The following is a 72,089-nucleotide window of genomic DNA, read 5'->3' on the forward strand; positions in this document are numbered from 1 at the left end:
GCACTGCCATCCACCCAACCTCCCAACCCAGAAATCTCATCTTTTCCTTTGTGCCTCTCTCTCACCCTTCATATCCAACTAGTCAGTTGATGAATCCTTTCCATTGCATTTAAGAAACTTGTCCCGCCATCCACAGAGCCAGCACTTTAGTTGAAGTACTCTTCATTTTTCTTCTGATATTTTAAATTTGTCTCCTGGAATTTCCCACTCATTGGGCCCACAATCTGGTCCCATTAGGATATATCCTTTACATTTCCAACAGAATTACTTATTTCCTTCTTATATAACAAATGATAGGACTCCCTACTCAATGACCTCCATGACTCTCATTACTCACAGGATAAGTCAGATACTTGAACCTGACCTTTCAAAATCTTACCCCCACCTCATCCATTCATCCCTTCATCAAATTTTTATTGAGAGTGTACTATGTGCCAACTGTTATGCCAGAATATGGGTACAGAAGTGAATAAGGCCACCGTGATCTTTGCTTGCTGGAGGATTCCAATAGAGCAGAAGAGATCAAGATTAAACAAGGAACCATTACCCTCCTCCCCATATTGGAAAAGATACATTGTCATGGTGTCATCTGTACATGTAGTGAATACTATAACCAAAGCAAAGCTCAAACATCCCCCTGGTATGGTAACTTTCTCCAGCTGGGCTATCAGAGTTAATTCTGGACTTCTTTGCATTCCCTGAATATATCTCTAATGTTTAAACATAGTGTTATACAGCCCTGCTAATTCTGTGTTTTTTTAGTTTTAGCCATTCTTTCATTTGCAAATATCTCCCTGAATTGTGAGCATCTTATATTCAGAGGCTATGTCTTATTGATGCCCTCATGCCTAATCCAGTAGTTATTATAGGTGCTTTAATTAATTAATAGTATCTCTTCTGTGACCAAAGGCCTAAAATTGGCTTATGTCTACACTATAATAATAAGCAATATTTGAAACCAATCAAATGGTAAGAAAATATTTAAAGAGACAGCATATGTTGTTCATCGATAAATGATATGAATAAAATAGCACTTTATTCGCATTTTTAAGTAATTAATTTAAATTTTTTTACTTTTACATTTTGTTCATTGAGGAAAGGCCAAATGATTTGCCAATAAAAGTATATTTTATCTGTTAATGCATAATTTTTATCCAGTAATTTTATGTCTTATTTTAATATGTTCAAAGTATAGTTTCATAAAATATAAATCTCTTTGCTAAGAAATATTAGAAAATATTATCCCCACAGTAAGATATTTGTCTTATACGAATAATATATTTACATCCTGTAGATCTTCAAGTCATAAACAATGCAGAAAATAGAGAATGATGGATGGGCTGCAGAAAGATTCAAGAAAATAATTATAATAATAACTATTCTAATCTTTAAGATGTGCCAAAGGGGAGATCCAGGAAATTACCAAGCAGTTAACATCAATACTAGGAAAGAATAAGAACAAATAATAATAGAATTGATCAAGAAGTACTTAGGCAAGAACAACTTAATGAACAACTAGCAGCATGAGTTCATGTAGAAAGATCGTGGAATATTAACCAGACAGAAAATGTGAGTACAAGCAGAGTCAGGCAAACGAACCTGAATTTGTCTATTTAAAATTATACAATAGCCATTGAAAACGTGTCTTAAAATAATCCTATAAGGATAAATATAAAATTAACTTTTGGCTGATATACTAGAAAAGATAGGACCTCATTTTAAAAAATTTGCTAGTCAGAAGAAACCTTCAACCCAACCACACTTCCACCAGCGGATTCAAAGGGGTACATAGGAGTGATGATAGTATTACTTCAATACTCTTACTTCATCTCCCAACAAACAATTGCTCAAACTTTGCTAATAAGTAGTTTTCAAGCCATCCAAATGTAGACTGTTCATATAGGCTGTCTTTGTGAATGCCTCTAACATGAAAACTAGTGTAGATGAAATCCTAACTAGATGACTTCTGTTAGCAAGGGGCAGCAAGTGAGTACATTAAGTTTTGTGTTGTTGTTGTTGTTGTTTTCTTTTTAAGATAATTTGCTTATGTTGTAGGGAAGTATTTTGGGACTGCATGGTCAAGTTAAAAATTGTAAATGGGCCAGAGGAAGCTTCATTCAATAGGAATGGTCTCTAACCCAGCAAGGCTCAGAACAGCTATAAACATCTCCCCTTTGCCTTTCACTGATTAGAGAGGAGCCTTCTGCTTGGACCAGGTATCCTGCAGCTCAATCCGCAGGGCAGGAGTGTATTCTAGGCCAGCATGGGTGTTCTCAAGATGGCCAGATGCCAAAGAAGCATTAGCCAAGTGGGCAGCCTGATATCATGACCTAGGTAGTGACTAAAGGACAGCCAACATGATTGTGTGAATGAACAATCTGACAGTAAGTAAAGGGTCACCCACCAAAACTGAACCAAAACAAATAATGTGGTGGAAAATATTTAGATAGTACTATTCTGAAGACAACGGGAATTTAACTAAAATTGGGATAGCCTAATTCCTTTCTTCCTCAACCCTTAACAACACTATTTTACAACATCCTCATTTATCTAGTTCATCTGAAATCTTAATCATATGGTCATCCGCTAACCCTCTTTTCTTTACCACTTAAATTCAAACACAATTTTACAAACATCACTCATTTTTCTAGAATTTTTCATCTGAAAGTCTGTTGAATTCTTTATATGGTCAAATTATATCCTGCTTGCCACCCTAAATGCCTACCTTATTCTTCCTAAATACTTCATTTCTCAACACCTTCACTGTTTTAGCAATTATATAAAACCTCCTTCTTTTAAATTAAATATTCAATGAATTTATACAACTCTTATGTATGTCATTTCCTCTATCCCAATTAAATGATTATTAATAATGAGGTTCATAGGGGCATCGAAGTGGGCATCAGTCACTTAAGCATTCAACTCTTGGTTTCAGCTCAGGTCATGCTCTCAGGGTCCTGAGATCTAGCTGTGTGTTGGGCTCTGCTCTCAGCAGGAAGTCTGTTTGAGATTCTCTCCTTTCAAATAAATAGATCTTCAAAAAAATAATGATGTTCATAAATTTAAAACACTGACATATTACAACTCTCTTGTTGGGAATTTTATTTGTGTAGGATTTTTTAAAATTCTTTCCTATCATCTATCAACATTTTTATTTATAGTATCAATATACTAACTTTGCTTTTTTTTTTTTAGAGAGTGAAATTAATTCAATACTAAATCGATCCATCTTCATTTACTACATCTGATTTCATCTCTAAAGTTAAGAATAGCTTTATTCCTACTAGTTTTTCCCTCATTCCTCATGAACATTTAAATAAATATTAAATGTTTAATCATAGTTAAAGTCAAATATAACTTTGAGTAACAGATTTTACTCTTAGATCTTCCAAGCCTCTACAATTATATCACATTTGCCAGTTTCTTGGATAACATTTATTGGACTATTCTTATGCTCTGGTGAGTTATAGAACCTTGCAAATGTTCATTCTCTATCTTTATAAATGAAGATAGTAAGAAGTAGTAGAAAGGCTGTTTCCTTAATGATATATGAAGTTCATAACTTGTTTTTTTTAAGAGGTTACATCTGTAAAAGAATATTCAACAATGCTCTTTTGTTGTCATAGTCATATCTTTCTCTATATTCCTATAAAACTATTTAAAGCAGGGATATCAATTGTGGTAAAGTACATTGTATAAGACAGATCTATATCTTATCAAAAATATTTCTTAGAATAGTGACTATATTTGAATAATTGGACAACATACATGCTTAAATTATTGGAGTTAACTTTTTTTAAAAGCTAACTTTAAAAAAAATACTAACTATAGGGCAGGCTCTGTTCTATTTGCTTTACATGTATCAATTCGTTTACTCCTCACTCACAATGAATCAGGTACTATTCGTACTCACACTTTAATAATAATTAAACTCAAGTACTAAAAGGTTAAAAAACTTGCTCGAGTTCACATAACTTATAAACAGAATATTGAAAATTGGAAAACCTTATTTTATGGAAAGATCTAGATGTCCACTGGTTTGGCCAACCTTTACTGTTGCCTCTTAAGAAAACAGAAAATGGACTCCAGGTCTCTAAACATCTCTTTCCATAAAATCATGCTACTTTATAGTTTCAAAAACAGTCACATAAAGTTCAAGGGATTAAGTGATAACCTCTGGCAGATGTGAGTGGGAAAATTAAAAACTGGCATGTGATCTGAGTCTTTGAAGACAGCCAAGTTTTCAAATGGCAAAGGTTGGAAGGTAGTCGAGAAACGGATCAATATGGGCAAAAAACCTGAGGAGATATGAAAGGCACATCTGAGAGAATCTAAGTATAAGGTAAAAAATTTAAAAGCTGGAGAGAGAGAAATTGGAATCAAAATGAAATTCTTTCTGTAAGTTTAAACTTGACAAGGCTTAATGATATATTCTTTGAGGAAAATTTTAGAGCAAGAAAATATAGAAACATAGGTGTTTCTTTCCATTTTGAGTACTGTAAGTGGCCTGTGCATGAATTGCAATTTATAATCACCAGTAGCTATACAATGAATTATTTGGAAGTACTATACATAGGATAAGAGTACATGATGCAATCAGCCTTACCCAATCAATGTTCTCTCGAGACAATAAACCAAAGTACATGCAGGAGTAGATTACATTAATGTCTGCCATAGTATCCATCTCAAAAGCCTGGCTATATTCTCTGAGCAACTCGACAGTCACTAGGATGGACTCCATTTGGGAACAAACTTGAACACTGAATATTTATGTATGTTTATGAACATTTTTTCCTCATATAAATGCCAAGTACTGACTTGTCATAAATATGAAAGAACCAACTGCACATTCTAAACCATAGGAATGCCCTAGAGTACAGGTGGCACAAGGTGGCACACTCATGTGGTTGCAGCCATTAGACTTTCAAGTTTAGTGTCAGCAAAATGTGTCCACACAGTTGTTCCTTGTTTTCCAAACAGTTTCTGAGCCAAGTTCCCTACCTTCTAGTTCACCCTGCTATGCCGATGTAACTGTTATACAAAATTGGGTAATATACACAAACATAAAAAGCAAATATAATCTAAAGGTATCCATAAGTATGCCCTTCAAATAACCACTGTTAAAGTACATCCATTTTTTTCTATGCATATGGGTGTGTGTATATTTGAAGCTGGGTTTCAAATCCCTGTCTCTAGTCGTAACTCCTTAGCTCACCCTTTCGCATAGGATCAATGTTTTATTATATCCAGAAAAGCCAAGTGTTTAAACCATAGCATTTCTCAGCTGATTCACCACAATAATGATGCCATTAATTTCTTGAAAACTTTTCCTTCTCATCTGCTTGTTTCTAAGGATACAATATCCCTAAGAGCAAAGCCTACCCTTTCCAGAAGTTTCACCCAAAACAGCTGACTCTCTACTCAAGACTGGTCCTCAAAACTATCATCATTTCTAAAAACAAGGAGGAGTTTAGTACAGACACGATGGTGGTTAGTGATTTATAGCACTAAGTCAATTTTAAAATACGAGGTTCTCCTGAACTTCATATAATAATTACAGAAACATTTCCAAATTTCATTCGCAGACTCTGGCATTTGGTTGTCACATTAGTTGAAAAGACTAATTTCCATTATCCCCATTGGAATTGTGTTGGTACCTTTATCAAAAATCAAGTGAGCATAATATGCTAGAATTTCTGGACCCAATTCTATCCCATTGATCTGTATACCAATCTTTACACCAATAAAACACTGTTGAAGTTATTACAGCTTCACAGTAAATTTTGAAATCAGGAATGTGAGTCCTCCAACTTTGCTCTTTTTTCAGAATTGTTCTGGATATTCTGTGTCCCTTGCACTTCTACCTGAATTCTAGGATCATCTTGTTTATTTACCCAAAAACAGCCTATTGGGATTCTGATGGGAGACTGTGTTATTCCATATGTTATATGGAGATTACTGCCATTTTCATAATATTAAGTTTTCCAATCCATGAACATAGAATGTCATTCCATTTATTTAGGTCTAATTTAATTTCTTTCAATGTTTTATGGTTTTAGAATACAAGTTTTACACTTTCCAAAATTTATTCCTAAGTATTTATTTTTTTGACCTATGGTAAATGCATTTTTCCCTCATTTCATTTTTGGATTGTTTCTTGCTGACCTTGCTTATTAGCTCTAATAGTCTCTTAATTGATTCCTTAGGATTTTCTAAATATAAGATCATGTCATTTGCACATAAAAATACTTTTATTTCCTTTCTAACCTGGATGACATTTATTTCTTTTTCTTGCCCAGCTGCCCTGGCTGGAACTTATATAGCACGATTCTGAATAGAAGTGAGGAGAGACAACATTCTCGTTTTAATCTTAGATGCAAAAACATTTGGCCTCTCATCATGAAGTATGATGTTAGCTTTTCATAGATGGGTTTTACTGACTATGTTCCTTTCTAGTCCTAGTTTGTTGGATATTTTTATCATGAAAGGGTGTTGAGTTTTGTCAAATGCTTTTCCTGATTTATTGAGATGATCCTGTGGTTTTTTGGTCCTTTAATATATTGATAGGATGTGTTGCATCCATTGATTTTGAGTAAACTAATCTAGCATTTCTGTGATAAATCTCACTTGATCATGGTGTACAATCATTTTTATATGTCACTGGATTCAATTTGTTAATATCTGTCAAGGATTTTTACCTACATTCTTAAGAGATCTTTATCTGAGTTGTCCTTTCTTGTTCTGTCTTACCTGGTTTTAGTATCAGGCCACAGTGGCCTCACTGCATGAAGTGGGAAGTGATCCTCTTTTGCGTTTTGGAATAGCTTGTGAAGAAATTCTATTAATTCTCCCTTAAATATGTGGTCATATTTTGTTCTTTAACTTTTTCTATTTTTTTTTTAAAAAGATTTTATTCATTTATTCATGAGAGACACAGAGAGAGAGGCAGACACCCAGGCAGCGGGAGAAGCAGGTTGCCTGCAGGGAGCCCGACTCGACCCCAGGTCCCCAGGATCGCGCCCCGGGCTGCAGGCGGCGCTAAACCGCTGAGCCACCGGGGCTGCCCAGTGTTTTTTTTTTTTTTCTACTTTTATTTTGTTTAATAATAAATTTATTTTTTATTGGTGTTCAATTTGCCAACATACAGAACAACACCCGTGCTCATCCCGTCAAGGGCCCCCGTGCCCGCCCGCGGTCCCCCCACCCCCGCCCTCCTCCCCTTCCTCCGCCCTAGGTGGTTTCCCAGTTAGCCGACACGGAGGCCGGAGACGTGCGCCCCTTCCCCGCCTGGACCTGAAACCCATCTACGCTGCGATCCACGACAGCACCGCCAAAGTCTGGGTCCCAGGAAGGAGACGTTGGCTGATTCCTCCTTAAAAAGTGCTCCCAGGGATCCCTGGGTGGCGCAGCGGTTTGGCGCCTGCCTTTGGCCCGGGGCGCGATCCTGGAGACCCGGGATCGAATCCCACGTCGGGCTCCCGGTGCGTGGAGCCTGCTTCTCCCTCCGCCTGTGTCTCTGCCTCTGTCTCTCTCTCTGTGACTATCATAAATAAATAACAAATTAAAAAAAAAAAAAGTGCTCCCAGTCGAGCGCGGGCGAGCGCCGCCCCGCGCCCCGCGCCCCGCGCCCCGCGCCCCGCGCCCCGCGCCCCGCGCCCCGCGATGCTGCGCGCATCCCCCGCCTCCGCCGGCGTCTGGAGGCGGGAGGCGGGAGGCGGGAGGCGGGAGGCGGGGGCTGGGTCCCGGGGGCGGGGCGGCGGGAGAGGATGCTCGGCGGGGCCTGGGCCGCGGCAGCTCCGGGGCGGCGCCGCCCCTCGCTATAAACCCGGGGCTGCCGGGTCGCCGAGGACTGCAGCGCCTGGAGCGGGCCCCGCGGCCGCCGGTACCGGAGGGCGCAGCGCGGCGACCCGGGGAGCGCCCCGGAGGGCGGGCGGCGGGGGCGGGCCCCGACGGCTGCGGGCACCGCGGAGAGCCCCCGCACCCCCGCACCCGCACCCGCACCCGCACCCGCACCGGGCGAGGGGCGCGGGGCTGCGGGGACCACCGGGGATCTCACTCATTCCGGTTCGACCAGACCCTCTGGAGCCGCAAGGAGGACTGTGCGGGGCTGGGATGCGGCCGGGAAAACTTTCCTCCCGAGCTTGTAGCCGCAGCTCCAGGGCGAGGCCGGCGTGAGTCCTGCGGGGCGTCCGTCTAAAAGTTGTGCTGCTTCTCAGGTGAAGTTCCCGGCGCCCCCAGCCCCCCCCCCCCCCCACCGCCCCGCGTGCCCCTGAGCCCGCTGCAGACCGACTGCGGGGCCCCTGGTCCTGCCCTGGGTCCCCACCTGGAGCGGACTGTCCCACCGTCAGCTGCTCCCGGAGGCCCTCTGATGCCCCAGACCGGCAAGGGGACAAGCCCGGGCGCCCCCAGGGCCCTGGCCCTGCACCTCGGGAACCCAGGCGGGGTTTTAAGAGCAGCCCCTGTTGGCTGCTTCCCTCCACCGCCTACCTGAACCCCGTTCCCAGCTCCCTTAACCGGCCAGCCCAGCCCTTCTACCCTGCCCCCCCCCCTGCCTTCTCCTCCCCAAGACCTCAGCAAGCCTCTCCCAAAGCCTCTCCTGCCCCCCTGCTTTGGGGCACCCAGGAGAGACCCCGCTCCTGAGCCCACCCGGGGCTGCTTTGCCTCTTCTCTGCTTCCTGCTGGGCCATCAGACTGCTGCGACCGGCCCTCAGGGCCCTCTCTTCTCGGTGGAAGTCTGGGTGCCCCTTCCCCCCACCCGGGATCAAATTTGGGACTTGGTTACATTTATTTCTAGTGTCATTCAGACAAGAGAAAAGTAACAGGGAGGGACGCGAGAAATCTGGGACCCTACTGTTCTGTCTTAGGACTTTGTTGGGCAACTTGTTTCCCCTAAAGGTGCCTTGTCCCCAACATTCCTTCGGTAGATACCGGCTGAGGGGCCTGGGTCCCCCCCCCCGGGTCCCCCCCCCAGGTCCCCCCCCGGGTCCCCCCCCCCAAGCGTTTACTTTAAGCTGTAGCATAAGCTGTGACCGTTTTTGTACGTTTTCTCTAAGGCACCGTCTGCTTCCCCGTGGGCTGTAGAGCGTCCCTAGCTCTAGAGGCCCCGCTAGATCGTCTCTGTTTAGGCTGTTCTGCATCTTCTAACCCAATTCCACGCAGACAGTGCAGGGGGGAGCACAGGAGCCCGCACCCAGAGACCCCCTTAAATGGCCCTGTGCTCTCAGCAGAGTATGTCACAACTCTGAACCTCGGGCCCCTGGCCATCAGGTTCCCTCCAGTAATGAAATCCCTTGATTCCTTTTGTTTCCTAGTGAGTTGCTTAAAAAATAGTACTCTAAAATAATTACCCTTTTAGCCCATGTGTGGGACCCTCAAAACTCTCTAAATAACCCCCCTGGTAAATTATCTGTTCTGGAAAATCATTAAGTCTCCAAGGCTGGTTCCAAAAGTCCATCCTCCCCCCCCCCCAACACACACACCCAGATTACAGCTGACAGTTCCCAAAACCTGGTTTCATGGTCAGGGAGTGTACCCCCGGTGCCAGTTCTCAGCATTTGTTAGAGTTTCACAATTATTAGTGTCATGTCTGTCATCTACTCTGTCTCTCCCTTTTTATTTCTGACTTGACTGTTTTTTGTGCCCATCACGAAGCCTCCAGTTCTGGTAAATCTCCTTTCTTTGACCATAAGCTGAATCAAATGCTCCAATGTCCAACTCAGAAGCAAGCTGGTTTCCTTCCACTGGTTCCAGTGACACCAAAGGAAGACTTCTCTTCCTTGAGACGTAGAAAATGTCTTCGAGTCACCGTTGCTTTGCCAACGCTGTCCGTCCCAAGAGTTCTGAGCTTAAAGCTTTCCTGTCGCTCTTTAACCCTAGTTCAGTGTTCAAAAGGGAAAGAATCTGGATTGTTCAGGTTTCTTACACTGTGTTTCCTTTTTTTTTTTCCTAGTTTGAGGTAAGAAGTGTGTGTGTGTGTGTGTGTGTGTGCACACACATGGGCACACATGTGTATATACATTTTTTGGTTTGTTGCTGCTGCTTATTACTGTTGTTGTGACTATCCCTGATTATTTGCCCTACGCAGGAGGGGAAAATAGTGGAAGAAAATTTAATCTGCTACTTAACCAAAGCCCAGGTCAAATACTTAGCTGAGGGAAGCCTAACACCAGTAGTTTAAATGTACGACGCACGTTTTCTATAGTTTGATCTGTGCCACTACATCCTTTCCAAGCAAATAACAGATTTGCTGTATTTTGTTTTCAGATTTGTTACAGGGACCTAGACCAAGTCCTATGACACGTGCATGTTTTGGCTGCCTGATGCAGGCTCCCATCCATTAGCCCCACACTCATTAGTTGACCTAGTGCTCTGACTGCTTGGCCATAACTGGGCTGTGCCAGAGTGTCCCAAGTAAGCTAGCCAATTAAGAATTTTATTTAGATATTTGAAGTAAATCCAAATGTTTCAAAGATTAGAAAGCTGTCTTAAAGACACACTGTGGCAAACAACAAATATAGAGCCAGATCAACAAACTGTGACAAAGCAGTCAAGGCCAGGTTGGGAATGCTCTTCTCCCATGCTGTCTATCTAGTAAACTGGACAAATCACCTTTTAAATTCATCACCACTCAAAAGTGCTATTTTTTTTTCTTCAAAATAGTTCTATGCCTTCCGTTCCAAAACTGCCTAAAGTCGTTGGATTACCTGGTTTGTGTTCCTTGTCATGTAGTTACTTATTAAAATAGTATATCAAAGTTCCCATGAGCAAAAGTAAGTTTTGTTCCATTTCCAGCCTAAATTTAGCTGTCATTTTATATTTTTCTATTTTATTCATTATATGAACTTTAGCTACCAAAATTCAACTTTTCAGCAGCTTGATATATAAAATATATCTTAAATCAAGGATGTCTATAGGGACTTAAGGTAATATTCAACTGATTTGGCATATGATGACCATTATCATGTTAAAGCTCTTAAATACATGCAAAATAAATCACAGCAAACACCACACACACACACACACACACACACACACACAAACTAAAGAGCTATACATGATCTATACATTTGCCAAATGTTTTATTATTCAGTGGTCATTTTAATGACAGATTTGACAATTTGAAATAGAAAATAAAGTATATATCTAGAACTGTCATAGAAATGACAAGTGAATTTTAATAGTAGGTGCATTAACATTGAAAGTTTTGATATCTGAGTTTTGATTCTCTGTAGCAGATGGTCACAAGGAAAAAAATTCCCTCGAATGTTAAAATCATCTTTCAAATATTTTACTAACATAGGTCACTATATGCTATAAATATTGTATGACCACCATATTTTACATTATTCTTACAGACCAGTTTAGAAGAGTTTTTGTCGTATTTGTCTGGCTCCTAAGTAGATGCATCATCCAAACGTCTTAAATAGAAATAAATGTCTAGATTTGCCAGTGATTATTATACTTTCCTTCCTATATCTAAGAATATTTTAAATTGGGTTGCTAGGCTCACATTTAATTAATTTTTTAAAATTTAATGGTTTATAAAATGGGTGAAGAAATGGATATGCTTTGTTTTTCCTAACCACATTGTGCCTTCATATTCTAAGTCCTAAGTCTAAATGTCCCTAAAATTTAAAATCATAGAATTAGTAATCATTCAGTTTGGGTCAAGTCTTACGTGATTTCTTATTCATTTTATGCACATATAAGCTGCTCTATTCTTCACCAAATGATGTTAAAACTTATTTAGATCAGTGGATTTAAGTGCTTTGAACGATTAACTTCGGAGTAAGAATACTGAAGAATACATACATGATTGTGTACTTGTCTTTAGATATTTACCAATTAATATTAATCAAATTTCCTCTATCCACCTTGGAAAACAAAGAATTACATGTATGAAATGTATCAGCAATAATAGAAGATACTTACAAAGGAATACTATGTGTTTGAGTGATATTAGCTCCTTAAGGACACACTAAAGTATAAAAATGGTCTTTGCCCTAGAGAGATATTGGCCAAGCTGAATACATATTTGGATATGAGTCTCTCCAATCATCTCAGTGCCACTGGAGTGGGAAGCCATTTTAAACCAAGCTTCCTTCTGTCCTATTTTTCAGACCAAGTGGAATGTCTAATGTGGTCACATTGTTTGATTCCATAATAATCACCCCAACTTTCCCTTCCTTATGGGAGTATACCCCCTTTGATACTATATGTGCCACATCTAATGCATCCTTGTATTCTATTACTAAATGTTCCACAAATCACTTTCTTGCTTGTTAGTTGTTTTCAGCTAAAACCATGGAAAATGTTTTTTTCCATGAAAATTAAAATAAAAAATACGTTTTTCAGATACCTATATTTTAGAAGAGATACACTAAGGAGAAACCATTTTTCTAATCTCATTTGGGTATAGAATCCTATTGCACACAATAAAATGACTTGAAATTGATGTTTTACTAACTGGGGGAACTAACTATTAGTACTGTTTTTTAGTCTAAAGCTGTAAAGACAAGGGGAAAGTGGAGGAAAGAGTAAGAAAAGGAGAAACAGAATAAAAGTTGAAATAGCAAATCAATAGTTCTTTAAGTATTAGGGAAAAGGTAAGGCAAGCATATTACAATCACCTGGGAGGCATGCTAAATCTGTATGTATTGTCTACACTTTCGTTATTCCCATTTCCCCTACTGAGAACCGCTGTGTTGTAAGTTGGGAGCAGCCATCCACAATTACCTCAAGTGTCCAGGCAAAGACCAGCATCGTGGGCATCATGTAGAAGCTTGTTAGAAATGCAGACTTTCTAACTCCACCCAGCCCCATTGGATAAGAATTTTCATTTTAACAAAATCCTCAAGTGATTCAGATGCACAATGAAGTTAGAGGAGTCCAAGTGTACAGCACCTAGGCCTTGTTCAGAATGATTACCTAGAGGTTATTTTATTGGCTTTTTAATAGACTAGCATTTTTACATAAAGCTAACATTTATTGAGCACAGACAATGTGTCAGACACAATGTTCAGCCTTCTATATTGTTTTTATTTAAGCCTCACAACTTCCCTATGAATAGGCACTGCTTTATCCTCATTTTATAGATTAGGATACTGAGTAATAATGGGAGAAGTAAGGGATACTGAGACATAATGAGATAAATCACTCACGCAAATATGGTAAATGATAGAGTTAAGATATAAACAGGAACTTTGATTCCTGTGCTCTTTAGCTGACACCCCACACCGTCTGCTCTAAATTAGGCTGCCTGCTTTTTATTTGAGAATTTATTTTATATTACAATTTGAAATCAAGTTCTGTTTCTCTCATAGAAAAAACGTGATCTATTCCGTTTCAGTTGTTGCATTTGCCTGTCACCTTACCTTTAAGTGCAATAATGAAGAATTCTAGAAATTCCTTTTTTAGTTGGAAAATAAATACTAAAACTATGACAGCTCATTATTTAAAACTTAAGTTGTGATATCTCTATTTTTTTCTCATAACTTACTAAAATTTACTCTTTTTACCTTTTGGTGTTCTGATTCTATAAAGAAAATTTTTTCTTTTAAGTCATTCCCTACCTATATAAACTATTCAGCCTTCCAACTCAAATTCTATACCACTCTTTTCAGCTTTAATATAAACATTTATCTACAAGCATGGTTCACAAAACTAGATGAACATAGTTACTAACCAGTCTGCAAGCAAATGGTGGCTTATTTTAAAGCCAGTGATTCTCCAAATGACTGAACCTCTGAACAATTTCTTCTAGTGCATGTAGATTCTCTGAGAGCTGTCAGTTGGATCTGGCCAAAAGCCTGTTGTTCTGACAAGGGCTCATTGATGTTGGTCAAAAGACTGAGGTGAGTCTGGGTTCCCTGTGATGATGTTTGAGAGGAGAGGTGTGTCAACAGGACTTAGCAGCTACAATTTTCCCAGTGATAAAGGGACATCCTTGGGAGATGGAACTTCACCAGCTGCTTAGATCTGGAGGTTAAGGCAGCACTTAGAGTACAGTATCTAATTTATAACTTACAGCTTAGGACACAGTCAACCCAGGGCTGCCATAATGCCAAGTTGTAGGGGCCTGGCAGGGCGGTAGTGCCCAGGAGATATACTGCACATAGCAGCAGAGATTCTTAGAGCTAATAAATGATAAAATGCCAGTGATTCTCTTATGATCCTTTACAGTCCTGCCAGTCTCACTGAGCCCAAATATTTGTGACTCTGGCTGCACAAGAATCTACATCTGTTTTTTTTTTTTTTCCGAAATAAATTGAAAAACACGGCATTTCTTCTAGTAAACTTCATACATTTATACTTTTATCATCACTTTTTGACCCAAACTCCTTTTATTATCCAATTCAAATGCATTTTACATGCTTCTAAATCTGTGTAGTATGCCACTAGAACAGGAATGTTCCATTAACCCAGCTTTAGTAATCTTTCTGTTCAAACGATGTCACTTCACATGAAACACATTGTACCATGATGGATCCCAGCCCTTCACCTTCACACAGTTAATTGCTGCCACTTTATCAGGAATGGAAAAGAATCTGATGTGATCCCTACGTAATGATTTCTTGAGTATGTTCTGGCATTTAATCTTCTGGTTTAATAGAATAAATTTTTGAGAGAAACACAAATCTATTTCTTTGAGTTCCTATTAGGTTAAGCCATATGATGGGACATTATATAGTCATTTTTACATAGTTAATAATATTTAATGGCAAGGAAAGATAATCATAAGTGAGTAGAACAATACCTAAAACATAAATCATGACTGTGATCCTGTGTGTGTGTGTGTGTGTGTGTGTGTGTGTTTGATAGATTCTTGTCAGGTTGCCATTTGGCCTTAGTTGGGTCATTGGTGTTCTAATGAAAATAGTTTTATTAGTACTGATTTGTGATTAAAGTCACTGATATATTTTTTAAATATCTGCATCTTTGTAGAACAGATAAGACTAGGAAAAATACATAACAATCTTAAAAGCTTTGGAGAGTTATTAAGATCAAGGCTAAGATCAAAAGTTACTTTTTTCTTTCCCCCTTTTTTGGTATGTGCTTTCAAAATCGCTATTACTTTTTTAATCCTTACTTTCAGTTTGTCTCAGAATTTCTATTACTTTCCTTCCAACTAACTCTAGATTTCAGATCTTTAGACAACTGCTACTCACTCTGTAGAGAATGATACTGGCAAATCTAACCTTTTCTCTGTCCCGCCCCCCCCAAGGTACAGTAGTGCTTTATAGGAGTTCAGAAGGTTTTATACCATGATGGTATTTTTCTAAGAGAAATAATCTTATAGGAAATTTCTTTTTCTATCACAACAAAACCACTGAAATACTGGGATAAAAAGAGATTTTTCTAATGCCAAAAACATTCCATATAACAATGTTATAGTAAAGTCGGTATACGTTGTGTTTTAAAAAGTAACCTATATTATACCTATAGCCATCTTGAATAACTCTTATTATATTTCTTATATTAGTAGTTACGTCTACAGAAGTATCTTAAATAAGATTGCACTATTTTACCTGAAAACATTGTTTTTTCTCCTCTAGTGTGTACCTACAAGGGAATGGGGAAAGATGCGGACTATAACCAGGAAGAGGATGAAATTCCATGACAGACTGCCACTTAGCACAGCCTAACTCTACATAAGGACAAATATATCCTTGATAGGGACCAGATGATTTCATTCCCTTTAAAAATACATTTAAGATATAGTGTTAATAGTTACTTTGTCAATTAAAAATGAAAATCTGACCTTATTTAGTGAATCACATTAATCTTTTTCTTTCCAGATTTAATATATGATAAATTGGTCGAAAATGTCTGTGTTCTCATCTGAATAAGACGCAAAAGCCATCCCACAAGTTCTGCATCCAGGTAAAATGTCTTACACCTATAGCACTGTATCTGTCAGTGGCTTTTCTCTAATGTGTCAACAGTGGAGGTAGCACAAGAAGCCATATACACACTATTGTTTAGTGACAGAAACAGGAAGCAGAAAAGAATGTGACTCCAGTCTTATCCCTTATATGCACCTTAAGAACATATTTACTTATGTAATTTTAAATGTCAACGATGTTAGAATTATCATGATATTCCTGTATTGATATAAACCATGTGAGAGATTTGTAACCGCTTGGCAAGGATTTCCATGGGTGGATTGTTCTTCAAACTAGGGCTTTAAGAGAACCAGGGAGGAAATGACTGTCCTCTCCTCAGCCACCCAATGGGGAATTTGAGCTCTATGAAGCAATCACTTCCAGAAACATGTGTCCAAAGACCATAAACCTTGAAACTTGACCTGTTCACCTTCAGAAAATACAGATGTCTCTGAGTCTCATTCTTATAAAAGTTTCTCTTGCTACAGTAAGATACAGGTAAAAAGGCTATGTGGAATTGGAGACAAGGCACCCTTTAGTCCCTCTATGGTCTAGTCCTCTACTAGGCATGAATCCCTATGGAGTCATGAAGCCAGGTGTTATACTCAGAACCTGAAAGGGCAGTGTTGGTAATCAGGGACTTCTCTGTCCATCCATTTCCTATCACATGGCCCTGCCTGATATTTTTCATAAAAAAATTCCTGGGTTTTCCAGATCAAAAGGTTTTTTTGTTTTGTTTTGTTTTTTGTTTTTTGTTTTTTTGTTTTTTTTGATCCTGACAAAAACTCAGCTCAAGGAACAAGCCCTTAACCTCCTGAATTAACAAGGGAGACACTCCCTAGTCCCTCCAGGGGGAATAAAAAGAGTAGCTTGTCCCCTTCTGAATATTTTGTGATTATATTTTATCAAAGCAAAAGAAAGATAGGATAGGTGGTAACTGGGTAGACAAATGTTAGAGGTGACTTTATTCTTTGAGTCATTGGCAAATGGGAAATAGTTGCTGGAAGGCACTCCGTGGTGGTGTTAGGAAACCATTTAAGATTGCTTTAATCTTGGAGACAAAAAACAGTAACATTCTACAGAGTTTTGTTACTGGAAATCTTTAGGTTGGGGGGGGGTTTGTTCTTGTTGTTTTTTTGAGGTGTCGTTAAGCTTAGAAAGCTGGGCTGTATGTGTTTTCAGCAAAAATCCAGCCCTAGAAAAAGTACATTGAAATATATGTTCTCAATAGGAAGCTTTATTTTACATCCTAAGAGAACTGAACAGAAGGAACTCTTTGTCCATAATACCCCATCACCCTTATTATAGAAGAAGCAAGGCAGTAATCCAGGGAGGTTCCTGATGGAAATAATTTTATGAACATCCTCTCTTCCTTGTTTTAGAAGCCCTCAATTTCTAACATTCACACATTTGTAGCAAGACTTTCAAAATAGTATGTTTTGCTTACAAATAACAAAACTGAAAAAAGGAACACTATAAAATCTTAAGCCTTCTCAAACCATTAAGTTGCAGATGAATAGGCAAAACACGCTTAATTCGAAGAAGTTATTTTTTGGTTGGTAAAGAACTGATGCTATACCAATTCTGCTACTAACTAGCAACTTTGCTTTTGGTCTCTTGTAAAATAATCTCCAAGGCCCCATCCCAAACCATGGGCACTTACTGAAATACGAAAGGTGTGTTCAGACCTTCTGAACATTAGAGAGTCCATTTTACCAACTTAACAACTAAAGAACTCTGATCTCTTATTGATTTAAACCAGTAATGTGTAAACAGCATTTCAGAGCTTGTTTTATAGGACCAGAGGAATTTAAGGTGGAATCTACTTATGACAAATGAGGAAAACCAGGACATTTAGAAGAATGAATAAAGACTATATTCAGTGGCTTAAAATCTGTAGCCTTGCACTGTCTGGTATGGTAGTCATGTGCCATGTGTGGCTATTCAAATGTAAATATAAATTAACTCTAATTAAATGAAATTAAAAATTCAGTTCCTCAGTTATACTAGCCACATTTCAAGTATTCCAATAGATACATGTAATTAGTGGCTACACTGCTGGACAGCAAAGCTTTACAACATTTCTATCACCATAGAAAGTTCTATGATACTATTGCTATTAGTAACTTACTAATAATTGTAGTGGAATTCCATTGTTATTTGGAAAGAAATTTTTTTGCTCCTTTAAACTTATTTGGAAATTTTTGAGTATTTTCAAATTCCAATTTTTTTCAGTTGTAGGTTATCTAGTATATAGTTCTCACAGTGCTTTTGTCTTTTTCCTATTTATTTGCATATTAAAAATACATGGAATTAAGTATCTTATGTCTCTTCTAAAGTTAGAGGTTCTCGTTTTCTTAAAAATCGTGAGAAGAGGTACATGCAATTATATTGAACTAATATATAGCTGTCGGGGGTTTTTTTACCTGCATCACTGACATCTCCAATCCACTGACATCTTGGAGACAAGGCACCTCTTAGTCCCCCTATGGTCTAGCCCTCTACTAGGCATGAATCCCTATGGAGTCATGAAGCCAGGTGTTATACTCAGAACCTGAAAGGGCAGTTTTTTGTTTATCTCCAAGTAAACAAAACTAGAAAAGATATAGGTCATTTCTAAAAACCTACATTTTTTTTTATTCTTTATATTCCGTGAGGTTTTTTTTTTTTTCTGCAGTGATAGATAGGTCTCAGTTGTATTGACGTAAGTACAGATGACTTAATGTTTTTTCAGAAATTGGAGAGCCAAGCAAAATAAGTATTAGATGACTTATTTCTTTTTTTCTGTTTTTATAGAAATGTACAAGATGCTAGAAGTCTCTGGTTTTGTTTCCAAATTATATGTATCACAGAGAACAGTAGTTTTTCAATTTTTAATTAATGTAATCACTACCTGTTATATAGTATATTCTTAAAGTTCTTAGTCATCATTTTTCTACTAATATGATCCCATTATTAAAATGTCAGTCTCCATTACTTTCTAGTCACTTATACCTAGTAGTTCAAATCCATTTGGTTCCTGGACTAATGGTTGTGTGTTACACAGGCAAAAAGTTAAAAACAAACTTGTCTTTGAGGCATTGAAGCATCAAGGATTTGAAACAGCTATATAACTAACTATGAGAAAAGCATATGCATATCTAGCCTATATTCCCTTTACACATGTAATAGTGTTATTTTTCGATAAAAGCATATATAATAGAAGTTTGTACCCAGTTTAGAATTATCAAGTATAAATCCTTGAATCTTACCAATGGAAAAAAAGCAAAGTAAAGGGTACTCATTTGAGTAGTTGTTCTTTCAATTTTATATATATATATATATATATAATTACTAATAATACTAATATTATAGTATAATACTAATATATATATTATAACTTTCTTTTTAGAGTAACAAGTTTACCTTCAATTAAGCCATTATCCACAGTTTATCTATAGAAACACTATTCCTAGGCTTGAAAATAGAGCTAGATATGCTTAGCTCATAACGGACTGTATAGGAGACTCAAATTTAGGTTACTGTTAATATTTTTAATAATTAAAAGAGCTCAGAGAATTAGCATCGAAATGTGGAGACTGTTTTGCTGGCAGGGAGAACTTTTGACTAGTACTAAAAATATTGTCATCCTTCCCATTCAACTAGTCATCCCTTTTTTTAAAATATTTTATTTATTCATGAGACAGAGAGAGAGAGAGAGGCAGAGACACAGGCAGAGGGAGAAGCAGGCTCCATGCAGGGAGCCTGATGTGGGACTCGATCCCGGGTCTCCAGGATCATGTCCTTGGGCCGAAGGCAGGCACTAAACCATTGAGCTACCCAGGGATCCCAACTAGTCATTCCTTTTAAGACTTTTAGGAAGATTTAGATGTATAGGAATCATTTTTTTAATTCCAGAAAGGTGTAGGATACCTTAGAAAGGTAATAACACAGCACAGACCTTGTGGAAGGTAACCAATTACCTGGAACTAGGTCTTGGGCACCTTTCCAGAACTTAAACAAATGCTGTGGAGTCCTGGGACAACAGAAACAATGTCATACTGCAAGTCCAAAATCCAGTCAGGAGCAGCTTTCCTCCTCCTCTCAAACAGGCAAGGCCAAAATATTTCTACACACAACATGGGTCACCATAGAAAGCAAACAGAGCTGCTGTAGATAAAACCAGGCAGTGGGTAAAGGCTGTCTCTTAACAGAGACCTTGAAACTTGGCTCCTCAGTGATGTTCCCAAGTCAAAGAGGAAGAACAGAATAGGTGTTTCATTACTTCTGGTCCCTCTAGGATGGTCGGTGTACAGAGCCTGATGAAAACAATTGCCTTAACAGTGTAAAGCAAGAAGTCCAAACTGCTTTGACAATGTGAAGGCAATGTAAATTTGAGTCACCGATGACAACAGTGATATATGTAATACTAATAGGTCAGCCATATTTTATTCAACTCTAAGCCACTAATAAATGCTAGTCTTTGTTTTACATAAAACATGTTTATTTATACACAACGGAACAAATAAGGAGCTTTGGAAATGGCCTGATTTGTGAGAACTCTTGCCCAGAACACATCAGCTTGGTGGGACAATTGAAGTAGTAGTAGGCTCCCCCTGGATTTCTGCTAGAATTTTGATTTAATTAGATGGATGACTTAGACGGAACATACCATCTGAATTAAAGAGTGAGAAATAGAATATGTTCCAATTAAATAAAGGAAAATTCATACTATGAATAAAACAATAAATGTCAATATATTAAAATTTCTATTTTAGCTACCTTAATATGACAGATTCAACAGACCTAATTTAATATCTTAAAATGAAGAGATCTATGTAACCTATTTTATGATTTTTATCTTCTTAGGAAGATGCCTGACATCTTTAATTTTCATATTTAATCAATTTTTTTCTGCATTTAGTTTCTATGGTGTCACTATCCATCAACCCATATTGGTTGAGTATATATATATATATATATATATATATCCCAAGAGAAAGTAATTCTGAAATCCTCCTCAGCAATTCATTCTAACAATTAAGAACCCTTAAGCTAAATAGAATAATTCATTTCACAGGAAACTTTTATTCAATATGTATAATTAGTTTTAGTTAACTTTATTAATGAAATGTCGCAAATCAATTAGGTTTGCAATAATCAGATGCTGAGGACCCAAGAGGGGCCATATCTCTCACAAGAGGGGAAGGTGATATACAATTTAGCTGGGAAGCAAATGTAATTAGATTTGATCAGTTGAGTATTCCTGTCCTGACGTGGAGTCAGACACATACCCAGACCTGAGTACATAGTTAAAAAGAAGTAGAAAAAACAATGTGATTTGCAAAATGTCTTCATGGTCCTGTCAACCACATGCTGAGAGCTGAAATGGGCCTTTGAAACCACAGGTAGACACGTTTTCTTCAGACAGTGCTATGTTTTAAATTTCTTTTTCAAATCCAAATGCCTTATAATAGGGCAGTATATAAACTCTCCTATGTATCACAGACCTCATCATTACCTACATTTTACATAGGGTGTTTCACATATTTATTTAACTGCTCAAATCCTGATGATATTTCAGTTTAAAACTATTGTGATCTAAAAGTTTTCTACTAAGTGGGTATTGGTTAATTCTGAAGTTTCTTCCTCAGACTCTAAAATAAAAATATCAAATAAAATGTCATGACAGTAAGAATCCTTCTGAATGAGAATTATATTAAATACAAGTTATTCCTATGGAGGGTTGTAGTTTGCAACAGATTCTGCTGTAATTCATTTAATGAGTATTTTTGTCAGATACCTACATGCCAGTCACTATTCTCAGTCCTGAAAACAAAGTATGAGCAGCAGACAAAAACCCCTGGCTGCATATAACTTATAATCTAGTGTATATAGACAGAAAAATCATCAAGTAGAAGATACAATATGTTCCATGACATGGAGAATGGAAATAGAAATGAGGTGAGGCAGTGCAGTTTTAAAAGGGTGTTTAGAGGAAGCCAGGGTGGCTCAGCGGTTTAGAGCCTCCTTCAGCCCAGCGCGTGATCCTGGAGACCCGGGATCCCTGCGTGGAGCCTGCTTCCCCTTCTGCCTGTGTCTCTGCCTCTCTCTCTCTCTCTCTGTCTCTCATGAATAAGTAAATAAAATCTATTTAAAAAATAATAAAAATAAAAGGGTGTTTAGAGAAAGCCTCCTTCGTAAGAAGGAAAAAACTCTGTGGACATCTGGGGAAGGATTTCTCTAGGCAAAAGCAAAGACCATAGGCGGTACTGTGCCAGCAAATTCAAGCAAATAGGCCAATATCCTTAGAGACCACAAAAGAAGAATGTATAACAAAAGAGAGATCAAGTTATTGAAGGATACCAGAACTAATAGGTAGGAACTGGGGGCATTAAGAATGGATGCTAGAAGAGACGTATTTTAAACCTAAATGATTTAAAGACTTACACTGCTTTAAAATGTAGTGTAAGTTTAAAATTTTAAAATTTTAAAATCCCCAACCAACCATTGGGGATTGAATCATAGATCTGACTTCTTTTTCCAAAATTGAATTTTTCAAAAAGAAGTCAGATCTATGATTCAATCCCCAATGGTTGGTTCTGTGGCTATAATTTGAACTCGAAATATTAAAAACGTACGTTTGATGTCAGTTCCTCTTGGACACCCAACTGATTTCTTTGGGGCCTTCAGTATACTCTAAAAACACTTTGCCTATCACTGGCCTTAATCCCTTGTCTCTGGGTCTGAAAGTGAAACTCCTCCAGTAATAAAGAGTTGCAGGTACACGACATTGCCATTGGATTATTTTTAGTGAAAGCTTTGCCTCCTTAGACAGATATACCAAGGAACTTAACACCAGTGAACTTAACAAGGGGATACCATCCCAGGGATACCACCATATGTAAAATGATTTCATATATTGGTTATCCCATTTCAATTATTTCATCTACAAGTCCAACAAAAAGAAAATTCTTTTTTTAAATTTTTTTTTATTTTTTTAAAAGATTTATTTACTTATTTATGATAGACAGAGAGAGAGAGAGAGAGAGAGAGAGAGGCAGAGACATAGGCAGAGGGAGAAGCAGGCTCCATGCCAGGAGCCCGACGCAGGACTCGATCCCAGGACTCCAGGATCGCGCCCTGGGCCAAAGGCAGGCGCCAAACCACTGAGCCACCCAGGGATCCCCAAAAAGAAAATTCTAAATAAAAAGATACATTTGGAATTGTAAATATGGCATTCATCCACATACAACTAAGAATGAAATTATTTAATGAAAAATTTCAAATTCAACCAACTCTACAAATATAAGATAGTCTGAAGAGAAGGAACAGTCCTGACTTTGCATTATATTTTCTTACGGTTGTTTTCTCATAATCCCCATGTTTTTTTCCTGTCCTGCTATTCTTCAAGATTTCCTAATGAGGATTGGGGAACAAGTGTATTTAACAATCTGTATTTGCAGGTTGGAAACAAGAAAATGAAGACTAATAGTTTCTCTCCTGCTAATTTGATTTTCTACAGCTCCTCTCCTACCAGCATAGGTAAAGGACTTAGTTACTATTTCTAGCAGATGGGGCCAAGGAAGAGACAAGCATCTGTGATGTCATGCTTCCCCCGAAATGGGCCAGCTGCCCTACCGGCCTCCATTAGAGACTTCCTTAAGAGTAATAAATGAGAAGTGATCATGAACAGAATGAGGAAAAAGAAAATGCAACTTCCTTTATTCTAGAAAAGCAATACCCAATGGCTGGTTAACCATGCTACAGTAAATGTTTTTGTACATTTCTTCCACACATGTGGAGAGTTTTTAGGGTATGTGCTCAGAAGTGGATATGATGATTTGATTTCCAAAGTGGTCGTGATATAGGGAGATTTCTGAAAATGGGGTTGTGCTGAGTTGGCAGAAAGACATAGGGGTTCAGTCCTTAACTGCCAATGTGTGGCTGGCTCTCTAAACTGAAATATGACCCCAAAAGAACTTCTTCTGGTATAACTCCAGGTCCTAAGGCTAGTTAATAGCACAAATAGTTATTTATTGCTAACTATACAGAAATTTGTTTCCCATTACCCCATATGTCAGTGACATCCCAGAAAATCAGCCCGACAAGGAACTAGACATTTTGAGAATATACAACACATAACTTTAAATGAGAGGTTTTCCTTTTCTCACACAAAAACATGAAAGTCGGTTTGAACTGATGTGGACTTCTGTCCAGGTGAGTGCCTCTGATTTCAGAAAGCATGTACCTCTTTCTGTAACTCCAACGTGTCCTTGGAAATTGCTGCATAAAGGCCAAACTGCCAAGTCTAGTCCTTCTCTGAGAAAAACCTTTTTAGTTGTATGTCAGTAGCCGGTCTTTGTTCTCCTCAGTGCTCATTGCAAAATACAGCAATTCTAATTCTAACTCCCAGTAGTATTGGGAAGACAAGTTGAGTTAAAATAATGCCTGTAATTTAATCAGTATTCGGTCCCTAATAAAAAGCTAGTTAGTCACAGCTTCCTTCCAATCCCTCTCCCACAGATTTCCCTCCTGAAAGGAGATACTTACTATACAGCATTTTAGGGAAAACAAACTTTCCTCAATTGCTAGGGCTGGAGTAATGAAAGGTTTGAAAATAGTATTTTAAGCACGATCACATTTTTTCTTTCCATTCCCTGAGGTCGAACAGATTCTAATTTCAGTTTTTTAACTTCCCTGAAAATAATTTGTCTCTACTTGCCTACTATTTCAATGCAATATTTTATCTTCTTAATGTGGTAGACTCACAAAGTTAAGTCATCATCTAGATCAGAAAAAAAAATAAGTGAGATGTAAAGCATCTAAATGGCAAATCTTCTCACTCAAAAAAAACTAAAAATGAAAAATCTCAAATCCAGGAAATCCAGGAATGAATCATCCCTGAAATTCTCCCAAACTGTGAGTTAGGTCTCTGGGAGAGCTGTTCGAGAAGCAACGATGCCAGGTACCATTTCAGCATACGTATAGTCTTAACTTGTCACAACACTTAATAGGTAACTATGATTGTTACCATTGTATTGTATTACTAGTTTATAAATATAGACACAAAGCAGCAGAGAAAATAACATCCATTAACTGGACACTTACTGGGTCAGGCACTGAGTCCATCACTTCATCTGCATTTTCTTACTTAATCTACCAAAAAGCAAACAAACAAACCCTATAGGCTAGTTTCTCTTATTGGCTTCATTTTGCGTGGATGCTGAGCCTAAGGGACCCACTTTGCTAACCAGTGTCAGGACCAGAAATGGAATTTGGGACTGACTCCAACACCCTGGTTCTGACCATTTCTTTTCCAGATATAACCCATCAAATTCTCCAGAGCCTGAGATCTTCCTGCTGTTGCTTTTAATTATCTGCTTCACCATCAGCATTTTTTAACATATGTGTATATAAGTGAACACCTTGCTAATATTTGTTTATACTGCTATTGGGTGCAAGTTTAAACTACCATCATTTTGAATAGTAGGAGAGTCCAGAGCTCTGAAAGGAATGTTGAAGAGAGGGTAAAGCCGATATTTTTCTGTCACATTTCAGTGAGAAAATTGTTAATTCATATGCCACCAGCCAGACACAAAAATGCAACAGGAAATGAAGAAAAAAAAAACATAACTACTTTAAATAATGTGGCCTGTAGTACCAATTAGTGCACTGTGAATTAGTTTCCTTCTGCTGTAGAATTGATCATTTGGATTATGTAGGCAAGCAGGGTAAGATATTACTAAAATGATCCTTGAATCCTAGCTTTGAGATCTATGGAAGACACTAGGTAATTTGCCTGAGAATACAGAGAAAACACTTTTTAAAAGGATAGGGATGGGTTATTTCCCTCTCTGTTAAATATTAGCCTTTGAAATGAACCCAGCTGATCTGCTAAATAACACTTGCAAATTGTTGTGTTTTAATAAAGTGACAGACTGAGAGAAAAGCCACACTAGACTTGCTTATGCTTCTGGAAGCAGTACAGGCCAGGAACATTATGCAATAATGCTTTTTAAAAGAAAGGAGCCTCTTAGCATTACACCTTGCCTGGCAACAAATGTAGCCACTTACTCCAAATGCAGGCATAATTAGAATCTATGAAAATCTACCATCAGAATCCCAAACCCCTGGTGCAATACACAGTAAATTACAGCTTTTATGTCTGTAATATTTTCAACCATTCCATTTAAATATGTGAATATATGAGTGTGCTGTTTCAGGGAGCCTTCCTGTATAAGCCTATGGAAAGGTTTTTACCATTAATGATCAGGTATTCTATAAACAGGATACCTCATTTTTGGATTTCTGGAAAGCTCAGAACCTGCAATGCTACTGGCAGGGGGCAGACCCAAATGCGCTACTCTAGTAAAAAAAATCCCTGGGCAAACATGGAACACAGTGAAAACTTGGGGGACCCAGTCTGCAGTAGGTGCCACTAACAATCATCGTCTCAGTCACTGCTTTACCATGCAAACCCAGGCTCGTTCGTTAGTTTATACAATCACAGCAGAGTCTTCCAAAGTAAGCCTGAAAGAACATTAATTTTTAATCTATTCTTGGTTGACCAATTAAAGAAAATCTTATTTTAAAACCCTCATAAAAGTTGTAAAATTGGTGTCTTAAACTGAGAATAACTTTTGTTGAAAGAGAAAAATAAATGCTTTAAAATCTAAAGTTAAAAAAACATAGGCATCTTTAAATAAATCAGGGAAACAACTGTTTTGCAGAAAATAAATTCTGTTCCTCTGATTTGTGACTGGCCATTGAGTTTTGAGTTTGACTATGAAGCTGTGCTCAGCTGTCTAGTGGAAATAGCAAGGGAAACAGGTTATCTCCTTCATTTCCTAAAGTGTGGTGATTTTTTATTCCCAGGTGTTATGTCTTAAAAAGATTTTAAATCTTAAAAAATAGAAATGATATTGAAATTAAGAACTGAAAGTCTCAGCCAGTTGGGTATGATTTTTTTTTTTTAAATAGGTAATACAGACCTCTAGTGGTTGAACAGTTTGAAAGCCTCTGCAAGGAAAAGAAATTGTGAGGGGAATGAAGGCATTTTAAGGAGGAAAAAAAAAACCCAAACAGTTATTAGATAAAATTACTCGCATTGCAAAATTCACGTTTCACACACACACACACACACACACACACACACAAAAGGTAAGCATGTGCTTCATGGGAATGTGAAGCACTTGCCATCCTTTTCAGTGCTCCTTGATTCTCCTAAAATAAGCAAGGACCCTACCACCAAAGTCCCAGCAAGAAGTCTGGATCTGTATTAATTTTCATCCAAAAGATTAACATCCAGTTCTTTTATTATATGAATGAACCTGACAGATATCTGTGTTACGTGAAATAGCTTTCTGTTCCTTGGTACACAGTTTTGCCTCACTGGGACTCTTCTAAATTTCCCAGAAAAGGGCTCCCCAAGAAAATGCAAGAGACCCTCACACAGCCAAAGCTCACCTGTCCTATTCCCCAGTCTCTCCGAGGGCAGCTTCACACCACTGGAGTGGGCTTAGTGATTGGGGCTCTCCACAGTCTACAGGATGGGCAAACCATTGGATCCATGCACAGCTTAAGTGATTGTTAAATGTCTAACTAGACCAGGTTTCTCAAATTTAAGTGAATCCACAAATCACCTGAAGAATCTTGTTGAAATGCAGATTCTGGCTCAGTAGGTGTAGATGGGACCTGAGATTGCTTTACTAGTAAACTCCCCAGGGTGCTAACTAATATGGCTCATCTAGGACCAGGCTGGGAGTAGCAAGGAGATCTTATAACATCTCTATTTTTTTAAATAAGACTTTTTGTTTTTACTGATTTCTTCATCTTTTAATGGCATCTCTTAAAATTTAATTTTTGAATTTATAAAACTTTTTAAGTTCTCTTTCACTTGACTATGTACAAGTAACACTGGAAACCTGTTACTCAGGTTCTGTAAAGATGAACTTACATTTTAAAAAGGGATTCAGTGTCATCTGGTTAGCTTGAGTTCTTGGTGGTTGTGAGCACCTCTCTAAGCACTTGTGGCCATTGGGCACCTGTAGCTACAGTTAAATATCTGATTAGCCATACCTGGACAGCAGGTGAGATCAGGTTTTGTGCATGCTGAAGGTCCCAAAATAATATCCACATCATAAAATCAAGCAGAATAAAAAAGCACAAGCTGAAATCTAAGAGTCAACAGATCAGAGTAGAAAATGGGAAGATATATTTTTCAGACAAAATGTATTATGATTCCAGCATCTAAATAATTTCCTATTATAGCATGTTGTCAACCTTAATTTTGAAATCCATAATTTTAGAACTTATGTCACAGAGTAGTCTTTAAAAGCCTCTTGCAAACTTTTAACATCTAGTTTCAAATCAAAAATAATATATTAACAAGCTGTAGCATGGAGGGAGTACATAAATTATCATCATTGCCCTGCATGAACAGTAATTCACAGGTTTGGCTCAGACACGACTTAGATGAAATAATTAACTATGTACAGTACTTAACAGTAAAAAAGTAATTAATCTAGCTGCCTCATACTGGTTTGGCCTAAATAAACATGCAATAAAAAAGCCATACAATTTTAGTATTTTCTCACATTACTAAGTTTGAATTTTAATATGTCAGAAAACAGATATCTTCTCTTTAAAAAACATCACTTTCTTTTAAAATGTCAAAGTACTGATCATAAACTGAATGAATTCCATATATTTGTAATTGTAGGCAGATGTTCTCAATTTATAATTATGTATTTTACTTCATAGGAATTTGGTAAAAGTGATTACTTTAAGGTGAAATAAAGAAAAAAAAACAATTTTTTTAACCACAAATTACACAGACTCTGCTAATGGGACTATAATCCTGTGGTGGTATAGCTTTGACAGAATGTTTCAGGTAAACTTGTTTTTTGCCCCATGGGTTCTTGGACGAGACGAGTTGCCTTTGGCCTGTAGCCCCTTTACCAGTAGGTCCACAGGTAAATGGCAGGGTCATTATTTAGAGTAAGGGCAATATATAAGGCAAATGCCCCTTTTTGGACAAGAACAAAAGGTTCAGGTGATTTCTGCTAGGGAGAAAGTTCATCCCATTCAGGTGCTGTGTTTCGTTTTGTTTTTTTAAAGTTCACTTTCAGTATATGGATACTCCTGTGCCTAATCTCATGGACTATAACATGTTCTCCCTTGTATTATTCCATCAATTAATTATTGTATTATTATCCCCATTTCATAAACAAAGAAGTGGAAGAGGCTGAGTAATTCTTCCAAAATCAAATAGCGCACAAGGTGTAGGGTCAAAACTCAAACCCAGAGACTTCTATGTCCAGCCAAGATGTAGTAACAGGGATTTATTTACCTTCTTACCTAAAACAACAATTAACTCTCTCTCTCTCTCTCTCTCTCTCTCTCTCTCTCTCTCTCTCTCTCTCCCCGTGTGTGTGTGTATACATATATGTGTGTGTGTGTGATATATGAAACAATGATTTATATGTGTATGAAACAATATATGAGGAACAATGGTTTTCAAGACAGTATACATCAGGCAATAAAAGGCAGTAATCTCTGAGGGATGGAAAACAAATGAAGTGAACCCTATGGTTGTCCCAGCTCACTGCCTGGGGGTAGTTCCTAGCCTTGGCACAAAGGAGAATCCAGAAGGAGCTCCCAGGTCTCCCTGAGTTGAGGAGATAAAGCTGGGAGTCCAGAGAGGCAAGGAGCTAGAGTTCACAGGGCAGAGTACCAGAGAGTTTTACAAAGGAAGAGCCCAGTAATCTGCAAAGTATTCCCCTTGTGTTTCAGTGCATGTGTATGAGTAATCATCCAAAAGGATTAGAGGGGACGATCCCCAGAGAACACCCAAAGCCAAAAAATAGTTCCTGTTCCCACCAGCCTGAATAAAAAACCTTGTAATTCATGGGGCATCTGGTACTATACTCAAAAGGATTTTTTTTGCTTCCAGAATAAGAAAAAAAATCATCACTAGACTAAATGCTGTTCTGGTCCCACCTAACAAAGCCTAAAAGGCAGATGTGAGGGAATCGAACTGTTTGCAAGTAACTTAACTGCCTCCCAGAACAAAGCTGGAGAATTTTCCTAAGAATACAAAAACATCCTAGAACCAAGAGAGCAAAATTCATAGCATTTGACATCCATTCAAAAATTACCAGATATTAAATAAAAGAAAGTACAATCTATAAAGAGAAAAAAATCAATTAATGGAAACAGACTTGATAATGACACAGATGATAGAATTAATGCAGAAGGATATTAAGTGGCTATTATGTGTCCCAATGTGTTCAAGAAGCTAAAGGAAAGTTTGAACACATGAGGTAGAGACATGGAATATATAAAAAAGACTGAAACTGAATTTCTGGAGATGGAAACTATGGTATCTCAGATGAAAATGCACATGTAGACTTCAGATACTAAGACGTTCCTTCTACTATACCCACAGTATTCTTTCCTGTATCCTGAGTTTGATCCCAGCAGCCTAATACTTAATATTTGCTTATTACTACAACTCCCAGGCAAATATTGCCTTTAATAGGTGGTTACCAGCTAAAGACGATAGCATTCCTGAGGCCATGGAGCCCTCAGGGGCCATGTGGCCCGTTCCCGTCTCTTTTTGATCCCTCCACCCCACTGCCTATCTCTCCCCAATGAGCAGATTCCACTACTTTCCATGAACTGCTACTCCTTCATTCTGCTATACAGACTCCTCAGTAAACTAGCTGCTAGTGGTCCTCAACATGCACCTCCTGAGTTAAAAGGAAATTTACATTATCAGACCAACATTTTTTATCTTTGTCTTTTACGTCTTACCTTGAAAACTCTGTAGTTTGAAAAAGCATGAAATTTAATCTATTCACACAATTTAAAATAGAAGTTAGTACTTTTACTAACTGTGGTTTTGATTTGTATTTCCCTGATGCTCCCCACTCTTCCCATCTAAGGTACCATGCGTAAAATCATGAACTGTGTTCTTCTAGCTAACCAGGCAATTAACCAAAATGTACATGCTGTCCTGTTGCAAAATGCAAAACATGCTCACAAGAACTAAACTATTTTTCCAATAAAACTGAAAAATCCACATGTCCAGGAAGTTTTATCAGGGCTAGAGGCCAAAGAAATGTATCTGCTAGCCAAGTATTACTATTCATCAGAAATACTCCATATTCATTTTTAATCTTGTATAATTCCTTCAGTCAGTGTATCCACCTAATCAACATCAGATAAATTCTCTTTACATACTTCTGTGTTTGTTTTTTCTTTTTATTTAGATTCAAGTAATTAACATATACTGTATTATTGGTTTCAGAGGTAAAAGTCAGTGATTTATCACTCTTACATAACCCCAGTGCTCATTACATCACATATCCTCCTTAATGTTCATCACCCAGTTATCCCGTCCCCCCACCTCTTTCCCCTCCAGCAACCCTCAGTTTGTTTCTGATGATTAAGACTCCTTATGGTTTGTCTCACTCTCTGATTTCATCTTGTTTTATTTTTTCTTCTCTTCCCCTATGATTCTCTGTTGTGTTTCTTAAGTTCCATATATAAGTGAGAACATATGATAACTGTCTTTCTCTAATTGACTTATTTTGCTTTACATAATACCCTCTGGCTCCACCTACATCATTACAAATGGCAAGATTTCATTTTTTTGATGGCTGAGTCCATTTGTGTGTGTGTGTGTGTGTGTGTGTGTGTGTGTGTGTGTGTATACCACACCTTCTTTACCCATTCATCTGCCGATGGACATCTGGGCTGTTTCCATAGTTTGGCTGTTTTGGACATTGCTGCTATTGGGGTGCAGATGCCCATTCGGATCACCACATTTGTACCTTTCTGGTACAGTAGTGCAATTGCTGGGTCGAAGGCAAGCTCTATTTTCAACTTTTTGGGGAACCTCCATAAAGTTTCCTAGAGTGGCTACTCCATCTTGCATTCCCACCAGCAATATAAGAGGGCTCCCCTTTGCATCCTCTCCAATATCTCTCGTGTCCTGACTTGTTAATGTTAGCCATTCTGACTCGTGTGCAGTAGTAACTCATTGTGGTTTTAATTTGTATTTCCCTGATGCCGAGTTATGTGGAGCATTTTTTCATGTGTGTTGGCCATTTTGGATGTCTCCTTTGGAGAAATGTCTGTTCATGTCTTCTGCCCATTTCTTGATTGGATTATTTGTTCCCTTTGTGTTGAGTTTGATAAGTTCTTTATAGATTTTGGATACTAGCTCTTTATCTGACACATCATTTGCAAATATCTTTTCCCACTCGGTTATCTTTTAGCTTTGTTGACTATTTTTCCTTTGCGATGCAACAGCTTTTTATATTGATGAAGTCTCAGTAGCTCATTTTTGTCTTTGTTTCTCTTGTCTTTGGAGATACGTCTAACAAGAAGCTGCTGCAGCCAAGGCCACAAAGGTTGCTGCCTGTGTTCTCCTCTAAGATTATGATGGATTCCCGTCTCACATTTGGGTCTTTCTTCCATTTTGAATCTATTTTTGTGTATGGTATGAGGAAATGGTTCAGTTTCATTCGTCTGCATGTGGCTGTCCAATTTTCCCAACACCATTTATTGAAGAGGCTTTTATCCATTGGATACTCTTTTCTGCTCTGTTGAAGACTAATTGACCAAAGATTTGAGAGTCCATTTCTGGGTTCTCTTATTCTATTCCACTGATCTTTATGTCTGTTTTTGTGCCAGTACTGTACTGTCTTGATGATTACAGCTTTGTAATAGAGCCTGAAGTCCAGAATTGGGACGCTATCAGTTTTGGTTTTCTTTTTCAACATTCCTTTGGTTATTCAGGGTCTTTTCGGGTTCCATACAAATAGAGCAATTTATACATTCAATGCAATCCCTATCAAAATACCATCAACTTTTTTCACAGAGGTGGAACAAATAATCTGGGTTTGTCCTTAAACCTACAGTGAATTAATTTAGAAAATATATTTGTATCAAAAGCACAAATGTGTAAATAATTTCATGCTTGGTGCATAACAGTTCACCTTAGAAACATTTTACTTAAATGAAGCTTTCAAAAATAAATATTTTTCAGCACTTATTAAAAAATATTTTAAAACCTTTTAAAACCTAACCTCAATGCCAATTATATAACCAGGGCCATTAGGGCAGTGTAGCTCTATGATTAGCATCAGTCGCTTTCATTATTGATCATCCTTTTGGTACTAGATGATATTTTTTGAATAAATGTTAAAATAACAGCAAGTATACCCAAATATCACAGATCCTATACTGTATTCTAGTCTCCATTTGGAGACTTCCATGAAATGAAGCAATGGCTTTAAAAGATTAATAGTATCTTTAACAGTGTGGAACAATGAAAAGGGAAAAATAAGTTGCCATCAGGAACAATGAAGCAGGGAGTGACATCTAGGCTGCCATTCTAGTTCTAATACTAGAACTAGGCTGGACAGTTCTAATACTCTGAGCTAGGCTCTCCTCCTGCAGAGCCAAATGAGGCAGACTGGCTGGATGAGAGCAGGGATGAACAATAACCTCGGCCCATCTCATATCTGTTCTCCAACCATCATAGAGGAGTTGTTGAATATGTTGAATATGAATATGGAAATGGAAAGGGAATTTCTGAGAGATGCACTTCAAGTATTTAGTGTAATATAAAAACACTGAAATATGGGGGTCTGTAGCATCTTGCTGAGGCTTAGAGTCTGTTTTCTGAGTTGTAAAATTAGGCAGTTGACCTGGATCCTAGATTATAAATTGTCAGCCCTTGGACCAAACTTGATCTGCAGAAGAGTTCTGTTTAGTTCTAGGCAACATTGCTATTTTTTTAAATATATTTTTATTTTATTTATTCAGAGAGAGAGAGAGAGAGAGGCAGAGACACAGGCAGAGGGAAAAGCAGGCTCCATTCAGGGAGCCTGATGTGGGACTCGATCCCGGGTCTCCAGGACCACACCCCGGGTTGCAGGCAGTGCTAAACCACTGCGCCACCGGGGCTAGGCAGCATTGCTATTGTAATTATTTGCATTAACTGAATACATTTCAAGAAAGGAGATTTCAAATAAAGTTTTAAATCTCTAGCTTATCTTTAAAAAAAAATCAGTCAGTGCCTCCCCACATCATGACTGGCACAATCGGCTATAACTCAGGTGAGACTCCCACCCCCCACCTCCTCTGAGAAAAAGGAGAGTCCTCCATTCACCACCATGACTGCTTCCCTCAACTGTTATTCCCAGCCCCTGTAACATCTGAATATGTGAACCTTGGAGCATGTAATTCCAGCAATAAAATGTGATGAATCTCTGATTTGTTTCAATAAAAGCAAAAGACTGTAGATAATAATAGTTCAACTACATTATAGGTGAAAATAGACTTTGCTTGGATAACCTGACAACAAATATACCATTTAGAATAAAGTAATTGTGTATTTTTACAGGGACAAAGGATGAATATATATATATATACACATACACACACACTGCCTATATATACACTACACTGCCTATATATATATATATATATATATATATATATATATATATATTCTATGAAGAAGAAAAGGAATAAATATGACCTATAAATTTCCTTCTATAGCAGAAATTCTGTGACTTCCTGATCCACATTGAGATAAAACTGCTCTCCAAACGTAAGCTGAAAGACTATTCAAAAGTCATTCGACTTTTTATGTAAAGAGAACATCTTAATTTGTTGGTGTAACATAAATCATGTAATTTATCTAGAGAATGGCTTTACACTGATCATTGACATGTATACAACTATGCCTACTGAAATACTGATTTATAAACACTTTCTGTGAATTAGGACCTGTTTATATCAAGATATCCAAAATTATTAACACATTTTGCTATTCTCACAAAATTCTAATGAACTTCACAAATCTGCCTTGCTCTATTCTGAGCACAAAAATATTTAGCCTAATTTGTTTTCCCATTGTTTTATATAGTAATAAAGTAGTAACACAAATGTTATTACCAGAAACAATACAGTGCTGTATAATTATTAGAAAGTGAATCTCATGAAATCATATTAAAGAACAACAATTACCACATGTTAAGTCAGTTAATTCAAGGAAGAAACTTATATGAATACTAGGGGAGTTGTTGGCAAAGAAATTCTTTTCTCTGAGTTCTGCATTTTGAAGGAAATTTTTGCCGTTTAATTAGTTGAGGTATGATTCACCAACCAAAGGTCCATAGTGTGATATTTTTTCTCCCTCCAACTTAATCTTGAGACCATCTGTCCTTTAGATGTTCACACTTTCACTCTTTTTTTAAAAAAAAATGGATTCTTCCCAGATCCTTTACATTGCTTTATGTGATTAGTAACAAATTATATCACTAGATTGTATTGTATGGACAGGGCTCCTAACATCATTCCAGCCTGTTTTTTGGCTATGTGTGATAACATGACAAATTACACATATGTAAAGTAAAATTTTAGGGGGTAATTTACTTAGTATTCTATGGGAACATATATATCAAGAATATAAGTAATTATAATAACAATAGATAACATTTACTGTTTAACATATGGAAATCTTTTCCCCCATGTTTTATTTAACCCTCACATTAACAGTAAATAGTTTTTATCCCATTTAAAAGATGAGGAGACTAAGTCTCCAAGAGATTGAATAAATTAACCAGTTACATGATTAAGTCGAAGGTGGAGCCAATATTTTAACTGACCTTTGTGACTGCAAAGCTTACGGATTATTTCCTATGATGCCTGATGGCCAACAGACTCTACTAAAGTTAATGTTTCCTTTTAAAATTCTAAGTGCTGAATATATATACCTCTTGATATATACATTAGCTTTCCACTTCAATCATGTGTTAAACTTGTTTTTATTGTATCTATTGATACTGAATGGGTATAATATATGGTCTTTTAAGTAAATTATGTTAAACATATACTCTTACATCATTCTTCCAAGGGTAAGGTAGAGGCTTTATAATCTCATTCCCATTTGTCAGGTCAAAGTCTAATGAAGGTTTAATGATTTGCCTAAGGTTTCAATTTCCAGAGAGACAAAGAAAAAACCCCCAGGACCTCCAGCCCCAGTTCTAGACTAGTGTTTGTACTAATCCTTTTTTACCCCTGTTAAATCCTGCAATCAACTGATTTCTACTCTTCAATTTCTTAAATTATGTTGCTTTCTTACTCATTGCTTTGGTTTTATATAGCATTAAAATTTGACATCAACATTCACTATATCTTTTCACTCTTAATTCTGAGTATTTCCATTTGATTGCTTATTTTTGTACTTTATGGGGTTTTTTTTCCTTATTTCTCTTTTACCCCAATTATCCAGGAAAGGCTGCCTGCATCTTTTGAAAGCTCTGATGTTCTCAATGAAAAGACCTTCTAAATGACCTTGTTTGTCTCCCATGGAGTTGCATATCACAACTTCAAATGCCTCACTAAAATGTTACCCGTTTGGCATCAGTATACAGAAAAAGCTGCACTCTGTGATAAGAAGTACAGTGGTGTTTTCCTAGTGAGAGACTAGAGTTCTTAATAGAAAACGGGGCAATATAATTTCCTCAGATTTAGCTGGTATTTCAAACACAACAGTGCTTATCTTGTCTTCTAGAACTAGTCCATAAGGAATTTGTAGGGACAGTACCACATGAACCAAAAATTAATATTCTGCTCATGGGACTCTATTACTGTTGCTCCTTTAGAAATCCTTTTTCCAGAAATGTTCTTCTTTGGCTACAAAAACAATCACTCAATGCCTTTATGGATCAGAAAGGCAGTTGGGTAGAGGAAGCAAGTATGAGAGACTCAAACTAAGTAATTGAAACTCTTGGGTTGCCAAACTTGCAGAGTATGGTTTGTAACTAATGGTATGTTCATCCGCTCTCTCACTTTTTTGTACTTTGTTTTATTCTAGTGAGAGCCTGGATGACAGACTACATTTAATGTGTATTCCACAGGGGGTAAAAAAAGCCCTCATGTGAATGTAAAGCTGAATTTAAATTTAAATATTGCAAAGTCAGTTCAGACCCTAACACTGCAGATTGACTCTGGTCCTGTCAGATTCTCAGCAGTGTCTATGGCAGTGATGCCACCAGAGGGCAGGGTTTGACTTCCGGACATGGTGGCTTCCTCCTTCCCGAGGTAATTTAGGGTCCGCTATAACAGCCATCAAATCTCTTAAACATCTTATAATGATTCTAAGCTCAGATCTCTTTTCTGCTGGACTTATGCAGAATCCTGGAGTTCTGGAAAATGGTTAGAGAGGGTATTTTCTAGAATAATCTGGCACAACAGATATTTAGTCAACTCTCATAATTTCAGAGCCCCTACCAAGTATTCAACATGCCCTTGGACATTTGAAGGTTACTCAGCAGGATTTTACCTTTGATCTGTAGTTTCCCTGGGATGATATGAATATAATACTTGAAACACAAGGTACTAATAAAAATATAGTATACAGCTAACTTATTCCATAAAAAAAAACCCAAGAACTACAGAACCAAGAATTGAAAAAAACCAGGGGTACTAGAATAAGGTTTCTTAAGAGCTGCACAATTGACATCTTAGGCTAGATAATTCTTTGTTGTGGGGTCCCATCCTGTGCCTTGCAAGGTGATTAGTAGTATCCTTGGTCTCTACACACTAGATGCAAGTAGCATTGCCCCTCCCCTCACTCCCCCTATTTGAAGAACTAAAAATGTTTCCACTCAGCATAATACCCTCCAGTTCCACCCACGTCAAAGCAAATGGTGGGTATTTGTCATTTCTAATGGCTGAGTAATATTCCATTGTGTACATAGACCACATCTTCTTTATCCATCATCTTTCGATGGACACCGAGGCTCCTTCCACAGTTTGGCTATTGTGGACATTGCTGCTATAAACATTGGGGTGCAGGTGTCCCGGTGTTTCATTGCATCTGTATCTTTGGGGTAAATCCCCAGCAGTGCAATTGCTGGGTCATAGGGCAGATCTATTTTTAACTCTTTGAGGAATCTCCACACAGTTTTCCAGAGAAACATTATATGGTCTCATTGATTTGGGGAATATAAAAAATAGTGAAAGGGAATACAGGGGAAAGGAGAAAAAATAAGAGGGAAATATCAGAAAGGGAGACAGAACATGAGAGACTCCTAAATCTGGGAAACGAACTAGGGGTGGTAGAAGAGGAGGTGGGCGGGGGATGAGGTGACTGGGTGACGGGCACTGAGGGGGGCACTTGATGGGATGATAACTGGGTGTTATTCTATATATTGTCAAATTGAACACCAATAAAAAAATAAATTAAAAAAATAATAATAAATATTAAAAAATAAAATAAAAATGTTTCCGGGCATTGCCAAATGTCCCTAGAGGGCAAAATTATCCCCTATCAAGAAGCGCTGAATTAGAGAATGAAATGATGACCTTACCCATGCCCCCAAAATAACTGACCCTTGAAATTTTAGATTCTCAAAAATATAAGGACCTGCTTTTTCAGCCTGTTTCCTCATCTGAATGGGAATGATGATACTTACCCTCATAGGCCTTTGTTGCTATTAGGGCTACCTTAACAAAATACCACAGCCTGGGTGGTTTCAACTACAGAAATTGACTTTCTCACAGTTCTGATGGCACAGGGTTGGTTTCTGGTGAGACCTCTACCCTCACTTGCAGATGGCCACCCTCTCACATAGTTTTTCCTCCATGCAGGCACATTCCTGATGTGGTCTTCCTCTTATGAGGATACTTGTCACATTGGATTAGAGCCCCAACCTCATGACTCATTTACTGGTAATTACCTCTTACAAGGCCCTACCTCTAATACAGTCACATTGGGTATTAAAGTTTCAACCTATGGATTTTGAAAGGACACAATTCAGTCCAAAACAGGGCTCTTGTAGATACAAAAGCAATTATCACGATTCTTGGCACATAATAAACACTCAATTAATCATAACTCATAAATATTACTAATATTAATACTAAGCCACCTTTATAAGTCCTCTTAGTGAATCAGATACCAGCAAAATCATAGAGAAGTGGGAAACAATGGTACATTAAATAAGTTTATTTGAACTCTTGTGTGTCACTTTATGCTGAAATTATTAACTGAAAAGTTTAAATTGGAATTTTCCCCACTGACATAGCTAATCACTTTGAGGATGCTCTGTCTGCCTCCATGTGAAGTTCAAAGGGCAGTAGGTCTTGCATCCCCAATATGTGATGAGTAGTTAATGTTCCGGAAAGAAACTTGTAAGTACTTTGGTGGAGTTCAATGTGTAAGAAATTCTATGCACAGTAGTTCCCCCTCCCCAACCTAATGTGTGGTTTCACTTTCCACAGTTACAGTTACCTGCAGTCAGGAAGCAGAGGTCTGTCCTCCTGACATAGTGTCAAAAGGTCAATAACAGCTTAATGCTAGGTCACAATCTACATCATTCACCTCACTTCGTCTCGTCCTGTAGATATTTGATCATCTCACATCACTATAATAGAAGGGTCAGTATAATACAAGGTATTTTGAGAGAGAAACCACATTCACATAACTTTTATTACAGTATGTTGTTATAATTGTTCTGTTTTATTATTAGCTATTGTTCTTAATCTCTCATTATGCCTACTTTATAAATTAAACTTTATCAAAGGTACTTATGAAGAGGAAAAAAAAACACACTATATGTAGGGTTGGGTACTATCCATGGTGTCAGGCATCTTCTGGGGGTCTTAGAATGTAACCCAGTAAATAAGGGAGGAGTAATGTAAATATTTCTCCAAGAGGAGGCTTAAGAGTGATAATTCACTTTCACCCTCTAATTTGTTTTATAAGCTTCACCTGTCTTACAAAAGATAGGCCCAAAATAAATTGGGGAGGACAAAGAATAGTTGCAAACATCCATGGTCTTCAGCTGGAGCCAAGTAACTGTGGAGATTTTGAAATTGCAAAGGAACATGGGCCTTCTTTAGCCAAAAATATTTGCTTATAAAAACTCGAGGATGTTAGATATTTCTATCACACTGGCTTAGCATTTGAAAATTCTGCTGGCTCACGTGCAACTGTGCTGTCTTATTTGGGACTGTGGGATTCCCTCCCTAACTACAGTTGATTTCTGATTGGAGGCTTGTAACTTTGAGGACAAGAACAGAGTCGACTTAGCTAGCTGGAAGAACAAGAAGACTTTTACTCTCATGAAGAGAAGGAAGTGCTGTTGTTACAGCAGGTTTGGGAAGAGTGGAGTCAACGTTGACAGTTGCTGACTTGAGCAGTTTTGTTGTCAGTAATAAAAGCAGAGACTGCTTGCTGAAAGCGGAGGCAAGAAAAGGAGAAATTGCTATGGCAAAGTTAAAAACAAGAGGAGATGGTGGTCTTGGTGTGGCAGAGAATGTTCAAAAATATTTCCTTGTTCTTAAAGAGTTGCTGCTGCATGAGTAATATGCCACTTCACTACATAGCCCTTCTATGCAGAAATGCTGTATTTCCACTTTACAAACCAAGGGATACATTTTATTTTACGTTTAGAGGAGAAACAGGCAATCGAAGGCAAAAGTGGTGCAGCATCTTATGCAGCTCTCTTGGAAAGACTTCTTTTTTTTTTTTTTCCCTGCACACAAATACTGGGAATATATTTTCATTTCAAATCTGACGTGTGACATCTGGTAACCCATTTATTGCTAATGAAGTTTTCACAGGAAGCAGCAGTCACCAGGATCTCATTGTATTTTTCAGTTGGCAAAGTGCTGTTACCTTTTATTGGCCCAGCATTGATGCCGCTTATCACGGGCTGTTTAGTTAGAAAATACAAGTAGTCCCACATAGAAGCGAATGGAATGGTAAATAATAGCAAGATAGAAGGGTCTAAACTTTTTGTTACAATCAGTGGTGTGATTTAAAAATTATGTAGGTATTCGAGAGAATGGTCAGAGCTGGAGAACCGTCCAGTCCAAGCAGCTTGTCAGCAGTGCCGCCTGCCTCCCTGTCTGAGCCTCTCTGCCTCTTTTTTGGTACATTAGCTTCTTCCACTTGCAGCACCCAGTGCAGCTTCCCAATTCTCCTTATCCAGATTTGCTTGTAGGGGGGAAATTAGTCATTTATACCATCGTGTACATTTAATAACACTAACAAAAGTCTCAAATTTTCAGGATCTTATGACATCTCCATATACACAATCTCATGAGGTTCCCAACAATGTTGTGACACTGACAGGAATTTTTTTTTCTTTTTTTTACTTCTTTGTTGTCATTATCATTCTCCAGATGAAGAAAATGAGTCACAGGTTAAGAGGAAAGCTAAAGACATCACAGCTCATATGAGATAAATTCATATACTGATTCAGATCTTTCTGTTTCCATCACCATGCTCTTCTACTGTGTTAGTCTGGCTTTTACCTGAGTCAGTGTATCTGTTTCCTCCCTCAGGCAGATCTTGGAGGTGTAGAAGTGGGTACTGTCAACCCAGTTGCCCCTTAGAGAAATTCCAGACATTTATGAATAAGTGCAAGGGGTATTTTACTGGATAACATCCTGTTGGGCACCCCTAAACCACACTAGTCCTAAGTGTCTGAAAGAAATACACAATCTAATGAATAATTCTCAAGCTATATTTTAGGAGTCTGTCATACTGACTTTAGGTTTTGATGCCTCAGAAGAGCCAAATGAAAAACATTTCAGCCAAGGGCACTTTTGTCATTTGGACTCGGTTTTGCCTATTAATCATGATTAGCAGCATACAAGCCAGAGTTGCAAATTAAGGTGACAGTAGGGCAATGATTTTAAAACATTAGTGTGCATCAGAACTACCTGGAGGGCTCATTAAAACATAGCCTGCTGGACCCCACCCACAGAGTTTCTGATTCTGTAGGTCTGGAGTGGGGCCTGAGATTTGCACTCCTGAGGAATTCCCAGGTGAGGCTGATGCTGCTGTTTCTGGGACCACATTTTCAGAACCATTGCTAGAAGGGCTCTGTAGGTGAGGGAAGCATCTAACACTGTATTTTCTAATTTGGTAGTCAGCCTCAAGGGATGACTGAACTCTTGAAGTGTTCAGCTGCTTTCAACTGAGATGTGTTGGATACATAAACTATGCTCCTAATTTTTAAGACTTGGTACCAAAAAAAAGTAAAATATTTCCATTTGTATACTGATTACATGTTGAAATGATAATATTTTGGCTATATGGGATTAAATAATATATTATTAAAATTAATTTCATCTTTTTCTTTTTACTTTTTTAGTATGGCTACTATGAAATTTTTAATTACGTATGTGGTTCACATTAAATTTCTTTTGAACAGCAGTGACCCAAAGAATTGGAAAATAGAGAGCAATGAAGATTAGTAAACCACAGAAAATTCAAATCCCAAAAGCCGTAAGTGCTTCAGGGGCCAAAGAAGATACATCTATTGGTCAGATTTAATCTAAGGGCCCCACTTTATACCCAGACATTTGCTGCTACAAGTATTAAATGTAGAAGCCATACGGTATCTGCCATTTGAGCTTTCTTTCAGCATTAATCAAATGCCTCATTATAATTCTTGAAATAAATGCATTAGATTAAAATAATGAAAAATACTTTTGCTGAATTTCTGAATGAAGAAAGCTCCATTAGTTTTTGAAGTTCTGAGCTTTCCTTCATTAAATTTCACTTATCCTTGCATTAGAGAAATTATAAGATTTATATTTTCAAATTGTTTTTATGTCTTCCTAAGACTTCACTGTTTACCTTTAACAATCTATGAAATAGAGGTGAGAACAAGTGTTAGTATTTCCATTCTAAATATTTTGTGATATTTAAGGGGTCCCTGTATATGATTGTGTCAGTGGTTAGTGACAGAGCAGACTATTTGACAGGACTCTAGTTCAGCGCTTTCTCTAAGAGACTATTCTGTTGTCTCAGTTTTTAATGCCTTAAAAAAAAAAACACATAAACTGTTTCAAAAATAAATGTAAGTCTATGATATCAAAAAAAAAGTAACTCTCTGATAATATCAAACATTTCCTTACAGAATTCATTTTCTTAGGACAAAAAAATCTATTTAGCCCTTCAAAATACTGACTAATATAACACTTCAAAATAGTATTTCCAAATAATATATTACTGTGAGGTTCTTTTATAATACTCTGCCCTCACCCTCTGTGTTTTTATCTGGCCACCTGAATCCCATTAACTATTTGCTAAACTTTAAAAAGTTGTATTTTCCCCACAAAGAAACCTGAAAATAGGTTTGTTTTGTATGAGTTATTTTAACAATAACACATTGTGCCACCTTTTTCATAGGATGATGTAATCCTGACTTTCTAACTACAGGCAGGGCATGAACCATGACTGGTTCAAAGTCACCTAATTAGTGAATGAGAAAGTCAAAATTAGAATCCTAGGCTCTTTATACAGTGTATAGGACCAATTTGTAGACCATCATTCAGAGAGTATTCCTATTGCAATCAGAACATAGGACAATTTGGGGAAACATGTACAATACAGGTATTATTTTATCTTTCTAGCTTCATTTAAAATGTATGATCACGTGATTTCTATAAATGTTAAAAACTTTAATCTGAAGTGAATTGCCATGTGGCCAATAATTTCTAACATAAAACTCATACAGCATATAAATTCTGCAGTAATACCATAATTTCTTAAGAGTACAAATTAATTAGTGCTTCCTTTCTTTCCCAGTAACTTTCCTCATACTCCTTAAAGTGGAATGTGAAATGAGACAAGCAGCTTCTGCTGCTGATTTAGTCTCAGAGAAGTAGAAAAATAAATAAATAAAAAGAAATAAAGTCTCAGAGAAGCAAATATGCAGTGGCTTAACATACAAAATTTGGGGGTTTGCTCACAAGTTGGATAAAACAGCTGTTGATGGAGATACCTGTATAGGAGCTGCCTTTTTCATCTGTTGAAAAAGAAAACCTTGTGAACAGTCTCCAGGAGCCTTATTATTAAAAATGATGTTTCCTCCCTTTCGATGAATGGCCGAGATGCTGATCCTTTGAAATGTGATTATGATTCCCTTGGGGAAATTCAGTGAGTCCCTAAGTTTGAGGAATTTGGGAGTATAAGAGGACAGGAGTTTATTTATATACAAACTTTCTTCCAAGTTGGATTTATTTTCCTTTTCCCCTAGTCTGTGCAGCACAACTCTTTCAAGGCTCACTGAAGCCTTCCATGACCCTCTATTTTTAACATAAGAATATTTTCTACTATCACCAACATGTCAAAGGAAGATATCTAGCACATGATTAGACTTAGGACATATATTTCATCCCTACTCGTTTCTCTTTTCTTTTTGAAAATAAAAAGTAAAAATAAAAATACAACAAAAAACAGCCAAGAGTTAGAACAGAGTTGGAAGAAATATCATAGGAATAAAGGGAGTTAGTTGTTTGGGGACTTGGAATATTCATCACAAGTGAGTTGTTTGAACTATTATGACAAATAGAAGCATCTGAAGTGGAGAGAAGCTGAACAGTAGTTTAGTGTTACTTTCTTATATATTAAAGTACTGAATCATTTCTAACAAGCAAAAATTTAGGATTACTTTCCTTGATGTGTATACCTAACTTGGAAGGAACTTCTGATTTTCCTTCCAGAAAGCTGAGTTCTTTCTATTCTTAGGCTATTTTGCAAAGCAAAGGGGAGGGCTAGTTGAAGATGGCAGGACATTTAACCACCATCACCACAGCTGGTTACAATTGGTATGTGCAGAAAGAGGAAGGCAGTTCTGTTTTCATTTCTTGTGAGGGCAGGCCATAGTGGATGAAACTGACTTGGGAAGAGAGCCAGAAACCACTGTTTACCACTTAGATGTATCATTAAATTTAAGGACACTGGATCTTGAGTACTTATTTAATATGGCAATAATTTTAACAAAATATATTGTGTGTCCTAAGAGAAATATTCACCTAGGAATTGCAGAGGTGAACCAAATCATCTCCCAGAAAAGTATTTAACATAGAGACGTTAGTCAGACTGCCAGCCATTCTCTCATGCATCTGATTTAAAAGCAATTCTGGTCACTTGCCCCATGGTGCCACGCTCTGTGCCAAGCTCCCTTCTTCATGGCTGCCAGGATTACCACTGTGGAGGAGAGTACCACCAGAAGGGCTTGGGTGCTTCGCTAAAAGGCATGAGGGTAAACATGAATGGGGCAAGACTATAATTGAAAGCTCACTGGGTCCAAGCAACTTAACCATTATCTCCAAATAATGTGTAGGGCAACTTTCCATCAAGATGAAGACAATGAACTTAGCAATCATGGGCATTACCCTTCTTTCTCCAAACACATAAAATATCAGATCACAGCTCTGAAGAAGAATTGAGACCACATGGGGCTCCTGGGTGGCTCAGCCAGTTAAGGGTCTGTCTTGGGCTCAGGTCATGATCTCAGGGTCTTGGGATGAAGCCCCATGTAGTCAGGCTCTCTGGTCAGCAGGGAGCCTGCTTCTCCCTCTCTCTGCCACCCCCTAGGTCGTGTGTTCTCTGGCATAACCTCTCTCAAAAATAAATAATTTTTTAAAAGAAAAAAAGAATTGAGACCACATGGGCCAGAGAAGAATCAATACCGGTTACACAATCAAGATAAAGTTTTAGTGAGTTTACCAGAATGGAAGTCAAGACCATTAGACATGTGCACTAAAGGCAAATGAAACAGGCTTTCCTGGGTAAAGTCAGAAACTGGAAAACTACTGCCTATTGTGACCAAAACTAGATAACTTCTGCAGACCAGCAAAAATCTGAGAATGGGCTCTCGCCCATTTGCATTTTCTGCAATTTGCATTATCTGAAGAAAAAGTATGGCATTGGTAACTAGGCTGAGTACTGGCATTAAAAACCTATCCAGATCAAGTGAGTGTTTTATGCCCAAGCAGAAATTTCACAGGCCACCACCATCCAGACACCAGGCCTCCTAAAGAAGTTAATCCCCACTACAGATTAACTCACAGTCAGAGATTATAAAATTTTAGATGAAGGCAAATGCCAACAAAGAGTGTCCACAGATGAAACAAACAGAATTTATATGAGAAGAACTACGAACTACAAATAGTAAAAGAATTGGATAGGGACTCTTAACATACAGATGTTTGAAATGTTTAAAGAGAGAAGGGTACAAATAGACCCCATAAAATAAGAACAGAAGGTTAAGAAATAAGAACAAGTCGATTTGAAAAAGAAACAAGTAGAAACTCTAAAAATTTTACTGCCAATTTCTATGATTCAATGAATTCACAAATGGATACTGACTAACAGTTGTTCCCTATAGAATGCCTCATTCATTACTGAGGGGGAAAAAAAACCACACAGGAGCAGAAACAGTTGCTTTCTAAAGTCTGAATTATAAAATAAGAGCAATAAAGAGAATGACTTTTGAACAGGATGGTTTATTGAGCTGCCCAGCACTGTAAGCAAATGACTTACAAACACTAGTCTACTCTTTTAGATATCTGAGAAAGATACTCTGATAGAAGATTATTCTAAAATATAATTACTTTGTCTGTTAGTTCTCTCTTTATTATCATAGGAAACTATGTGGTATTTTTTTCCCTTAGATTACAAACTCATTAAAAAAGGAGCTTGTAATGAACAATTTAATTAGATTGGTCTTGGCTTGCCTAAAAGCTTAAGAAGGTATTAATATTCTAATCAAAAGTCTTGGGGAAATATTCTTAGAATTAGAAAGAAGAAAAGAAGGAAGGAAGGAAGGAAGGAAGGAAGGAAGGAAGGAAGGAAGGAGGAGGGGGAAGGGAAGGGAAAGGAAGGGAAGGGAGAGAGAGAGAAAAAAATGTTTCTTAGGCTTGTTTTTAAGAATAAAGGAAGCTGTCAAGGAACACAAGGTATCTACTATGAAAGCAAGTGATGGATAAATGTAGTGTGGCCACCAAGGGCCAGCTTTGTGTTTACAGCAGACTGAAAGTTCCCACCTGACTCATGGCCAATGTATTCAGCTGTTTAAGGTGACTTTTTTACTCATACTCTGAAGGAACAACATCCTGCTATTTTTAGCCTTTTATGGCAAGAGAAAGAGCTTACCAATGATACAATTTAAAAAAAAAAATCTTGCATGGTTTTTTGAGCCATGCCTAAGTCCATGTTTGCCTTGCATTAAAAAAAATAATAATAGTAAAGATTCAGAAAAACACATTTATTAAAAACAAACTGTTTGAAAACTATGCCCAGTGCTTTTGTGTTATTTCATTTAATTACCATAACAATCCTGTGCAGTAAGAATCACTGTTCCCATTTCCTACAAATAAGGGAACTGAGGCTTATGTTCAGAGAAACGAAGTGACTTACCCAGAGCCATACAGATCTGTGGCAAGGGAAGATTCCATTATAAATATTTTGACTCCAAATCCCATCTCTTTTCCCCTCAAGAAGAAATAGTGCTATGGAATTTATATAAGCCACAGAGACTGTGTAAAAGCTATGGTGAGACCCAGAAATAGGGAGAGGTGGATCCTCCTGTGTTGTTGTTGTTGTTATTGTTGTTTTATCAGTATAACCTGCCTGCCTAAAACCCTACTGGGAGAAAAAGTAGGATAAAATGTAGCTGCTTTCTAGGACTCATAAGTTTGCCGTCCCTAAACATCACATCTCTTTCCTTTGGTTCCTCATCAAAACAGCGTCCTTTCAGCTTCAAAGAGAAAAGAACCCTACACTTTTCACACTCATTTATCATCATCATAGGTGCCTACTAATCACAGGAGTTCCATTTTACCTCTTTCCTGAGAATCAGGTTTTCTCTAGAAAGCCTATCAGTGGCAACAGTGCAGACTGAGAATGAGATTTCTTGCACACCAGTATGGCCATGTCACCCTCACATCCAGTGCACATTCAGACCCCACACCACTGCCCAGGGGGTTGTACGATATCTGTAAATTTACAAGAGCAGTTTCCCATGGATGAGGCTGCAGATGTCTGTAGGGAGGGCAAAGTTCAATGATGACAATGTCTACTCTACCCCAGCTGGCCCACTGTTGCCTTTAAGTTCTAACCACTTTGTTTCCATACATCTTCCAAAGTCCAAATGCCAACTTCTCTGGGAAGTGCCCCTGAGCACTCCTCCAGTCTCCCACCACCAAACTGGATCAATGATAAATACAGAATATTCCACATGACCCTGTTATGGTATAGTATTCGACAATGGAACAATTCTGTCTTTAAAGCTCTTCTCCCCGCCTTGCCCCAACTAGACTCAAATGCCTGAAGGAATATGAACTTATTCACTTTGCATCCTTAACCCCAGCACATAGTAGGTGTTCAGCGGATATATGATAAATGGATGACTGCCCACTGAATGAACTGTTTGCATTTATGCTTCCCTATGCTTGCTCCCACTGTTTCTATCATCTAAAATTCCCCTTCCCTTTCCGTTCCCCTCAAATATGAGAAAAGTTGTTTCCTTACCTGGCAGGAAGTCTTGGTCGTTACTTATATAAACATTTATGTAAAATGTTCTTCTAATTAGTATACTCAATGTGATATCCAGAGTTTCTCAAGTGATATGCTCACTTAAATAATAAATACCTTACTAAAATGTCCAGGGATGTTCCCCTAGTTGTTCAGAGCAGCCTTTTATATATTAAGTATTAGTCAATGTGGATCGATGGGACTGAAGAAGAAACTGAACTCAGATTGTGAAGGAATTGGAGTCCGAAACTATGTTTATAAATCGGTTCTTTCAAATGCAAATTCTTTCCCATAGAAATTCTTTAATATATGATGGTTACAGTTCCAGCCTATTCAATAACCTTCTACCCACTCAGAGATAATATTCATAGAACCAGCCTGAGACGTGTACTCTTAGAGTTAGGGTCAAGAGAGAAAAGAAGAAAAAGAGGAGAATTTCCTCCCTATTTTCCAGCACCCAAGCTCAGAGCACCCAAGGGATTCTAAAGCATTAAGTTTATCCCTTCCTATCTGTTAGTGGCCTTGCATCCAAGCTGAAACAAATATTTACCTCTGCCCTAGTTTTCAGTTATAGAGTTCACGCTGGCTGCTTTTTAATCTTTGAGATTCTTTAACCTTGACATTTCCACTTTTTTTCCTAGGCAAAATCCAACTGATCTCAACCAGATGTTAGAACAAATAAGTAAATTAATACACATTAAGGCATAAATGACTGCTAGCCCATAAACCTTCCATGAAGCCTTTAATTTTTAATAGGGAATAGTTATTTACCTAAAGGAATTTATACTTCTACGTTGGTATAATTTCAGCAACTATGATAAAATAAACTGAAGAGTCAGCAAAATGTAGGGAAATCCTTCTGGATGAGGAAGAAACACGTCATATCTCCTTGAGAGCCTAGCCCTAGTTTCCATTTTATTTATTCCTTCTTTTCATCTTCTTCTGTTTTAGAAACCAAATACTTCTAAAAGTACCAAGGAGTTTTTTTTTTGTCTGTTTGTTGGGTTTGGTATGATTTTGTTTTTGGTTTTGATTTTTTATGCAAGGCGAGGCCCAAGTTAACACTGAGTGTTTTCTGTAAGATCCTTTCAGGAACAAAATATAAATTATTTCTTTGGTCCCAAAGAAACTACTCTCAATATGCTATACTCATAGCTTTTAAGTTATATGCTATTTACTCATTCTTTTGTCCTCCAGCACACTGTTCATCAAACATTTCTCATCTGTCCCCTGGAATAGTCTGGGGCCTACATTATTCGAAACAGGCCCTGCCCTCAAGCAGCTGATGTACCACTGGAGAACACTGGTCAACAGACCATTATAATATAGTGTCTGTATCCAGAGTGGCTTAGCAAATGGAACAGCCAGTTGCCTAGACAAGTCAGAAAGGCTCCACAAAGGATGTCACCTTTGCTTGTTTGTGGATGCTAATGAGAGAAGGGGGGAAGAAGTTCCAATTATATAAGGCTAAGTAGAAAAGGAGAAGATAATGAGGATAAAAAGCCAAAACCTTAAAAAAAAAAAAAAAAAAGCCAAAACCTTGGGTAAGGAGAATACCTACCTCTCGGGAGAGGCAAAGAGGCCATTTAAGAAGCTCATTCTTCCTAGTGTTCTCTCTTAAGATCTGGCTACCTGAGTCTTATCCTTCTCACAGCACCACCTACCCCAAGGTGGACACCACCATTAGGTGTATGTGTTCATCCAGCTCTCCTGAAGGCCAAGCACAGCTATCCTGGGCAGACTAGCAGTGTCTTATTCCTGTTCCTCTTCTTGTCCAGGACACCTTGCTACAAGAGAAACGGATGGCCAAGCCCTTCTATGGACCTGCCCCTGGTGTAGCAAGAGGGTATTACCCAGCACCTCTTTCCTACCCAGACCCCCTCCCCCACCCAGCACCCCTTACCCACCTGTGCCAGATGCTGAGCTTCTACCTCAGAGTGTGCCTGTGCCACATCCTGTGATGTTACACTTGCAGTGTCCTCAGCCTCCCTCCCAAAGGTTTTCTGATGGACTCTGCTAGGGCAGAAGATGTTAATTTTCTAAATCACATAAATAAATAGCTTGATTACTTATTATGTAAAATATTGAAGCAAATATTTGCAGAAGTCTTTATGGAGCTCATTCCTGAGCATCTGATTCTTCCAAAAATCCTAAAGAACTGCTGCCATCTTAAGCTCCCACAAAAGACATGTTTTATTGATAACCCTGACCTATTCTGCTCATCTGACATTCCTGTTATATGAATGGTTAACCCCAGAGTTCACTTCAGAAATCTCTGGCAAGCACAAAAGTTAGGAGATTCAGTCTCTTTTCCTAGACTGAGCTGGAAGTTAAAGAATAAAGTGGGTATTGACTGTAGTGGCCTGGGAAACCATGGCAGGAATGCTAGTCCACAAAGTTTTGAGCCCTCTCCCTTATCCCTTCCTAAATCAGTTCCCACAATGACCAATTCCTCAGTAACCCGGAGGCAGCTATTCTGACCACTTCAGGGAGGATGCTAATAATGTTTATATTTGAGTAAAGATTATGAAATGAAAGATATGGTTTGAAGAATAAGATACAGATTGTCATACTTCTAAGGTTAAAGACTAATTAATTAGCCTTGCCTACCTCTGAAAAACCACAAGTCTTCCTGAATAATGAATTTAATTCAGTGTTATTTTCTGAGATTTAGATTATGTTTTTAAAATCAATTTGGAAGCTAGGAATTACTTCTAGAAAAAATGTAAAGGACATAAAGTTTATTTACATAGGATCCCCACTTCCATTTGTCTGGAGGGTATTTATCACTTCCTAGAAAAGCAATATGTTCTAAAAATTAATTTAAATGTGTAAACTTAGACTCTCTCAGTTCAGTTTTTCTCCAGAAAATATTATTGATTTTTTCCTAAGACAAAAGTTGAGTTACTATATTTATGATTGAAAAATAAAACTGCATGTTTATAACCCAAAGTTAATTTTTTTTTATCTTTTCATTTTTATTTTCTCCAGGTGCATTTGGCATAGTGTCTGAGACTAATTAATTAACCCAGGAGATCAAAATGATCCTCAACTCTTCCACTGAAGATGGTATTAAAAGAATCCAAGATGACTGTCCCAAAGCTGGAAGGCATAATTATATATTTGTCATGATCCCTACTTTATACAGTATCATCTTTGTGGTGGGAATATTTGGAAACAGCTTGGTAGTGATTGTCATTTACTTTTACATGAAACTGAAGACTGTGGCCAGTGTTTTTCTTTTGAATTTAGCATTGGCTGACTTGTGCTTTTTACTGACTTTGCCACTATGGGCTGTCTACACTGCTATGGAATACCGCTGGCCCTTTGGTAATTACCTATGTAAGATCGCTTCAGCCAGTGTCAGTTTCAACCTCTATGCCAGTGTGTTTCTACTTACATGTCTAAGCATCGATCGTTATGTGGCTATTGTTCATCCAATGAAGTCCCGCCTTCGGCGCACAATGCTTATGGCAAAAGTCACCTGCATCATTATTTGGCTGCTGGCTGGCTTGGCAAGTTTGCCAACTATAATCCACCGAAATGTGTTTTTCATTGAGAACACCAATATCACAGTTTGTGCTTTCCATTATGAATCCCAAAATTCAACCCTCCCCATTGGACTGGGCCTAACCAAGAATATACTGGGTTTCTTGTTTCCTTTTCTGATCATTCTTACAAGTTATACTCTTATTTGGAAGACCCTAAAGAGGGCTTATGAGATTCAGAAGAACAAGCCAAGAAATGATGATATTTTCAAGATAATTATGGCAATTGTGCTTTTCTTTTTCTTTTCCTGGGTTCCCCACCAAATATTCACTTTTCTGGATGTACTGATTCAGCTGGGCATCATACATGACTGTAAAATTGCAGATATTGTTGACACCGCCATGCCCATCACTATTTGCATAGCTTATTTTAACAATTGCCTGAATCCTCTCTTTTATGGCTTTCTGGGGAAAAAATTTAAAAAATATTTTCTCCAGCTTCTGAAATACATCCCTCCAAAGGCCAAATCCCACTCAAGCCTATCAACAAAAATGAGCACACTTTCCTACCGCCCCTCAGATCATGGAAACGCATCCACCAAGAAGTCTGCTTCATGTGTTGAAGTTGAATGACACACTTGAAACCTGTGGGTGAAGTAATCTTGTAAAAGAAGAAGCAAGAAAAACATTCCCCTATAGTATATTCCCCTTCACTATCAAATGAGCATTAGCTACTTTTCAGAATTTAAGAAGGTCATTTGGTCTCAGTGAACCTTTCTAAAGCTCTGAACAAAAGCTTTCCTTTCCCTGTGCAACAAAACAAAGCAAACCACATTTTGCCACATTTTACATTAGAAAGATGATGGCCACTCAAAGAATGAGGTCAGAAACTGGATGAATGTGATTGGGAAAATTTTACTGACAGAAATTCCATCTCCCCAGTCTGCTCTTGTTCTGTTAAGGTTTGATTTCCACATAAAGGCATGTGGAATATGTTAAACCTCGAGAGGAGCAACAGGGGATCAGAGCTCAAGATTGCTCTGCCCAATTTCCAAAGGGCAGTAAGCTTTTGTTCCTATTTAGCTATTAGCAACCCTTGCCCACTTGTACCTTCTACTGCACATTCTGTACATAGACTTGCTAAGTAGTAATTGTCAAGTTTCAGAAACTTTTGCGAAATTCAGCTAATGTCTTACAGATTCACACTGCCAAAACATGCCAACTGTTTGGCTTATTTGTATACAGATATTACCAAAGTCATATATAAAAGCTAAACTACTTGTAAAGGTGTTACTCTGGTCCTAGGTAGTAGTGTCTTCCTAGTCATATCGGTTGTGTTTCATAATCTGAGAAGTATATATATTTTGTGATAAAAAGATTATATATCATAAAGTATGCCTTACAGTTTTAAAAAATATATGTTTTATCTGTATATGTATATCTATATCTCTAAACTGTTGTTACTTGATTAAAATCTGGTAAACATACTTACATTAAAATAAAATAATTTTATTGTAACGTATTTAATCTCCATTACTTAAAATAGATGCTGATTTATTTTTAAAACAAGACAAATATAACTATGAACACATTTCCATTTAAATTTTAATACAACATACAGTTTAATACTATTTCTTATAGATTTTATATCCTGCCATTGCAAAGATAAATAATACAATTTATTCCACTGCACAGCATGGAAAAAATATATCCTTTTGAGTTTTTCAAAATTTTTCATGCGACAAAGAAAAAACCCATTTCTTATGACACGAATATAAGACACTATTTTACACATAATTTTTTAATAGGACTTTTCTAATTATATACATGATCATTGTAGGAAATGAAGATATAGTAAAGCATAAAAAATAAGTTACAATTAGTTTTCCTGCTTAAAAATTACCATTTTTAACATTTGGGTGCATTTTCTTCTACTTTTTTTGCATTCATTATACACACATACATATATGAATTGTGATATTTGAGTTAGAATATGTATAGTACTTTGTATACAGACTTTTCACTTGATGTCATAGCATGGTAGCTTGCTACACCATAAATATTTTTTCTAAAACATTTTAATAATTGAGTAACATTACAAAACACAGACACACTCTGATATAGTTAGCTAGTCCTAAAATTGGAACATTTAGCTTTTTCTGATTTTTCAAGATCATAAATTGCACTGTGACAAATGTGCAAGTATTTAATCTGATAAATTAGTCACAGTACAGTTCTAGAAGCAGTACGACCAAGGACATAGATATGAACATTTTTAATACTCTTAATACATATTGCCAAATATTTTCCAGAAAACTTATAACAATTTATAATACTACCAACTATGTATGAATATATCTCAGCACAGTACCCGAAGCATGCCATATTTACTAAATTTAAACAATAAGGAAATTTTACTGGAATCCAGTTACTACATCCTATAACAGGGATGCACCTGCCCTAGAGAAAGTACTCTAGCATTCCTGCCTCATTTTTCTCCCTAGAGGCCTCACTGGCTTGGGAGCCCACATGGAGCAGGCTGATGTGATCATCTGACTCAATAAGCAGTAGCCAAAAGAGGGGGGGATGTATGAAACAGTCAATGGAAGCTGTGGGCAAGGGGGCGGGCATTCAGAGAGGCGTTAGTGGGCTGGTCAGAATCTCCACAAAACAGCCTATTATATTCACATTGCCAAGGATAGAGAATTTATTTGAGAATAAATGTGGCTACATATGTCTCATATTATTTTCCTTTAACATTATTTTTAATTTCGCTAACTCCAAAGTTCTGTTACATTTTCACAAAGTATTATGCTTAAAAAGTAAATTCTATCTCACTCCAAATTATAGTGTAAACTTATCCTATTTGAATTCCCTCCCAGTCAAACGTATAACTGTTCATTTTTTTTAATTCAATACTCATCTTAATCTAAGTTATTACAAGTACTTCAAATTTGCAGAACCATTTGGTAAGTTACAGTTGGTAAGATTTCTGGCAGATAATTGCATTTAGATATTCTTTATATCATGTATTTATTAGCTGGCATGAATAACACATTCCAAGCCTCATTTTCATTTAAATTTAATCAAATTATATTGTGATTCTTTTTCCCAGTCCCATTTTGTGAAATGGACATTGGTAACTTCAATGATTAATCTTGCTTTTTTCAGTAAGACCAACTTAATATTGAAGTGCAGATTCTACTTACAAAAATGTTAGGACAAGATGCCATAATTTACTCTTCTTGGACATATTCAGAGGTTAGGTGAACTCCTTATATTTTTTTTGAATTTTTATGCAGAAAGGAATATTTACCATAAGGATACAAGTGCCAAATCATCCCAATATGTATTCCAACAGTAAACATTTCAATTAGCTGCTGTGGGCAGTATGAAAGAGAGCCAAGTAAGCAATAGCTTGATTGGCAAGCCATGGAAAGGCTCACAGAGATCAGATGCCACAGATTCTCAGTTTTATAAATCTGTATACTGGGCCATTTTTTCCCCCAACAGAACATGCCAATCTGGGGAACCAGAGAAGAGAAAACAGATTCAGATAAATCACAAAAGTGAAGTGAGTGAAGAAAACGAGTCCCAAGGAATTTTGGATACTAGTGTGAAAGATGATTTCCCCAAGGGTAAAGAAGAAAGTAAATCAGGAACAGATGAGACTGAGGAGTAGTAAACAGAAGCCTGGAGGCAGCCACATACTGCCTCAAGGCCCAGGGTGCAATCCTCACAAAAGAGCTACATGTGGATGTTTAGGTCCCCAGGGCCATGTTGTATCCTCTGATGCCTATGTCATACTTCAGAACCAGCATCCATGTCTCTAATCAAGGAACAGAATATAATGATCTATAGCTGATAGCTACATGTGTTCCTTCCTGGTTAACCAATAAAAACTTGCTTTCTGATGCCCAATAGACACATGAAAAGATATTCAACATCACTAAGCATGAAAGAAATGCAAATCCAAACCAATGACATATCACCTTACACCATCAGAATGGCTAGAATCAAAAAAAAAACAAGAAATAATAAGTGTAAACAAGGATGTTGAAAAAAGAATCCTCATGAAATATTGGTGGGAATGTAAATTGATGTAGCCACTAGCGAAAACAGTAGGGAGGTTCCTCAAAAAGTTAAAAATAGAAATACCATATGATCCAGTAATTCAAATACTGGACATTTACCCAAAGAAAACAAAAACACGAATTCAAAGAGATATATGCATCCCTTTGTTTATTGCAGCGTTATTTACAATAGCCAAACTATGGAAGCAACCCAAGTGTCCACTGATAAATGAATGGATAAATAAAAAAGATGTAAGATATGCATACACATACACACACAGTGTATATACATGTGTGTGTGCGCACACACACACAATGGAATACTCAGCCGTAAAAAAAAAATTAATCTTGCGATTTGTAACAAACTGTATAAACTTAAAGAGTATTATGCTAAGAGAAATAGAGAAATAATTTCACTTATAGGTAGAATCTAAAATACAACAAATAAACAAACAAACAAAAAGGAAAAACAGACCCATAAATACAGAAAACAAACTGATAGTGGCCAGAGGGGAAGTAAGTATGGGGATAGGCAAAACGTGTGAAGGGAAAGGGAATACACGTTTCCAGTTATGGAATGAATAAGTCATAGGAATAAAAGGTATAGCATAGGGAATATAGTCAATGGCACTGCAATAGTGTTGTATGGCAGAAAATGGTAAATATACTTGTGAGCATAGCATAACATGTGGACCTGTTGAATCACTACATTTGTTGTACACTTGAAACCAATGTAACATTGTATGTCAACTATACTTCAATTAATAAATAAAATAAAATAAAATAAAATTTTAAAAAGATTTTCCTCTTATTAGTAGCCAGCACATCACTCACTGGCCATCTAGCGGGAATGATACCAGTCTAGGTCCCAAAATATCTTGGTCCCTAACTTAATAAGGGTCACATGAACTGTCCTTCTTTCATGTCTCCTTAGAAGAGGGTGAGGACTAGGACATCCAGTGTAGTATGCTTGTTAGAGGGTAAGAGGTATGGTGATATGGAAGGATTTCTAGTTGGATGGGACTAAGGGTACTAGTAGTACCTACTGTCATAAATTATTTTAAATAGAACTCTCCCCCTGAGTTTTCACACTGATAAAACACTCTTCTGTTGCCTACAACATTATAATAAATATGATCTAGACCATGAAATGATAAATATAGAGAGGAAATGAGCACCCGTATCACCTGAGAGTTCCAATACATGATCTGCATGCTGTCTAGGCTCCCCTCTCTCTCTATGACCTGGATGTTCTCTAAACTCTTCAACCCTGTGAATACCATATCCTACCCTCCCCAAATCCAATGGATAAGACCTTCATTCAACAAGCTGACCCTCCTTACTTGAGAAATGAAGGGACAAAAATACAAATTTTCAGAGTGAGCCAAAATTAAATTACTGCCTCTTTTTTTTTTTTCATTTTTTAAAAGATTTTATTTATTCATGAGAGACAAAGAGAAGGAGGCAGAAACATAGGCAGAGGGAGAATCAGGCTTCCTGCGAGAAGTCTGATGTGGGACTCGATCCCAGAACCCTGGGATTGCAAGTTGAGCCAAAGGTGAGACATTCAACCACTGAGCCACCAGACAGGTACCACCAGACAGGTACCCTACTTTTTTTTTCTTTCAAAAGGATGTTAGAATGAGAGAATTTATCTTTAATGGTATTTAATCTAAATCACCCATTATACAAATTAGCTTTGTAGAATAACCCTTTAAGAATTTAAATACCTGAGATTTGCCCTTCAATCAGTATTATAGGAAAATACTATGTGCACAGAGATGTAAATCTGATGAATAAATGTTAATTTTTTAACTATTTTTTAAGATTTGTTTACTTATTTTAGAGAGAGAGAGAGAGCACGCATAGGGAGAAGGGCAGAGAGAAAGAGGGAGAATCTCAAGCAGATTCCTAGCTGAGCCTAGAGCCTGACACATGGCTCGATCTCACCATCTCATGATTTCACAACCCTGAGATCATGACCTAAGCTGAAATCAAGAGTCTGACCCTTAACTGACTGAGCTACTCAGGAGCCCTTAATTTTGAAACTGTTATAAGCCAGTTCGCTATTATAATTACTCTGCTTAAAATATCAAAATGGTAATGAGCCATATATGTCTCTGAGTCCATTTCTTCATTCTTTCCATGTCTTAATAAGCTTCCTTTGAAAAATTGAACACGATGAAAAATAGTAATCCTGGCTGACCCTCCCAGTGAGTTGGGACATATTTCACAGAACCTCTTTCCAAGCCAGATGAAGTACTACTATGCCAGATCAGCACACACATTTGCTAAATGAAAATTTTCATGAAATAAGCTTTGATTCTTCTAAATGGCAGAGAGAAAACAGGCTGGAATTAGCCAACAGAAAGAAGCCTTCATAGAGTTCACCACAGAGAAAAAAAACATCATACCTGCAGACTCCAGAGCAGAGATACTACGCATAAGCTAGCACTGTGTGATGGAAAAGCCCCCAGATCTGGATTTGCTTTGATCTGGCATTCTCCTAGCAGCTATTGTTACAGCCAAGTTTCTAAGTAGTACTGAATGGACACAAAGCAAAGTATGTTAGCCAGAGAATGTAAAGCTGTACCTCAATTTCAATCATTGCAGACATGCACCAAAACAAAAGAGAGAGAGAGAGTAGAGTCCCCATACACATAATCTGATGTCCTTACAATTAAGTAAATGTGATTTTCATTCATTCATATAACAAGTGGAAGGAAGGAAGGAAGGAAGGAAGGAAGGAAGGAAGGAAGGAAAAGAAAGAAGAGAAGAGAAGAAAAGAGAAGAGAAGAGAAGAGAAGAGAAGAGAAGAAGAGAAGAGAAGAGAAAGAAGAGAAGAGAAGAGAAGAGAAGAGAAGAGAAGAGAAGAGAAGAAAGAAAAGAAAAGAAGAGGAAAGGAAAGGAAAGGAAAGGAAAGGAAAGGAAAGGAAAGGAAAGGAAAGGAAAGGAAAGGAAAGGAAAGAGGGAGGAAGGGAAGGAAAGGAAAGGAAAGGAAAGGAAAGGAAAGGAAAGGAAAGGAAAGGAAAGGAAAGGAAAGGAAAGGAAAGGAAAGGAAAGGAAAGAGGGAGGAAGGGAAGGATAGAGGAAGGAAGGAAGGAAGGAAGGAAGGAAGGAAGGACAGACTTTTTCACTAATGATATAATCCTTATGGCCGCTCTTTGAATACCCCTATCTGCTCCACCTTCTTCCAGAAACAGCCACCTATTTCCATTCGGTGCCCACCACTTCCCATATTTAGTCCAGAGTCTGGTAGAGCTCTACTCCTATTGCCAAAACATCCAATGGGGAATGTGAGAGGACCTAACCAAATCTGCCCATCTGATTGTAATGGAATGGGCACATAACCTAAATGAAACCAATCAAGGTGAATCTCTTGATTTTGAAACAGGCTATCAGATAAAAAGCTTTCTCTTTCTCATATAGACCATAAGTAGATATGAGGAGAAGTTGCAACCATTTGGTCATTCAAAAGGGAGAGGCAAGAATTTCCTAGAGTTTTCACAGGAAGCCTAAGAATAAAGCCAATGTATGAAATCAAGATATGAAAGGCTTGACTAAGAAATGGAGAGAAACCAAGTCCTTATGACATCATTTTAAAATTGACTTTCTGTGCCAGGAGCTAGCATTACCCTCTAAACTTCTCTTTTCTCTTAAGCCAATTAATAGGTTTTCTGTCAACCAAAATCCAATCCTTAGCAAAATCTAAATTACAGCTGCCATTTATCAAATTCTTACAGGATAGTCACCGAGTTTCCTGTTTATATGCATTATATTATTTAATCCTCACAACAACCAGTTTATCAGTCCATTATTATCCAATGAGACAAAAAGAGGCTTAGAGATTTTGTATAATCAGTGCAAGATAACATGACTGGCAACTGCTAGAGATGAAATTTAAACCCAGGCATTTTAATTCCAGAATACGTGCTCTTATTTACTAAACTATGCTGCCTCCCTCCAAAAAGGGGGGGGGGGCATCACAAAACACAAATCATATAGGTACCTTCCAAAATATTGCCCACATCTGCTTATTCAAAATCAGTGTAATATTTTACTTTGTCTTAAACTCATACTTACTGGGTTTCGAGCTATAATTACAATAGTCTTCATCCTTGAAAGTTGGGCTCATTAATGGAAAGTACTAATTGACCTTATACGACATAACACTGGATTTTACATTTATTGTAATTTGATTTTGGATGAGCTTATACTGGTTCTAGCAAATAAACAGGCTATGACTGCTAACCATCACAGTAATTAGTTCAGTGCTCTCTGGTCCTTTCTGCATCCAAGATTTTAGATAGCATTTCCTAAATGAAAGGGGGAAGGAAATTCCGAAAATAATTTTCATATCGAATTTTACTTTCTTACAACCTAATGGAATAATGTCTTTTTGGAAAAAACATTGTGGAGAAACTCTATTCTGAGATAGATATCCTTTTCAGGTATACAGTTCAGATTCGGCAATAAATTCATATGAAGAATATACCTCGAATAATGAAAACAAAAGTGTGATTTCATTTATTTCAACTATGCCCAGAAAATGGGAGGATGAAGGTGAAAATCACAGCCATGAGTCCTGAGGACAGTTCTAGGAGCATTATAAAAAAAAAAAAAATCACCTCAAAATAGATGGTAGTCAAAACAGTGAGAGATCAGAGAGTTGCAACTGATGAGGTAGAACATGCTTACCACCTCACTTTTTGCTTCCAGCTGCAGGACAGATAGAAAGTACTGGTTACACATGAAACATTTCTTAACGTTTTAAAGCAATTCAGCCACAAGCTGAGAGAATGACCATGACATGATGAAAGTTCCAGCAGCCAAATGAATCAGAAAGTAGTGATGAAACCTATCATGATAGGAAAGTGAGCACAGAGGTAGATGAGTGATTCTCCACTGGGGATGATTTTGTGCTCCAGGGCATATTTGGCAACGTGTGGAAACATTTTTGGTTGTCACAACTTGGGTGAAGAAAGCACTACTGGCTGGCACCCAGTGGGGAGAGATCAGAGATGCTGCTAAATGTCCTATAATGCACAAAACTGTCCCACAACAAAGGAATCATCTGGTCCAAAATGTCATCAGGGCCAAGTCTGACAACTCTTGGGATCAAGAAGGAAGGGAAGGGCAGGGTGCCTGGGTGGCTCAGTCAGTTAAGTATCTGCTTTTGGCTCAGGTCATGATCTCAGGGTCCTGGGATGGAGCCCACATTGGACTTCCTGCTCAGCAGGGAGCCTGCTTCTCCCTCTCCCTCTGACCTTTCCTGCTGCTTGTGTTCTCTCTCACTCACTTGTGCTCTCTCTCTCTCAAAAAGTAAAATCCTAAAAAAAAAAAAAAAAAAACTTTTTTTAAAAGAAAAGAAGGAAAAGAAGAGCATTATTCAAGCAGCATGTGTTAGCATCATGCATGGTAGTAAATGAGAAAGTATTTGGTCTTCAATTTTTATGACTCCTCTCTTTTACATGCTTCTCCCCTCTCTTCCCCCTCTCTCTTTTATGTGTTTTCCCTCACCTTCTCAAATTGCACTGCATGTGACTTCATCCAAATAACCTATTTCATGGAAAAACTGTAATAAAAAGTACAGTGTCAGGGCGCCTGGGTGGCTCAGTCGGTTGAGCATCCAACTCAGTTTCAGCACACGTCATGATCTCAGGGTTGTGGGACTGAGCCCCACTCAGTGGGGGGGGTCTGCTTGAGACAGTCTCTCTCTCTACCCCTCCCCCTGCTGACTCCCTCTCTCTATCTAAAATAAATAAGTAAATCTTTTTAAAGACTGCAGTGTCGTTTCTGGGGCTAAATAGGCAAATCTAATAGGCTTGCACAAAATGTATATTTTAAATTCACTCATGAATGTTGGGAACAAAGACAGCTGGTAGCATGACCTTAAAGCCAGTGGTTACACCTCCACTTCCATGGGAGACCAAATAAAGGTGTGGGTCCCACTAAACAGCTAATCCTCAGAGAAGGCACTAAGTGCAGAAATGAAATACGTGGGCATGATGGTGCAGCTGGCAGCTCTACCAGGACACCCTATAGTATTTCTAGCATGTGATGCAATTCTAATGAAAAATTTTATTGAACAAAATCAAAGGTATATTTTATTTTTACTCTAGATATTTCCACAGAGGATTTTAGCAGCTTTCAATAAAAGATCACATTAAAACAGGGTAATATTGTGGAAATCAGAAACAAGGACCACAGAAAGGAAAAAGCAAAATGACCGAAGATGCAGGCAAACAGAAGAGTTGTGACTGAAAAAGATATTAGGTTCTGAACCTCTTGCAGGCAGGATGAAAAGAAGAAAATATTACAGTACTTCCAGTTATTTCTATCAAAGCAACAGCAGGCCAGGTTCCCAAGGAGCAGAATCATCTTGACACTAGATTCCTTAAGAGAATCTCTCATATAGGATTGTGGATGGAGATAAACAGTCACATGATGGATCATTTTTCATTTAGGACTGATTTTTATAGTGTTGTTTTTGTGATGATTCTATAAAGACCAAGAGCATGACACCACCAATCCAGTAGGTGGTGATGTGAGGGTATCCACTGCTGTGGTACAAAAGCCGTGCTTGGCACGAATAGCAATGCACTTGTGAGGTCAGCGGGGACCTCTGGGTCCACTGAAATCTTAGTAAGATTGACTCAGACTCCCTGAGAAAGCCCAAGATCTCCAAAACTTTCTGCAGAAGTCTGAGAAGTTTACATTTCCATGGTCTCATTCGAGCCATCTGCTTCTCCCAGTTCAGTTTAGAGGTCATCTCACTATTCCATACAGGCTGTAGGATGCCCCCATTCCGTGTGAAACAGATGTAAAACAGTTCCAACTACACACACACACACACACACACACACACACATTCATAGACATTAAAGGATACTTTGTATTCAAAAAGCCCTCTGGACATTTCTCTCTATAATCCCATACAAGTTCCCACCTTCACCCCATCTCATACATCATCCCTTTCTTTCTCCACACTCTCCTCTAATATTAGCATCTCCCTTGGGAAAGCAAACCCAGTTTCTCTTATTTTTCCATATAAAGCATCCTGGTCATTTACCTCACTATCTCCCCACTGCTGATTATCAACCATATCTGAAGCAGACTAAGCGACTCAGTTTCTCCCCAAAGCAGGCTGTCAGAAATGACTCAGTTTCTCCCCGAAGCACACTGTCAGAATATTTCCTTAGAAAAATTCTAGCACACACATGTAAGATAGAGAATTGTTCAACCCTATTACTGATGGTCTAGTGGTACTCAATATTAGTACTTTCCCAGTGGTGGAAAGCAGAAAAACTCGTCATGGAACAGAGGGATCTCATAATATTATTTATTCAGGATTCATGCCCCATCAATCTTCCTGTTTTTCTGCCAATCTGATATGTCACTTCCTAGTATCCCTACTTTCCAGAGCTTATTACTGCTTTGTGTATGGACGTGCCCTCAAGATCTGTGTGGATATACTCACTCATGAAGCACACTCATGGGGTTCATCCAATGGATTTTTAGGTGGAACTAGCTTCTCAACTTTTTCCCCCTTATATCCATTTAGCATATCACTAGGCTTAGTTTCAAACAAGTTCTCATATTCCACAGTTATTTGAAAAATTTAAAACATCATCTTTATTTTAAAATATAAATCACTGTGTTGTTAATGCCTAAATGTACACTTTCTAAGTAATCATATTCTCCATTTACCATAGGTGGGCATAAAAATCATGTTATTATAACCTCACATTTTAAGAAATACTGGTGGCAGGTGATTAATTTTATTGAAGCTAAAGATTAATTTTTTCTTCCCTTTAACTATATGTTCTTTTAGTAACTTTCAGGGCTAATCAAGAGATTACCAAATACCTTACACTTGTATAAATTGTTCTTCTCCTGTCCCTTATCAAGGCAGATTTTAGTTCCATCAAAAAGGGTCTAATAAAGCTGCACATGTTATCAACTTTAGGAAAGGAAATGCCATTGGATATGATCTTCTGCAACCCCTTCATTTCATAGGCAATGACACCATGGCCCTAAAAGGTGAACCTAGACTTCTTGGAGGCTTTCGGCTTTAACACAGGACAATGCCTTACAAGAAATGGGATTTTGAAAATGGAATTCCAACTCTTAAATATGGGGACAGAGGGAGAGAACTTTGGAGATGTTTCTAGGACTCCTGAAATCACTCCATAGGTCAACCCTGATAATAGGAAAAAGCAATTAGAGGAAATGACAGGTCACCTCTCAGGGGATCTGGGGTAGGGGAAAGAGAGAAGTTAGCTTTACCAGTAATTAGGAAGGAGAAACCTAGTTACATGAAGAAGCTGCTCAAATAAGCCAAACCCAGCCTAGTAGCAGTTCGTCATTATTTCTTCATAGCGACAACTTCCACATGCCCCAAGGGTTGTGATTCCCAGTTCCTGAGACAGTGAAACTGCAAAGCAAAGGACCTGTGGCAGGAACAATCTAACCCTGCTTTAGGAGTGTTATCTACTCACACTGGAAAGTGAGGAACCAGTTAGTACAGGAAATCAAGAGTACAGCCAAAGTTTGAGCTCAAATCTCCTATTTCCTAGGAGAAGTGCCGTCACCTAGGAGTATTTCCCATATGAGAGAGTCGTACTAAAATGAATCTCGGGGAGCTTCTGCTCAAAATTTGACTTTTGTTACTTTCAACATCATAACTATCTATGAAGTATCATTTAGGCTGCTTGACAATTATAATAGCAGAAACTCAAAACACTAAATGCATTCAAACCAGAAAACGCTTCACACCACAGACCAAGGTTACTGCAGCTGCTCCCACACTGATTCTAGGGTTTCTCTAATCTCATTCCAAGTCATCGAACATCTCTGAAGTGTCTATCACTCTGTCTTTGCCACGTAATGCTTTGAGGAACAAGCTAGAATTTCTTGCCTGTTAAAATGACAGTGCTTAGACTTCATGTAAATCCTAAGACTCAGTCTGCGCAGCAATGTCTCAGGCAGACTGTCTATTAAAAGATGGAGAGAAAGAGCCATTATATCTCTTTCAGGGTTTTATCTTCTCTCAAATGCATATGGATGCACAGCAAGCCAGCAGCAATACCACACTTCCCTGGTCATTGAATATCCTGCAGTGCACTTCTTAATTAAAACCAGAATCACAAATATGATTGCTTAAGTGCCAAAAACCTGGCCAGCTTAATGGCCAATCAGAGAACTACATAATCATTAAATCCATTTGAACTACTATTTTTTTTCCTGAGGTGAATACGGTTAAGCTCTAAATATTCTTATTGTTTTCTGTCCAGTGTATTTTTTTTAAATGCGGCTTCTTTTGTCAGCATCATAACTTCCATTTCAATTCTGTCATCAGATTTAACCCTATGTTACAATAGTTTATTATGGTTTTTTGTGTGTTTTTTTTTAACGGAGTTTGTAGCAATGCTGGAGATTAAGGAATAATTTGAGTGAATGACACATACAGTGTTGCCTAGTAACACAGGCTGATCTGTACAAAGCCATAAATTGCAAAATTTCATAGCAGCATAAAAACTTTTACTGGCACTTAGGCATATTTTTCCCTGATTGAAGCAGAATTCATGCAACAATTACAACCACATGACAAAAGCTGGTAATGATTAGCCTTCAAGTGCTGCTGTTATTTCCTGACAGTTCCAAAGCTGTTTTTTTGTTTGTTTCAGGAAAGAAAGCATCAAATTCTTTATGGACCAGCCTCACACACAAGGCAGCACCGAGCCTGTTAATTAGCCAGTGCCAGCATTTTAACTACTGCTCCCAATGAAGAATGGAAGAGTCATATAATGATTTACAATTCTAATTAATTTGTGTCAACCAAAACCAGCTCTAAGTATACCAATACACACTTTAGAGGGCAGCCCTCCGCACAGTGGTGCCAACATGCCTGAGATGAGAACTTCATGAAGATCAAAGCTAGAAGCCGGGAAGGTTATTTTCAATTATTGTAACAAATATCTTCAGGAACTATCTTTTTTTTTTTTTTTTTCAGGAACTATCTTAAGATATCTTCAACATTTAAAGATATTGAAGTTACAAAATGACAAAACAAGTTGTTAGAGGGTTCAGGGAAAATTATTATTTTCACAATGAATTCAAGGCAACCTGTTGAGTAATATCCCCTCACCAGCCCAAAGAAAACACGGGTTTGTGGAAATAATAATTTATCATACCCTGATACACACTCACACACACATACACACATACACACACACACACACACACACACACACACACACACACTGAATGAGTATTTCGCTGACTGGATACCAAGTGACTTCTTTTTCTCTGACAAACACATGTTTCTATGAATAGATTCACCAATGTCAAGGGATTCGTACTACAGCTCAAGGAAATTGAGGAATAAATGCTTTGATCCTTTCATAAACTCTTCATTCTTCTAATACTGGCTTGAATAAAAAAAAAAAAACACTTTTAAAACTTTAATAGGTAATGCAGGCACCAAAGAATGCATCATGTAACACATGGGAAGGTTGTATGTTCAGGCTTAGTCTTTCCACCAACTTTGTGACTGAGCTTCCTGGTATACATCTCGGTGAATCCTAATTTACTTTCATTCAAGCTCCATAACGTCAAACTTCAGGTCTGATTCCTCAAAATCCCCAAGCCCAACATAGCAACAGTAAAATACTCGCAAAGATTCAGATGCCACCAAAAGAGAGGAATAAGATGGCACTGAGAGCAAAGGCAGACAACGAAATAAAATAAATAGACAATAAAATAAGCAACAACAACAACAAAAAAAACCAGATAAGGGAATCCATCTAATCCAGAGATTGCAGGCCAAAGAGAGCCCATCCACACACCATAAACTTGGAATGCAAGGAAATAGTCCAGAAGTACAAAAAGCCCACTACTTAGGGACTGTGGGAAAGCTGTTTAACCTCCTGGAGTTCCAGTTTCTTCCTCCACAAAATTAGGGGATTGAATTAGATGAGCTCTAAAGTCACTAACAGGAGTTCCTGGATGGCTCAGCCAGTTGGATGTCTGCCTTCAGCTCAGGTCATGATTCCAGGGTCCTGAGACCACATTCCAAGTTGGGCTCCCTGCTCTGTGGGGAGTCATCTTCTCCCTCTACCCATCCCCTCTGCTCATTCTCTCTCTCTCATAAATAAGTAAAATCCTTAAAAAAAATAATAAAGTATCTAACAGCTCTGAGATCCCATAGGTAAATCCTTCCACTGATCTATAAGAAAGTCTCCAAGGCTTCCCAGTCTCTGATTCTACAATGAGCAACAACAAAGAAACCAGCAGGCAGGCAGAGCTGAGAAACTAAAATTATGCATAAGCCACAATGGTCAAGGTGTGATGCTTTCCAAACATACAACTGCACATTACAAAAATGAGACCTGTGTAATTACCTAGCATGCCCAGAGCAGAGTGGACACTTAGCAAAAACGACCCCCCACTATTACCCCTCTTATATACACGCAAACCTCCAAACAAGTTTTGCTGTTGGCCTTCCTATATGGAGTGAGTGTGATTGTGAGTGTGAATTAAAAAAGATTAAAAATAACAAATCTTAAAAACTAACGTAGCAAGTGGCAACACATTGTCTGGATTATGTATAGACTGAGTAACAATTTAGTCACTAATTTCTGATTAAATTTTAACACCGATTCTTTTCTTTTGAAAATAAGTCGACATTCATCAAATAAATCCTAAGCGAAACATGTTCTCTATACTGTGTTAGAAAGCAAAAGAAACACCAAATTCTTGAATGATCAGTAAATGAATTAGATGGATTATGAATATTTTTTGTTTCATTAAAACTAATAATTCATTCTGAAAGGCGGCTACAGAACATGGATTCAACACTCTGCTGAAGCTAAGAAAAGCATAATGAGAATAACAGAACCTCTGAGCATCTTTCTACAATTAGTCCAAGAGAAAACAAATAGATTTAACAAACTGCTACTCACTTATTTTTGGTCAGGATGAAATAAAGCATATAGATTCCCTGAAATATACTCTAAAATATATTACTTGAAATTTCTCAAGATTTCTTAAAGATGAATATAGTATAATTTTCAATAACTAAGGTAAACATTCTAAACTACATGACTTATCAGAGCCATGCATAATTTTGTAGTTTGATAAATTAACCAGCATGACTAAAATATTTTAGACACTGCATTACGCAAATGAAATGCACTTTTATTAAAAGTCTCTGGCCCAAATTGACAGGTAGAAAATTTGTGAATCTGCCAAAAGGACATACTCTATTCCTTAACTTCACAATTTAGGAGTAAGGTCTATGTAACCAAAATTGGGGGACTTTAGGTTCTTAACCAATTAAAGGGAAAGTTCCAAATTAATTTTTTGTCTTCTCTACAATGTTATTTCATTTTCCAAGGAATGCAGTCGTGATGCTTTTTATTACGCTTGAAACAGCTTAGTGTTCTTTTAGGGCTCTCCCCATTTTTATGAATGATGTTGGACACACAAATTTCCTGATATAGGAGATCTGAAGCTTCAAAAAGGACCAGGTTTCTTAAATGTATACTTTAAATCTGAAAAGCATTCAAATAACGTACTTCTCTCAGAAGAGCACATTAAAAGTGCTCTACCTTTTAAATAAGGTGCGACAGAGAGGATCATTATCACCATTTATTTTAGAAATTGTAATGGGAGCACCATTAAAATGTAACATAATGAAGGGGAGAGGATAAAGTATGAGTTTTGCCTTATTTTGTTCTTTCCTTTTACTTAAAATAGTGGCTTCCTAAAATCTCATGGAAGACTGAAAAGTAGTTTTCAACTCGAGACACAGAAAGTTAAATGGGTCAAAGTTCACTGCATCTATTTTCAATTATTAAGACATACAGTCCTCAAGCAGCCAGAGTCAGCCAGAATTGTCTGAGACCTAGGGATCATGATTAAAATATCTTATAGTAAAATGTATTCCCCATAGGTTTAAATGCAAAATGAGAACCCAACTTTTTATTACTCGTTAAATGAAATGTGCAGTCTTTTTCCCCTTTTAAGGTCAAGTATGCAGTATTTTGGAAAACAAACCATAAAAACATGATTAGAGAGAACAGAGGAAGTCATTATTTTCTTCAGTCATAAAGAATGCAGCATCATTCTATCAATCTAATGTATCTTTGTAACGGCAGTGGCAGCATGTGGCGGTGCTTAAATTGCAAATACAGTATTTAAGAAAAAGCTTGAATTAAAAGAGCACCAAGATGAGCCAGAAAAATATCCACATGGATTAGATGATTTTTATAAATTCCATGTCCTTCCTAAAGACCCACTTAACATTGTATATTGTCATATTCTCTACCTACACGGAAATAATGCATTCAACAGGCCCCAAATCATAAAGTAAATCCAAATGTACGTAGTTGAAGGCTAATGGAGAGAAAGTCCAAGTTGTGATATATGGTATAAGAAACCAAAATATCTGTGAAATCAGTGTAGAAAATGCTGACTCTGCATTGATAAATGTACATAACATCTCTCAGTTTAGTTTGGTCTCCTGGAAAGATTTATAACAAAATCCAAAGATCGCAGGATGCACCCTCTCAGTGTTACCATCAGGACAGACTTCTTGCAAAAGCTTATCACAAAGACAAATATTTCAGAGTGTGTGGCTTCTACAAAGCACAGCTTCATTGTTGAGGCAGTTCCAATGCAGTGTCAGTTTTGCAACAGCAGCTGCTAGCTATCTGTCATATTTAGGGCAGTTATGCTTTTGAGATACTCTGCTAGAGGCAGCTGGATCAACTTGAAACCAATTTGAAAAACATGTTTAGGAAAGTAAAGGAAATGACCTGTAACTTTATAAACACACCATATCGTACATGAGATTCTCACCAATCTAGCTCTATCAAGTCAGCTTATCTAAGAGGGGATGAATTTTTAAGCCACCATTCAGGCTCAGGATTTCATGTTTCAGGACTTAGTGATGGCTTCCATTTCCAATCTATCTTCTTTCAGATGATGTATAGCATTTTATGCCGGCCCTGGTTCTCATAAAATAAAAGAACAAGACGATAAATCCTACCAACAGCTTCACTATCTACAGTGCATAACAAGCAAAATTATTCTGACTGAAGAAGAGCATAAAACAATTTAGAGATTCTGCAAAATCCATAGGAGAGGACTTTTTGTTTTCTTGGTCAGTTGGTTGGGGCTTTTTTATTTTGTTTTTTGGGTTTTTTTTTTTGTAAAGAGTGGAGATGTTGTAACCTTGTCTCATATACTAACATGAATTAAGAAAGTTGCTTCTGCCCAGGCCAGTTTGTTTCTCACCCCAATGGTTTGTTATGAACAAGATAAATAGCCTGCCTAAGAAATAAAACTGACCTCATGGATAAGCTAAGGAAATGTCAGGCCCCACTTGTTACTGAAAACTCAGCAGAAACCTACACAGACCCAGAATAACTGGAAGGAAGCCAATGGTGCAGGCACCAAATAAACTGAAGATTCTCCTTTAGGCTTCAGTTTATTTTTTCTACAAATCTCCATAGTAAGACCCAGGATTTGGCTAGTCACTGCTAAGTAAGAATGTTGAGCCCATTAAAAAAAAAAAAAAACACAAAAAAAATCAAGATTTCTTATTCTAAAAGTGGTTTTTTCCTTATACTCTTAAGCTAAATGTTCACCAGACTCAAAGTTGGTGGCCAGACTGGAACATTTATGTCCTCAGTCTTTTAAACAAAATGCTCCTTTCTATTCAGCAGTTTAGAATTAGTAACAGTAAGATTCCTCTCACCTCCAAGCAAATTAAGAAGATAACGGTGCCAGCTTTTCCTTTGAGCCATTCTTGGCTCACAGATCAGAAATCCATTTCTAAGGGCATGTGGGTGGCTCAGTGGTTGAGTGTTGCCTTCCGCTCAGGGCATGATCCCAGGGTCCGGGGATGGAGTTCCACATCGGATCCCCCCGCAGGGAGGCTGCTTCTCTCTCTGCCTATGTCTCTGCCTCTCTCTGTCTCTCATGAATAAATAAATAAAATCTTTAAAAAAAAAAAAAAAGAAATCCATTTCTAAGGGGAGATGCAAAAGAGTAGATAGGACACCAGCTAAGGTATCTGGGTACACAAAAATGCAGATGTGCCCAAGTGGAGAAAGAGTCTGCAAGCCCACCCACATCTTGAGCCATGGCTCAGCATTTGCATTTAGCAAAGCAACCAAGAGCTGAAATAGTCACATAGATGAGTCAGTCTTGGTAACAATATTGCGCAGCGTGTGAATCAGTGCTTTCATTTGTGTGAGATCATACTCCAACATACAAAATCTTGGTAGGTTCAGCAGACAACACTAGTATGCTGTGCATTTTGTTGGTTTAAATATTGTTTTCACATGTTCTAAGTGCTGCTGGAATCTGATTCCTTTTGATAATTTGATATTGCACTTAAATAAAATGTACCTTCCTGAGTCTGGTTCTATGTGCTGGGCAACTGATAAATATGAGCAAAACTGAAGGTTGATGAAAAGAAGGATCTGAGAGTGTCAACTCCTTCTCTCTCTTTGTCATTCTTAATGACAAAGTTAAGTTAAACTCACAACCAGACATGAATGTAACATTCATTCAACAAATATTTTTGAGGGATACCTGGGAGGCTCCGTGGTTTAGCGCCACCTTCAGCCCAGGGCATGATCCTGGAATCCCAGGATCGAATCCCTGCATGGAGCCTGCTTTTCTCTCTGCCTATGTCTCTGCCTCTCCCTCCCACCCCCTCATGAATAAATAAATAAAATCTTTAATTAAAAAAAAAACAAATATTTTTGAGCACCTAACACTCCTAAAATTGTTGGATGTACAACATTTAAACATTAAAATAAACAACCTCTGCTTTACAGAAAGAGCATTCTACAAGAAGTAAGAAGATAATGAATGGGACAGACAAATAAAATAAATAGAATATAAGTAAATAAATAAGATACATAGAACACACAGGTGGTAAGTACTATGGAAAAAAGTGGGCAAAAAGTTAGTGATTGCCAGTGTTAGGGGTGAGGCAGGGATTCTGTTGCAAATTGGGTAGTATCAGGGAAGACCTCATTGTGATAGCGACCTTGAACAAAGATACTGAGAAGTCAACCAGTGTAATATCGCGGAGAAAAGCATTCTAGGCAGAAAGAAAGGCAAATGCAAAGTGGGGAGGATATGCAAATTTTGCAGTGATTATGTAGGTTATTGTAAGGTTTTTATTCTGAGTAACATCACAGTAGAATTTCTAGAATTTTTCTAGATTCCTTCTGAAACAAGGAGAGATACACTTCTACACAAA

At 37.7% G+C, this 72,089-nt stretch overlaps 1 protein-coding gene across 2 annotated transcripts; it reads left to right on the top strand.

Annotated features, from left to right (window-relative positions):
- The first annotated feature begins 8,077 nt into the window (after positions 1 to 8,077).
- On the top strand, positions 8,078 to 52,641 carry AGTR1 (angiotensin II receptor type 1). 2 transcript variants are annotated; one of them, XM_041734085.1, is made up of 4 exons: positions 8,079 to 8,216; positions 13,763 to 13,853; positions 15,798 to 15,882; positions 51,232 to 52,641. In XM_041734085.1, the coding sequence occupies exon 4, from the start codon at positions 51,282 to 51,284 to the stop codon at positions 52,359 to 52,361; it is 1,080 nt and encodes a 359-aa protein (XP_041590019.1). In that variant the 5' UTR covers positions 8,079 to 8,216; positions 13,763 to 13,853; positions 15,798 to 15,882; positions 51,232 to 51,281; the 3' UTR covers positions 52,362 to 52,641. The 2 variants fall into 2 exon arrangements, with proteins under 2 accessions (XP_041590018.1, XP_041590019.1); XM_041734084.1 differs by lacking the exon at positions 13,763 to 13,853 and having other exon boundaries at positions 8,078 to 8,216.
- The last annotated feature ends 19,448 nt before the right edge of the window (positions 52,642 to 72,089 follow it).

Source organism: Vulpes lagopus, chromosome 19 (assembly GCF_018345385.1).
Source record: "Vulpes lagopus strain Blue_001 chromosome 19, ASM1834538v1, whole genome shotgun sequence".
NCBI lineage: Eukaryota > Metazoa > Chordata > Mammalia > Carnivora > Canidae > Vulpes > Vulpes lagopus.

What these genes read in the sequence shown, in the direction of transcription:
- AGTR1 (XM_041734084.1), top strand. Translation starts at nt 51,282, where the DNA reads ATGATCCTCAACTCTTCCACTGAAGATGGTATTAAAAGAATCCAAGAT.